This window comes from Acomys russatus, chromosome X, assembly GCF_903995435.1.
Source record: "Acomys russatus chromosome X, mAcoRus1.1, whole genome shotgun sequence".
NCBI classification, from domain to species: domain Eukaryota; kingdom Metazoa; phylum Chordata; class Mammalia; order Rodentia; family Muridae; genus Acomys; species Acomys russatus.
The window spans coordinates 15,291,805-15,362,565 of record NC_067169.1 but is presented as its reverse complement, the minus strand read 5'-3'; the positions used below and the strand labels follow the sequence as shown (position 1 = coordinate 15,362,565).

The 70,761-nt window shown below is 50.3% G+C and overlaps 1 protein-coding gene across 1 annotated transcript; it reads right to left on the bottom strand.

Annotated features, from left to right (window-relative positions):
- Window positions 1–17,237: 17,237 nt before the first annotated feature.
- Window positions 17,238–60,987, bottom strand: Bcor (BCL6 corepressor). The gene is made up of 15 exons (XM_051142273.1): window positions 60,218–60,987; window positions 41,981–42,106; window positions 40,563–40,641; window positions 36,828–39,668; window positions 36,102–36,155; window positions 35,439–35,622; window positions 29,919–30,182; window positions 29,180–29,530; window positions 28,283–28,605; window positions 27,701–27,964; window positions 22,552–22,718; window positions 21,202–21,347; window positions 20,112–20,189; window positions 19,766–19,922; window positions 17,238–18,551 (listed from the first exon to the last, which is right to left on the bottom strand). Exons 2-15 carry the CDS (start codon window positions 42,064–42,066, stop codon window positions 18,260–18,262), a joined length of 5,286 nt encoding a protein of 1,761 aa, XP_050998230.1. The 5' UTR covers window positions 42,067–42,106; window positions 60,218–60,987; the 3' UTR covers window positions 17,238–18,259.
- Between the last annotated feature and the right edge of the window lie 9,774 nt (window positions 60,988–70,761).

The following is a 70,761-nucleotide window of genomic DNA, read 5'->3' as shown; positions in this document are numbered from 1 at the left end:
GGCCAGCCTGGTCTACAAAGCAAGTTCCTGAACAGTCAAGGCTACACAGAGAACCCCTGTCTTGAAAAACAAACAAAAGAAGCCTTGGAAACTGGAGATTAGGAAAGAAGAGATAGTTACTAGCAAGCTTTATATAAACACTTTTCAGCCCTTGCTTTCCAGTGTCATTTTTGCAGTGGACCTGGAGAGGGGACTTGTAGGAGGGGATGAAGTCCTGAGTGAACTTCTATTAGTGACATGAGCATAGTCATGCCAAAGACCCCAATACCTCAGACCCAGGGAAATGGCAAGGCCTTCTCTGGGCCAGTTACAGAGGAATAACAAAGCCTTCCTCCTCTGGCCCAAGTAGAAACATTGATCAATGGCCGACCTTTAGCTAAAATGAATGTGTAGAGAAAAAACTCAAGTGCATCTTCCTCTTAACGTCTGGATGCTGACATTGCATGTAGAAGCTATCAACCCAGACTCCCTCCTCCCAGATAACTGCAAGCTGAGACAGCTCCCCTACAGCGACCTCCTACCCAGCTGAGCTAACCCTCCTCCACCTAGTGCATGCAATACAGAATAAATGCTCTGAGTGTCTGGGTTTTGTCTCCATAAGAACACACAGCCTACCCAATCCCAGCTTCTCTGTATGCGTGTCTGTCCTTTCTTGTGGCCAATCCTTGTGACCCAAGTTTAATCGATCCCTGGCAAGGACAGGATGACATTCATGTTCTAAAGAGCTCACTTCAAGAGTGGCAGCAGAACAACTGGCAAGACTGGAGATCTAGAACTTTCATAAATGTGGTCTAGGTACCAGATGGGAGAAAGGGCTGGGGGAGGAGACAGAAGAACAGAGAATTGTAAGGGGCAGGTCAATGGAAGAATGAGAAAGACTCTGAAAGCAAAAAGGAGAATGAAAGGGATTTTTTTTTTTTTAAGTTTTTCAAGACAGGGTTTCTTTGTGTCCTAGACTTCTTTGTAGACCCAGCTGGCCTCAAACTCACAGAGATCCACCTGCCTCTGCCTCCAACTGTTGGGACTAAAGGTGTGTGCTACTATGTCCAGCTAAAGGGGTATTCTTTTTAAATTAATTAATTTATTTATTATGTATACTATTATCTGACTACATGACAGAAGAGGGCACCAGATCACATTATAGATGGTTGTGAGGCACCATGTGGTTTCTGGGAGTTGAACTTAGGATCTCTGGAAGAGCAGCCAGTGCTCTTAACCTCTGAGCCATCTCTCCAGCCCCTGAAAGGGGTATTCTTTTTTTTTTTTTTTTAAATATTTATTTATTATTATGTATACAATGGCCTGTCTGCCTGTACACCTGCGGGCCAGAAGAGGGCATCAGATCATATTATGGATGGTTATGAGCCACCATGTGGTTGCTGGGAATTGAACTCAGGACCTCTGGAAGAGCAGTCAATGCTCTTAACCTCTGAGCCATCTCTCCAGCCCCCAAAAGGGGTATTCTTAACACTTCTGGTTACACATATAAAAATATGGTCTGTTCAGCTTTCTATAAAGACAGTGTCATTGAAGTCTTAAGGACAGGATCAGCCACCAAAGGGATGCCCCAATTTCTCTCTGAAGTAGATTCATACCTTGACATCCACAGCTCAAGCTCAGGGGACTTGTGAACTTGAATAACAAACTTTTTTCTTTTTCTTTTCATTACCCTTGAATTGCAGCTTGGCATTTCCTTTGGGGTATACGAGTATGCAACAACTACAACCACATGGGCAGCACGTGGGGCTTCATTGCCAATCCAAATCACCGGGATTTTCATATCACATTACAACTGATTCAGATTGCTCAGTATATTGATCATATTTATACTCATCACTAATTCAGGATTATGTCTGCTGCTGGATCTTATGTAATTTGTAAAGAGTCTTTGCAAATTCCTTAGTGTTGATGCTATCTGTGTTATGTAACAAAGTGTCCCCCACATCTAGTGGTTAAAACAGCAGGGTTTTAAATTTTTCATTTATTCTTTGACACATTTCATACACATCTATAATATATATTAGCCCTGTCCATCCCAATGCATTCCTCCCTCATTCATGCTATTGTCCTCATCATCGTCCTCATCATCATCTTCTTCTTCTCCTTCTCCTTCCTTTCATAGTATGCCTTCATCCTTCTACTCTCACATTTTTTTCTAACTCCCTCTTCCCAAATTTTCGCTCAGGCTTCAGGGTTTGGTATAGATATCCTATTTAGGGCAAAGCACTCAATAGCCACACTTATTAGCTAACCAGTTCTGAGTCTGCCCTCACTGCTGCCTTACTGCAGGAAGAAGCTTCCCTGACCAAAGCTGACAGCAGGCCTGTCAGTATAAACACATGTATTTGGAAGACAGTTTGACAGCATGTCCATTTAGCAAAACCACAGCAGTAGGTTCCACACTAGGGCCTCTGACCTCTGAGCCACAGGGTTTAGATCAGGGTTACAGGACTAGGTATACGTTCCCTCTTGTGAAGCAGGCCTCAAATCCCATCAGAGAACAACTGGCCGTTGTCCTAACCTTTATGCCGCTATTGCACCAGTGGCCACATCTTGCCTGGCACACCAGCATCCAGAGTTCACTGGCTGGTACCACTGATGTTTTTTCAACCCCAGTGGTCTGCGTGGCACCTGCTGCTGACACTACGACATCCAACCAGAAGGGAAGAAGTCTTTACGTCATTTCCTGCTTGATTTCTCTATGTCTGTGACCAAAGTGTGTTCTCCTCAGCAGTAGTCTTTTGCCATATAGTTATGGTGGGTAGCCAGGAGCAGTGGCAATAGCCCATGTTGTTTTAGAGGCTCATTGGCTAATAATTCATAGGGAGGTAGCCTACACATCGTGCCGAGATTTTCGTTTGATGACTCACGTCTCCAGGGAGAAAGTATGTTCTACTCATGCAGGGCAGCTGTGTTCAGAGTCCTTTGGGGAACAAGGAATTTAGTGACTCCATATATAAACTTTTGACACTTTATGGGAACGGGGGGGAAAATGACGACGTTAGTTCGGTTGCATCTAGCAGCTTAAAATTGACAAAGGAAAAGTATGAGCTCAGTGAAAAAAATTAACCAGCACTAGATTTGCATAAATAGTCTAAAGAGTTTTTACTGTTCCCTGAAAAAGGAATCTTCTTTCTCTATTCCAGCAGCCAAAGAGCTTAAGCTTCAGAAAAATCAAACCCAAGCCCTCATGCAAAGATTGGCTAACCTACAGTGAAAACTCAAGTCCCAGCCTCTGAGAGCTGGAAGCTAAACTAAAGGCACTGATGGGTACAGAGTGCTATGGAGCTGAGGGAGGAGGGGAGACCCGAGTGGGAGTACAGACTTTGAACTCTCAGATTCTGACGGATTTATCTCAACTGAGGAAGTAGTTTCTCCATAGCAGAAGATGCTCTCTCTCTCTCTCTCTCTCTCTCTCTCTCTCTCTCTCTCTCTCTCTCACACACACACACACACACACACACACACACACACACACACAAACACTGCTTGTTTGGTTCTTTTTTTGTTTTGTTTTTTGAGACAGGGTTTCCCTGTGTAGCCCTGGCTGTCCTGGACTCACTTTGTAGATCAGGCTGGCCTCGAACTCACAGCGATCTGCTTGCCTCTGCCTCCTGAGTGCTGGGATCAAAGGCGTGCGCTACCACACCTGGCTGCTTGTTTGGTTCTTAAGACAAGGTTTCACTATGTAGCCTTGGCTATCCTAGAACTCCTCAAGCTCATAGGGATCTGCCTGTCTCTGCCTCCTGAGTGCTGGGATTAAAGGCATGGGCCACCACCACCACCACCGGCCTTTTTTTTTTTTTTTTTTTAAAGTGCATTCTTAGATTTGGTTAGCCTACCCCCATTCCTCCACTCCAATCTCCAATTGAAACTTTAACCCTCAGTATCCTGTCTCACTTACTTTCATAGTATATGAGTACATTAAGGCCTCTTTCCCTCCTTCTTTCACTAGCCTTTTCTTTTCCCTTCTTCTTCTTCTTCTTCTTTTTCTTCTTCTTCTTCTTCTTTTTCTTCTTCTTCTTCTTCTTCTTCTTCTTCTTCTTCTTCTTCTTCTTCTTCTTCTCTCTGTCTTGGTCTTCCTTCCTTTCTTTCCTGTTTTGTTTTTTGCTTTGTTGTTTTTCGAGACAGGGTTTCACTGTATATTCCTGGCTGTCCTGGACTCACTTTGTAGACCAGGATGGCTTCGAACTCACAGAGATCTACTAGCCTCTGCCTCCCTAGTGCTGGGATTGGAGGTGTGTAACACCACCGCCCGGCTTCCCCCCCCCCCCCCCCCCGCCCCCAACTTCTGATCTCACTTTATTTTACTCATTGGTATTAAGGCTTGAACTTGGGTCCTCACAAATGTTGAGCAAGTATTTGCCAGAGCCCCACCCTCGGTCTTTTTGTCCACTAGCTTGCTCTTTGTTTTACTCTGTTTGTTTAAGGCAAGATCTCAGTATATAACCCAGGATTTCCCCCAACTACTGGTCTCTCTAGTGATTTGTCTAACCCAGGCCTCCACAGTACCAGAGAGAACATAGAATGCTAAGGCTGAAGGCCCTGCTGCCTTGGGGAGATCACAGCTCCAGAAAGACTCCGGAGAGTTTAATTAACTCGAAAACAAAGAGACAAATGAGTAAACGGGGTGGCATTTGTGCACTAGGGCTTCCTGGAGGGAACAGGAGCACATGTCCCCTCTCTTTGCTAACTAATGACAATTCCACACACGAGACAAGGCCTTCCCCCAGCTGGGTCTGGTACCAGGGCGGAGGGAACACAAAGAAAACTCTCAGCCACCAAGATCTCCAATTTAGCAGACAGACAATACAAATTCCTGCAGGTAGGTTGCCTGGGATACGAAGTAGCCAGTGTATAGAGAGTAACCCAGGGCGAAGAGATGGGATTGTCTCTCTCCTTTAAACTGGTAATTAAGGAACCCAGGCCAAGTCTGTCTCCATCATTGATGGAGGGGCCATTGTACAGCAGAGGGCTGAGTAGACCTTGGTGACTATGTTCAGGGAACTTAGGACACCCGGGTCACAATGTAGGGCACCTGGGACCAGAAAAGAAAATGGACAGAGACTTTTGTGCGGAGTTCTGGAAGCTCCATTTCTAACCATGGAATTCTTGACAGAGTCTCATGTATCCTAGGCTGGCCTCAAAGTTGCTAGGTAGCCAAAACTGACCTTGACCTCCTGGTGCTCCTGCTATGAGTATCTGAGCTACCATGTCCTTCTGCCACAGACACGTGTGCCATCATGTCTCATTTATGTGGTGCTACAGATAGAATCCAGACCTTCAAGAGTGTCACTCACTCTGTCCACTGAGTTGCATCCTCAGCCCCAAACTTGCACTGGCCTAAATTGTAGTTCATTTTGTGTTGTTTCTTTTCCAAACTGTGGTGTTGGTCCAAAAGAAGAAAGAAGCAGGTTTGGGGATGGAGTGCAAGGAAAAGGGGAGATTTGGAACTGTCCCCACCTCCTGGCTGGTGGCTGCACTCTGACTTTGTATAGAAGGCTGGAGAGGTGGCTCAGCAGTTAAGAGCCCCTGCTGTTCTTGCAGAGGACCAGAATTCGGTTCCCAGCAGCCATGTGGGGGGGGGAAGCTCACAACCCCTTATAACCCCATATCTGGAGGCTTTGGAGATAGATGACTGGGTGGGAGTGGGGGTGGTGGGTAGGGTTGTTGACACTATCTGGCCTCTCGGAAAAATAAAACACAAGATTAGCACATTGGTTTAGTAGGTTAGATAGAGACCTTCCCACCAAAGATTAATAACCTGCCTTCAATCCCCAGGCCCCTGAAGGAGAGAAGCAACTCCCTTGAGTTGTCCTCTGACCTCCACATACTTTCTATGGTAAATGCAGGCCCCTGGACATGTGCATACAGGCAGCCAGCCAATCAATCAATCAATGTAATTTAAAATTAAACAAAACAAGACATTGCCAGGCATGGTGGCCAGCCGGTGTATACGTATGTATATATACATATATATGGTATATGTACACAAACACACACACATATATGTGTGTGTCTAACTATATATATGTGCGTATGTGTGTACATATATATTTATTTATTTAGACCCTGTGTCAAAACAAATAATAAAAACAAAAACAACACAGGGCATTGATGAAATAGATCTTAATGTGCCAGCCAGTTGTAATAGCCAACATCTGTACTTCCAGCATTCTGGAGGCTGAGGCAAGAGGATCTCTGGGAACTTGAGGATGGCTTAGGCTACACAGTGAGTTTCAGGCAAGCGTGAGTTAAGTTAAAGAATGGACTGAATCTCAAAAGAGGAAACCTAGGGCCGCTGAGATGGCTCAGAAGGTAAAGATGCCCAGCCATAAGCCTAAAAGCTGAGTTTGATCTGAGGGATCCACATGCCCCCCACAAGTGTCTTTTGATCTCTACATATGTGTGACGTGTATATGCTCTTCTGTCACAAGTACATAAGTAAGTAAAGTTTTAAAGACCAAATGTACAAACTTTAAAAAGTTCTAGTGCACTAAAAAGCCACAGTAGCTATCAAAAAAGAACAGAGAAGGGGCCAGAGAGAATGTCTCTGTAGTTAAGAGGTCTTGTTGCCCATGCTGAGGACCCAGGTTCAGTTCTCAGCAGCCACTTTGGAGGGTTCACACCCATTTGTAATTCTAGTTTAACAGTACCCGATGCATATTTCTGGCCTTTGTGGGTACCAGGCACCAAAGTGATACACAAACATACCTGCAGGCACAATACCCACACACATAAAAATAACATAAATATAATATTGAAGATGAAACTGTAAATTTTTTTTTTTTATTTAGAGGAATTTTAATTCAGAACTTGGCTGCTCTGGCAAGAGATCACATCCAAAGACCTTCTAGGTCTGTGTGATCTGGCTGAAATACAGATAAGTCTTTAATCCCAGTAGACAGAGGCAGGTGGATCTCTGAGTTCAAGGCCAGCCTAATATAGAACAAGTGTCAGGTAAAGAAAAGCTTAGGTCCAGGCATGGTGGTATAGGCCTTTAATCCCAGCACTCAGACAGAAGCATGCAGGTCTCTCTAGTCAGTGCTGTTCAGCAATCGAGTGGAGTTGAGTTTGTAGCAGTTCAGCCAGTTCATGGAATTCAGAGGCAGCGTTTTTTGCTTTCTTTTTCTTTCTTTCTTTTTCTTTTTCTTTTCTTTTCTTTCTTTCTTTCTTTCTTTCTTTCTTTTTTAATTTTTAGACAGGGTTTCTCTGTGTAGCCTTGACTGTCCTGGGCTGGCTTTGTAGACCAGGCTGGCCTCGAACTCACAGCGATCCACCTGCCTCTGCCTCCCAAGTGCTGGGATTAAAGGCCTGTGCCACTGTGCCTGGCTCAGAGGCAGCTTTTACCAGGAGAATTTTTACAGAGAGAGGTTGAATGAGAGAGCAAGCCAGACATAGATGAAGATAGAACAAGCCAGAGAATGAGAATGAGCCAGATGATTAGAGCAGATTGCCAAAGTTAGTATGTGTGGAGAGCTGCGAAGTGCCGCGCCGGCAAGTGTGAGACCAAGAAGGGCAGTTCACTCAGAAGCCAGTTTGAATCAGTCAGCTAGGAGAGGAATTGAAGCCGTAACAGCTGAGTTGAACCAAGAAACTAGGATTCAGAAAGAACTAGAAAGGGAGAGCTTATTCAGCAGTAAGTCTCAGAGGCTTGAAAACATTCTAGACCTAGGTTAGATTGTACAGAGTCTAGAAGCTTCCAGGACTAGGCCTAGGTTAACAGACGGAGACAGTAAGCCTCTTAGATGACAATTAAATCAAGCAAATAAGTTACTTTTACAGATTTATTTATTCTGAGACAGAGTTTCTCTGTGTAGCTCTGGCTGTCCTAGAACTTGCTATGTAGACCAGGTTGGGTTATAGCTCAATTGGTAAAAGGTTTGCCTATTAGTAGGATCTGGGTTTGATTCCCAGCACCATATAAACTGGGCATGAAGGTATAAGACTGTTATCTAGCACCCAGGAGATAGAAGGAGGAGGATTAAGAGTTTAAGGTCAGGCCAGGTGTGGTGGTGCAGTAGTTTAATCCCAGCACTTGGGAGGCAGAGGCAGGCCGGTGGATCTCTGTGAGTTCGAGGCCAGCCTAGTCTACAAAGAGGCCAGGACAGCCAGGACTATAAGAGGAACCCTGTCTCAAAAAACAAAAAAACAAACAACAAAAAAACAAAACAAAAGAGTTTACGGTCATTTTCTTTTCTTTCTTTCTTTCTTTCTTTTTTTTTTTTTTTTTTGTTCCCTACTGAGTTGGAGGCCAGGTGGGGCACCATGAGACCCTATCTATAAATAAATGAATTCCCCAATGCTTCTCACAGTCAGGAAGGTCCAAGCACTTCTTTTAAAATACGGGCCGGTTTCTAGCAAAAAGAATATGGTGAAAGTGACCATGTATGACGTCGACAGCCAGGTCAGGGAAGGAAACAGTTTGTGAATGACCCCTTCCCTTCACCCAGCTACAAGGGAGGCAAAAGGCCTGGGCCCCAGGCCAAACTACCATGTTTCAGTTGTTTGGACGCAGCTGTTATTCCAGCTCGCAACTAGCTGGAGATGGGGTAAAGGAGAGGCTTCTAGTCTAGAAGATTCCAGCCCAGTCCTTGCGCCACCCAAGCTAACGCCCAGTGGATCAGAGGTGAGCTGTCCCAGGAAGGCTGCTCAAACTGCGGCTTCCCAAGCAAAGAAATTGTTCCTGCTTTGAGACATGAAGTTCCTTTTTGAAAACATCAGTATCGAGATAGAATTCCCATACCAACCAATTCCCTCATTTCGGTTGTGCCATCAAATGGTTTGAATATATCCACAGCACTGTGTAAGTATCTTGCGGATGCACTAAGGACACTTCACCATAGCCCGTCCACAGCCTGGAGGGTCCCCAGTCTCTCTAGCCTCTCCCTAGTGCCTGGGCCTCACTAGTCAGCTTTGTGTTTGTGGATTTGCCTGCTGCAGACATCACCAGTGACTGGTCTTGTGTGGTCTGTGGAGCTTTGCGTGGAGCTTCTTTCACTCCACATGCCTGCAAAGGGTTACCTCACGGGAGCATATTCTTCCTTGAGTACGTCACATTCTTTTTTTTTTTTTTTTCAAGACAAGGTTTCTTTCTCTGTGTAGCCTTGGCTGTCCTGGACTCGCTTTGTAGACCAGGCTGGCCTTGAACTCATAGTGAATCGCCTGCCTCTGTCTCCCGAGTGCCTGGCTTCCTGGCTTCTGTTTTGTTGTTTTGTATTGAGTACTTCACATTCTTTATTCATTCATCAGTTGACCAACATTTAGCCCCCCCCCCTCTCTCTCTGGGGGGGTGGGAAGGGGGCAGAGGTGGACACTGAGTATCTTCTTCAGTAGCTTGCCACCAAATTTTCCATTTTAAAAACTATTTTAGGTGTACAGTTTCAGTGTTTTGCCTGCATATATGTCTAGGTAGCACATGTGTTAGTGGTACCCAAGGAGGTCAGAAGAGGGAGTTGGATCTCCTGCAACCAGAGTGATGGATAGCTGTGAGGCACTGTGTGGATGCTGCCCATCTAACTAAGATCCTCTGGAAGAGTAGGGCGTGCAGGCTCTCTCTTACTCCTTCCTCTTTTTTTTTTTTTTTTTTTTTTTTTGACAGAGTCTCTTATTGTACAGATTGACCCAGAATGCCTTACCTCATCGCTCCCGGAGTGAATCACCATGCCTGTCCTAAGAATTTTGGTTTTGGAGATAGGGTTTCTCCTAGCGCAGGCTTGCTTTCAATTTGCTGTGTGGTAGAGAACGACCTTGAATTCCTCCTGCTCCTCTTGCCTCCACCTGCTTCTGCAGTGCTGGGAATCAAGGCCAAGACTTCGTGAATGCTACCTGAACACTCTGCCGGAGGAGCCACATCCCAGCCATTAAATATATATATATATATATATATATATATATATATATATATATATATATATATATATATATATATATATATATATATATCTGAAGGAGAGATAAACCTGTGTTTTAGGATCCCAAGTGCGGGATCGGAACGGTCTTGTGGGAGAACAGGTGAGGTTAATCCACTAGAAGACCGACCACCTCGTGCAGGAGCTTGATTGTTGCCAGCTGAAAAGATCCCGTGAACAGACTCTGGGAGGAGATATATAAATGAGCCCAGAAGTGGAGGCGGGGCCTTTGGAGACTTGGGATAGTTTTGGCTGTTCATTGCTGCACTTTGAGATGCTCCTAGAGAGAACCGCTTGAGGGAAGGCTTCAGGGCTCTGGGCTCTGGCTGAGGATATGGGTTCTGGTTATTCCAGGTTCCAGCAGAAGAAATCCTGCTGATTGTGACAGGAGAATCATTTCTTGGAACTGATATCCTTTCGGTTTCGTTATTGTATTCTTTAATCTCCTTTTCCTACTGTTTAGGTTAGTCGGGTTATAAGTGAGGTGCTCTTGGTTAATAAGTTCGTAATAAAATATATTGGTTAAGAAAACTGAGCCTACATATATCTTTACTTTTAATTATGTGTACTGTTGTATGTCTCTGTGAGGGTACATACTCACATGGACAGGTGTGGAGAGCAGAGGCATCGGGGCCCCTGGAGCTGGAGCTACAGGCGGTTGTAATCAGTCCGTATCACTCCTTTTCTTGTTTTTATACCATCCCTAGCTAGTTGGAACCACATTAAGAATATAACGTGGTATTTTGCCTATTTTTAAACTTTCTATGAATGTGTCACATTATACGTATTCTTCTGCAATTTGCCTTCTATTTTGGTCGATATTCTGTATGTGACATTTCTTTCTTGAGTGGTGCAGCTGGGACAAAGCATCTTGCTGCACTCACCGCTCATTTCTTTGTCCACTTGTCTTATTCGTGGCCCCTCCCCCTGCCCAGGGACCTTCTCTGACCCCACCACTCTTCGAAAGCACTTTTTCAGTCTTCTTTCTTCCCCACATCCAGCCCTGCTCCCTGCTCCCTTCCTTTTGGTATTTTGGGACAAGGTCTCATTCTGAGCTCTAGTCTGTCCAGAATGTCTGTGACTTTGATGACCTAGCACCGTGAGCCTTGACTGATCAGGCATCTACAGGAGAAGGTAAGAAAGGTATGTGGAGCCTTCTGATTGGTGTGGAAGGAAGGACGCCTTGTGTGGTGGCCCACGCCTTTAAACCCAGCATTTGGGAAGCAGAGGCAAGGAAATCTGTGATAGCTCTAGGCCAGCCTGGTCTACAAAGGGAGTCCAGGACAGCCAGGGCTAAAACAGAGAAACCTTTTCTGTGATCCGGGGGGTGGGGGACAGGATGAGCAGGGAAAGCCATTCTTAGAAGGCAGCCAACTTAGTTTTAAGAAAGGTCAGCCAAACTGAGGAGGAGGCCATGAGCCAAAGTGGCTACTTTGGCTTTGCATCTTACCTGGAGGAATGAGTCAAGCACTGGAAGTGATGGTTAATGAATGAGTGAAGTGTTGTGGCCCTACCACAAGAAGGTTCTAGCTCCTTGCACTGGCCTAGCCTCTCCCTAACAGCTGGTTTCTGCCTTCCAAGTTTCAGTGTGTTCACAAGAACCTTCCTGCTCAAGAGGAGAGCTGGCTGGTAAATTACCTTCTTTTAAACCAGAGTGCACTAGGAGGAAGGTAGCATCAACGTAAGAAAAGACCACTACCCCAAACCAAATTTAAATCTAAACCCACAATACCCTCCCAGCCGTGTGTGTGTGTGTGTGTGTGTGTGTGTGTGTGTGTGTGTGTATGTATGTGTGTGTGTGTGAGGGGGGGGGGAGGGAGGGAGAGAGGGGGGGGGGGAGGGAGGGAGAGAGAGAGAGAGAGAGAGAGAGAGAGAGAGAGAGAGAGAGAGTGTGTATGTGTGTGTGTGTGCATACAAGGTGTGTCCCTGGTGCCCTCAGAAGTCAGAGGGCACTGGATCCCTTAAGAACTGGAATTGTGAATGCTGTGAGCTGCCGCTATAGAGATGGTCCTCCGGAAGAGCAGTTCGGGTTCTTAATTGCTGAGCTGTCTGTCTCTCTAGCCCCAAGAATTTACAATCTTGATTTCAACTTTCCAACTGGCTCTATATGACCACATCAGTGTCAGTGGGTGCATAGGGTGAAGGTGGTGTTGAAAGAAAAAGATCACAAAGAACTTTTGTGTTGAGACCTACCTACCTTCCTTCCTTCCTACCTACCTTCCTTCCTTCCTTCCTTCCTTCCTACCTTCCTTCCTACCTACCTTCCTTCCTTCCTTCCTACCTTCCTTCCTACCTACCTTCCTTCCTTCCTTCCTACCTTCCTTCCTACCTACCTTCCTTCCTTCCTACCTTCCTTCCTTCCTTCCTTCCTACCTTCCTTCCTTCCTTCCTTCCTTCCTTCCTTCTTACCTTCCTTCCTTTCTTCCTTCCTTCCTAACTACCTACCTTCCTTCCTTCCTACCTACCTTCCTTCCTTCCTACCTACCTTCCTTCCTTCCTACCTACCTTCCTTCCTTCCTACCTACCTACCTACCTACCTACCTTCCTTCCTTCCTTCCTTCCTTCCTTCCTTCCTACCTACCTTCCTTCCTACCTTCCTACCTACCTTCCTTCCTTCCTTCCTACCTACCTTCCTTCCTTCCTTCCTACCTACCTACCTTCCTTCCTTCCTTCCTACTTACCTTCCTTCCTTCCTTCCTTCCTTCGAGACAGGGTTTCTCTGTGTAGCCCTGGCTGTCCTGGAACTCACTCTGTAGACCAGATCTCCTTTGAAATCACAGAGATCCTCCTGCCTCAGCCTCCCAAGTGCTGGGATTAAAGGCTTGCCCCACCACAGTGAGTGAGAGGTTAGTTTTCTAGTAGGGTCTTAACTGGGAGTAGTTATATAGGTGCAAAATTTCCACAGTTTCTCTGTGTAGCCCTGGCTGTCCAGAAACTCACTTTGTGAGCAGGCTGGCCTTGAACTCAGAGATCTGCCTGGAGAGGAATGCTGGGATTAAAGACATGCTCCACCACATCTGGCTATGAGTTCTCAGTAAGAGCCCCCATGTGTCTTGCAGCTATTTACTCCCTGCCTACATCTAGGAGTCTGTCAAAGCTTAGGCTGTGCACTTCATTGTCTTTTTTTTTTTTTTTTCCCTACCCTTCTCTAATTTAGGACAGTTCCTCCTCCTTAATTTTTTTCCCACATGACACTGATTTTTAACAAAGAAGAAGAGGATGAGGATGAAGATGATGATGAAGATGAAGACAATGGAAGGAGAAGAAAAAGAAGAGGAGGAGCTAGTTGTCTCAAAGAATGGCCCACATTCTGGGTTTATTTGTTTCCTCAAAACACTGGATTCAAGTAAACATTTCCTGACAAAAATTCTCATTTGTTCTCTCTTTTCTCTCTCTCTCTCTCTCTCTCTCTCTCTCTCTCTCTCTCTCTCTCTCTCTCTCCTGGCTCTCTTTCTTTCTTTTTTCTTTCTTTCTTTTTTTTTTGTGGTTTTTCAAGATAGGGCTTCTCTGTGGAGCCTTGGCTGTCCTGGAACTTATTTTGTAGACCAGTCTGGCCTCGAACTCACAGAGATCCACCTGCCTCTGCCTCCTAAGTGCTTGAGATACCGAGTATCCTTGGATACCAAGTAAGGTCAGCCTGAGCTATAGTAGACTGGAGGCCTTGAACTTTTACAAACCTACTTCATTTGGGGTTCTTTAATGCCTATACCTCCTTTCCAACCCACCTGCCCTAGATAGGAGAGAAAAGAGGTTAATGGGAACAAGGAGAAGGCGACCATCTGAGACTCAGTTCCTTGAAGCGATTCCACTCTTCGTCAGGATTTCAGTAGGCCTGTTAAACAGCAAAGCAGCAATTCAGCAGAGGTGACTGAAACCGCAGCAGCCTGAATCGGGAGTAGCAGCTGGAACCCAGAACCTCAAAGTGGTCTCTGGAGGTTTTTTTCCTAGGAACATCTTGAAGGAAAATGATGAACAGTCAAACGATGGGAACCAATGCCAAAACCAAAAAGCCAAGCCTCTTGTTTTGGGAATATATATATATGTGTGTGTGTGTATATCCTCTCAGAGTCCATACTAGGATGTTTATCAGTTGGCAAAGACCATGCCCCTGCAAGAGGCAGTTCTTCCTCTAGTAAGCAAATACCACATGTCCTCTCCGAAGTCTGTTGCCAGTGGACAAACACCACAAACTCTCACACAAGTCTGTTTCACATCCCACATTTGAGATCAAAACAAAAACATGTTTATATCCACTACAGTAGACCCCTTTTCAAGCAACAGCCACCAAATAAAAGTACCCCCAAAAAAACAATTTGAAAAGCGTACCACATGGTAAGGCAAGCCCACAAAGCCAGCAATACAGCAGCTGACTTAGGAGGACCAGACTGCTATGTTTGGAGCATCAGCTACGTCTTTCTGTATGGCAATGGCATCAATGCAGCACAAAGCTTGAATGTGTTCTGGCTTATGTTCAAATTTGGTCTGTCTTTGTTCATCTATTTTCACCCAATCTTTTAAGAAAATTTAAACTTTTTGTTTGTTTGTTTTTTCGAGACAGGGTTTCTCTGTGTAGCCTTGGCTGTCCTGGTCTCACTTTGTAGACCAGGCTGGCCTCGAACTCACAGCGATCCACCTGCCTCTGCCTCCTGAGTGCTGGAATTAAAGGCGTGTGCCACCATGCCCTGCAAAAATTTAAACATTATCACGGTCAGTTTTCATGTCATGAATAGAGAGCCTCACCCGAAGAACTATCCTGATTGCCTTGACAGATACAGGAAGACCTGCTCTAATTGTGGGCTGCACCTTCTGGTAGCAGTGCAGCTAAAAAGGGGAAGGCGGAAGGAAGGTCGCCCTGCTTGGCTTTCCCTCTAGCTGCCCTGTTGATATGCAGTAGCTATTGCTGCTCATTACTGTGCTATTACCAGAACTTCCAAAGTGGAGGCAGGAGGAGCCACCTCAGAACCTTCCAGGATTTTCAATGCCAGATCGTAGATTCTGAGGTACTCAATGACAAGGACAAGCCACTACTGGATGGGTTCTCAGCCTCTTAGGTGTAAGCTGTTGTTACTATTTCAATGTACGGAGATGTAATAAGGGTGTGTGTGTGTGTGTGTGTGTGTGTGTGTGTGTGTGTGTGTGTGTGTGTGTGTGTGTGTGTGTAATTCCATTGGTTCTGTTCCTCTAAAGAGCCCTACTGATACAAACATGTATATTGTTCAACTTAGTTAGCATGCATAGCCCTGGGCTAACCTCAGTACTCCAATTAAAACTAAACAAAACATTCCACAAATTTGGTTTGGAGTAACAACCTTTTACTTTTAAGGTTTTATCTTTTATATTTTTAAATTTTACTGATTTATCTATTGGTTTTTGAGACACGGTTTCTCTGTTCAGCCTGTCCTGGAACTTGCTCTGTAGGCCAGGCTGGCCTTGAACTCAGCTTTCCAAGTGATAGGATCGAATGTGCATGCCACCACCTTTTCTGGCTCCGTATTTTTGGGGATAAGGTTTCACTAAGTAGTCTTACCTGTGAGGAACTTACTATGAGACTACCCATCTGCTGCTGCCTCCCAATGTGGCAATTAAGGTCAAGCGCCATCACACCTAAATAAAAAAGTTTTTAAAAAATATTATGTTCATGTATGTGGGGGGAGGGGCACGCACATGTGCCAAAGTGGGTTTACAGAGGTCAGAGGACAACTTGAGGGAGTAGGATCTCTCCTTCCGTGTGGGTCTCAGGAACGGAACACAGGCTTGGTAGCAGACACCCTTTCCACCTGAGCCATCCCATCAGCCCAGGCTTTTCTAGTTTGTTCCCAATGTAAGGAGACTTCTTGAAGGCTCTATACCAGCCTTCCCTAATGCTGTAAAGCAGAACCCCAAGTTTTTCACATGGAGCTTATTTGGTCCACACATCCTAAGGCCCCACTCCGGCTCTTTGCCGAAATAAGGTTGGAATTTTGGTGTGGATTTCCTTGACGCTCCCGATGGCCTTTTATTCTCTTAGAGTGGTTCGTTTATCCTGAACTCTTCTGCTGAGATCCCTTCTGCAGGCAGCACTATTGAGCTGGTCTTGGCTTGCTATCCAATCCCCACTCTACCCCACCTCCAATTTTGGCCCTCCTACCTAGTTTGAGGTAGTGCTCTACCTAACCAAATCTCACCAAAATCTGAACAATGTTCAGTCTGGAGTGGGGAAGAGTATTGGCATTGGATGACAGGAGCTTCTCTCTGCAGAAAAATGCTTCTGTGGTTTTTCTGATGATTATAAAAGTTGGTCAAAAAGACAAGGAACAGAAGTTGGATGCCATGGAGCACACCTGTAATCCCAACCTTCAGAAGAGGCACAGGCAGAGAGATCTCTGTGAGTTCAAGGCCAGCCTGGTCTACAAAGTGAGTGCAGTACAGCCAAGGCTACACAGAGAGACCCTGTCTAGAAAAACCAACCACCAAACCAAACCAAGGAACAGAAATCTTGCCTGTTGCTTTTTTTTTTTTTTTTTTTTTTGGGTGTACATTTCGAATTTCACTTGGTAATCCATCTTCCAAAATAAAATTTCTCTAATCTACAGTTATCCAACCACACTCCATTTCCTCATTCCCAACCGTATCTTGATTTTCTTTACCATCAGGCCACAACATTTGCAGGCATCCCTCCATCCCTGCCTTCCCCATCTTGGTGTACCTAAGACTCCACTTGACAACTAGATGCTGCAATAATATAGCAATAACTAGAAGTTTCCCTGACTCATCTTTCCGTTTTGATTCTTTTTTGGTGTTGGAGGGTAAAACTAGCTGCAAGGGAGGCCAGTAGTTAGCAGCTTTCTAGCCTTTGTGTTTAAGAGAATGGAGGTAAATGATTGTGGAATAGACTAACTGACAACACTAGTAGATAGCGGTAGAAACGTTGAAACTGCTGACCTTGCTGATCAGGCTAAACAGAGTAAAAGAACAAAAAGAGGCCTAGAGGAAGAAAAGTGACAATAAATATAGCATTTCAGGGAAAAGCTCTCCTAAAGGACCAAGGTGTGTAATGGTGTGAGATTGCAGGTGAAGGTGGAGGAAAGCAATGCAAGTCAGCCAGGACAACCCAAGGAGAAAGGGAAAATTTCTGAGGGCTGGTACATGTCTGTAACCCTGTCAGGAGGATTGACTTGGAAACCTGGAAGAAAAGTGAGAGCACTGTCTTAAAAAAAAAAAAAGGGGGGGGGTGTGTGGCCCAATGGTGGCATAGTTATTTAGCATGTATGAGGTCCAAAAAAGGATCAGGGAGATCTAAGACTCAGACTCTTGGGATGGGATGACAGATCATAGTCTCAGCACAGTTCCCCTGAACTCTGTAGTCTACTTTGGTTTCTGGAGACAAAATTGTTTTGCAAGTTGCCTATGGGGAATCCATCACCATCATTTAAAAGAAACCAGTGACAAAAGCAGCACTTTAGGAATACAAAGGATGCAAAGTGCTTCAATTTGCTCCTTTCCTCAACAGGTTTATTGCCTTTTAAGAAAATTTTTGTAAAATATAAATACAAAGGCAGAGAATTTACTTACAAAGTTAAAACACAGATTTCAAACATAAACACACAATTCAGAAAATTTTAGTTTTATGTACATTTTCAAGCAACCTTCAACATATTATGTTAGTTTTCAATATTTTACAGGGTACAGAAAAAAATAGCTCAAAGTCTTCTTTAAATAAGAGCATAAAATGTTTAAACATATAAACAGTCCGGTTTGATGTGTGAAAAGTAATTTCACAGCTTTTAAATTAGGGTACAAAAGTTTCATACAATTAGTTGTGTGTGGCTATGGTTTGAATTTATGTTACACACTACTGGAGTACATCCAATAGCGTTTACCTGGCGTGAGCAAGTACTCTGTAAACAAAACCTAAAAGCAAATCACCACCAAGAGCCTTCACCCAACTCATTCCCCCAAACCAATCACAGCGATCTGGCCACACAATACCCTCATGGCCAGTCTGTCACCAGAGCTTTGTAGGAAATTAAAGTACGGAGCTCCTTTCACTTTTTCCCCCTCTTCCTTAGAAAAGAACAGAACAGAAAAGAAATGTTCCGAGTAAAAATGAACATACAGATCTCAAAGCATTTGTGTTGGAAAACAATGACATTTATTTGAACAGCTTCATAAAAACTGATTTAAAAGTTTAGAAAGAAAACACAGGCTTCTAGGTTCTTCTGGGTGGAATAACTTCTCTTATATAAAGAAGAGATATTTTCATATGTAATAGTGTCCTTTCTTTACAGAAACTGTTGTCGTATGACACATATGCACAAGGGTTAATACTATAACACACTGTACATGGCCAGTGGGGCAGGGCACGTAGCTCACCAGTAGCCCTCATGGCCTGTGTCACTGGGCTGCAGCCACTCTACTGTAGAACCCAGAAGAGTCTGGAGCTCATTGGTGAATTCCACCAGATCTAAGAGCTCCTTGCTTTCAGGGTTGAAGGCCTCCAGGTCTTTGGGGCAAGAGAACAAGAGACTTGCAGAGACCTGTCGGTAAAACTCAGCCTCTGCAATGGTGACGATTTCTATGTTGGGAAAATTGCAGCGGAAGATCCGGGAGGACATTTTCAACTTCTTGAGTACGTCCGAGAGCAGTAGCCAGTTCCTTGGCCTATAAAAGAGAAAGGGGGTGGGGTCAGATTTCCGGCCAAATGGAAAGGCACTACTACATCCTGACTAGTCTGGAGCACAAATCAGGGCCGGCTGTGTTCTATTCAGCCCTCTGCCCCCTTCTACCATAGCTCACCACTGACTTTAAGGGAAGGAGAGTAAGCACAGAGGACCTGGGAAGTAAATCTAGTTTTTTTTTTTTTTAAAAAGATTTTATTTATTTATTTTATGTATATGAGTGCTCTATCTGCATGTACACCTGTCCACTGGAAGAAGGCTCTAGAGGGTATAGATGGTTGTGAGCCACCATGTGGTTTCTGGGAATTGAACTCAGGACCTCTAGAAGAGCAGACGGTGCTCTTAACTGCTGAGCCATCTCTCCAGCTCGTAAATCTAGTTTTATAAAGAGACTATCCACTAGTATTTGAACAAGCTTCAGTGCGCCTGCTGTGGATGGAGACGAATGCAGAAAGCCCTGCCCACCCAGCTCTGGCGAACACTTGCTTCATGCTTCTCAGTGAAGCCTGTGGGGGCTGCATCCCGACCTCTTTGACCTCGCCAAGGACCCTCACTGACACACCACAAAACACAGAAGGCTATCTCTCCTCCCCTTTCGGAATTCCATCCCCATCCTTCAGTTGGGGTAGTTTGTTAATAGTATATGTGTTTATAGCTTCAGAGCTTAAGAGGACATTATTCATTAAGCACCCTTGTCAACACACAGTATAGCGGTTTCTTGACATGTACACCCCAAAGGACTGATGATTAAGGAACCCTGGCACACCCATAGGGGGAACATGGGATCTAACTAGATCTGATGGTACATGATGGACTCTAAGTGTGACTGTCCTAGTCTTAGGTAAAGAGGTAGTTTGTCACTACAGTCCAATTATACCTCAAGTGCCTGGGGGAGTTCCTAGGGTGACTTGTTTGGGGATGGGATGACACCTGCTAGGGGAAGAAGACTTGTTTCTTAAGTGTTGATCCAAGATGGCAGCTCTTCAGCTCCTGCTTTCTCCCAAGGGCAATCTTGGATCAACATGCATTGGTTTAGGCCTGTCTCCACTGGGCATAAATGATCGAGCCAATCTGGACCCTTATCCAAGGTTTTGGACAGCTAAGGAGCCACCTGCTCATCCACGTTTATCTGCCTAAAGGGACAAACTGCCTGAGAAGCAGCTTGGCTGTTTTGCCCCCACAGATAGCCATGCTCACCCCTGAGCGACGGACACTTGGATGTTATAACACGGCAAGAGCGTGTTTTCGGAAAACTCAAACTCAAACAGATCGCTATAGGAATCCTCATCTTCATCTTGGTCTTCTGGTCCCGGGGGATTAGCCAAAACATCATATCCGCTTTCATCATCTGGCTCTAATGTAAGGCAAATGAGAGAGGGATCAGTTGGCTTTAGGGGACTTCAGCTGGACCACCACGTTCAGACCTCTAACAAGATTCCTTAGCTCCCAAGTTCTTCTAGTGCCACCTCCCTCCCCCAGGGCAGGTGGGCACACAGGAAGTCACTCCCTCCCTCTCCACTACACTATGAACAGTATTACTTACCACACACACAGCTGCCATAGAAATCCCAAGAGCCACTGGAGTCATCATCGCTGCGACCCTGTAGGTCATTTAAATAGTCTGCAGAAAAAGGGGGGACGGGGACAGAAGATAAAATATATTGGCAAGCTAGATGTGGTGTCCCACAACTGTAATATCCTGGAACTCGTGAGGCCGAGGAAAGAGAACTCTAAGTTTGAGGGCAGCCTGGGTCACACTATGGGACCGTGTCCCCACACAAAACAAAACCCATTTGACAATAAGGAAATGCTGATCCAGCTAGGGCACATCTCCTCTATAACAGGCTGGTTTGTGAGTGTGTCTGCAGCCCTCTGTGGTAGGTGGCTGTGAATCTGACTTGCTCAGGAACAGGCCACCCTGGCTTACCAACTGAGAGCAAAGAAGCTTTGCAGCTTTCGTATATAAAACCAAGGGAGGACTGGAGCTTTACACCCTGTCTCCCATCCACTGAGCAACTTCTCCCAGAACGTACAACTCAAGATGGGCATGGGTGGGTCCCGAGGGCCAGCTGAGGAGGAACGCAACCTCAAGTGCGTGACAGTCCTGAAACCCCTTTGTGCTGCTGTTTTCTGATCTCATAACACCCGGGGCCTAAAGATGGGTTTGCCCTGAGACCAAACACCACCACACAAAATTGCATGCCTAGGAGGTGTAATTTCACACAGACTTGCCATACTTAGGTAAAAAATGGATTTGTAGGAAAGGAAACTAATTAAACAAACAAACAAAACTACCAAGAAGAGACCAAATGGTTTCCCTACAAGAGGATTACACCATAGAAAAATCTTTGCTTTTTGCCTAGCCACACCCCAAATTAAAATATGTAGTCTCCACCTCTCCCCTCCAGGTCCACCCCTTTGGTGGTGTGGCCAGGAGCCCAGAGCTTCACATGTGCTAGGTAGGTAAGTAAGTCGTCAAGAACTAAAGCCATACATACTGCAGGCCCAATGGACACCCCCACCCCCAAGGCCTTGATAAGTCGTCGCAATCCTCCATCCTTACTCTCTCAGAGTATGTAGGAGTGGAGGTCCGCGCACAGGTGAATGGAACTTTTGGGTAAGATCATTCATACCTGTTAAGAACTTCTCCATGAGTTCGCTGTGAGTCATCTTCATGATGGTTCTACCTGAGTATGTGGCCAAAGTAGGGTCAGCACCATAGGAAAGAAGCAGTCGGACAATTTCTAAGTGGTCGTTCTCTACAGCATCATGGAGGGGCCTGTGAAAAGACACACGCTGACATTAAGCTTGAGGGTGCACACATGTGTACATACACACACGGAAAACGAACATATGCACACCTCCTACAGTGAGGATCCCGGGTGCAGGGTCACTATCATTGTATAGAGGGGAAAACTAAGGCACAGTGACCAGCTCAAAGGCAGGCAACCAGCTTCTGTTATGGATACCTAACCCTCTAAAGAGCCAGTGAAGGGTCACTGGGTCCTCAAGCACACACCTACCTACCTATTTTATCCTTTGGCCTAAGGAAGAACTTAAGTCTATGATGAAAATGTCTTCAATGAAATGAGGTAGGGACAGAGCTTAGAGAGGGGTAAAAACCCCGCCAATGCAGACACCACCAAAAACCCAGCCACCTCTGCTATTAGCAGAATTTGCAAAAAGAAGCCATCTCCTGTGTCCCATTCCAGCACTGTGTGCCTGGAAGCCAAGGGCCTAACGGTGGTATATTCACAGGAGGGTATACACTACCTACCCCCAGGCCCCCGAGTCAATGCTATTAGGAGAGCAAGACACTGGGGAGGCAAAGGCATGCACATTTCGAGGCTAGCCTGGTCTACATAGTAAGTTCTAAGATAGTCAGGACTACGTAGAAAGACCCTGTCTTAAAAAAACAAAACAAAACAAAACAAAAAACTGTCAAAGAGTCACAGGTTGCCTTTTAGCTAGCTATTTATGACCATGAAGGGACCCCCTTGTGCCCTATCTCCCAGCAGTGTAAGCCCCAAGTTAGCAAGATGCTTGTGTGTTGACTGAGGACAAGGTGAACATCGGGGCTTGGATGTGGGTGGTGACTGAGGAACCAGTGGAGGGAGGGACAGATGGCCATCAGTCTGTGCCCAGGGGTGTTTCGGGTCACAAATATTTTGAATAGTGATTTTACAGATGGTAATGAACAGTTCAGGGTTTTAAAAGGCAGCACTCCCTGACTCTTCATGAGGACCCGAGCGTCCTTGGAGGCAGCGATCGGTAAGAGAATTAAGGAACTGGCCAAGACTGGGAGGTTTTTGTCTACACCTGCCAGGAAAATCTGTTCAGTTCAAGTCTAGGCTGGAATCGGTGCAGGTGCAATTTGCTCTCCACCCCTCTCCTGGGGGGTGGGGGATTCTGCATTCCCTGAGAGCTCCGGGTCTGCTCCTCAGCAGGAAGAAGATGCAGCGAGAACAAGACACTCCACTGACCTGGTTCCATCCTGGGCACTGCAGTTGACATCAGCGCCATATTCAAGGAGGTGTCGAACAATGTTGAGCCATCCCCTGGCACAAGCTTCATGCAGGGCACAATAGCCAGCGTTGTCACGGTGATTCACATCACAGATCTTGTTCTCCAGGCAATATAAGACCACTTCCTGTGAGGAGGAAACGGGAAATACCATCCGGATCACCACACAGACACCTCATAAGGAAGACTTCTTCATAGTTCTAGGACTACACACTGGGGCCTGAGAACCCACTGTGGTTTGCGTGGTGCCTGGATGTTTACTGAGAGGCCCACAACAGTGTGAAGGGTTCTGTGTGGTCCAGGGCTGTGCAGCTCCAGTCAAACAGTGTTTTACCATCTCCCAAGCCTCCATAGGCTGTTTGTGGGGATGCAAGCAATGTGCCCCAGCTGCAGGGATCTCAAAAGGGCCCATTCACAGCCAGGCATGGTCCTTCACACCCGTAATTCCCAATACGCAGGAGGCTGGGGCCAGTGAACCAACGTGAGTCTAAGGCTAGCCTAGGAGACAGAGAAAGAAAAGAGACCCTGTTTCAACAAAACAAATTCAAGGGCATATTCATCGATGTTCCATGGGGCCATTATGGACTGTAGACGGCCAAGCTTGAGATAAAAGTAAGGGTGATCAAAGTGAAGAAAAATGGAAAAGCTTAACAACATCCTTCAGTCCAGAGTAGGTCAGGCAAATTACAGCCCTGTGTACAGACAGGAGGCAGAGGCTGGGCAGCCAGGCCTCTGGATGATTAGCAGAGCTCTAGCAGGCTCCTGCCAGGTATCTTAGACACCACCAGGGCATGACACAAAGGCAAGTGATGTGCTATACACCTGTGAAGCCACCCCTCATGACATTAAGGCAGGAGGATGACTTCAAGTTTGAGACCAGCCTTGAAGGCGAGCCTGGGATCCAAAGCCAAATTCAGTCTTAAAAGCAAAAACCAAACCCACCCCAAATAAACAAGGCATAGGAGAAAGAGAGGCACAAAGAAGGCTGGCAGACCAGGAGTAGAGCCTTTGCTTGGCAGCGCTCTGCGTTTCATCCATTCACACCAAGGACACCAAGGCCTCAAATAACCCCACTTTCCCTCACTTTCTACTCCACTCAAGACCGAATCAATGAAATACACTCTTATTTATTACTTAAGCCAACGACAGGAATCGGATAGATCACACGCTGCAACACAACAGAACAAGCCCGCTCCTCCTGCTCTGTAGAAGGCCGTTGGTGTCAATAGTTTGCATCCGAGTCACAAGTATTAATTTCACTTCTTTAGTATGTTAAAATATTAATATGAACCACTCCCAGTAAGCACAGCAGTACTTTATTCAATGTCTTATTACCATGATTAAGCAAGTTTTCAAACATACCGTACAGTATCTGCCACCACGAAACAATAGGTTACGCTATCTTCCTCTAAGTCATGCCAAGCACATCGTTACTAACTTCTAAGAATGGGGGTAAGCAGTGTAGGAGTGGCCTATCAGTCAAAGGGAAACCTCATAGGTAACATTGGGCCTCCCTTCGTGAACACTGGGGGACTCGTCTGTTAGACATAAAACATCATTGACGTGAGGTGGGTTGTGAAAAAATCCCTTATGCGCTTTCTAGGACAGTTCAGTCAAAGGTAAAGGCCCACTTGGGTGCTAACTAGAATGTTCCAGATGCCTCCCTGTGAGCCTAAAGCTGCACGCTGGTCAATCTGACCATCTGTGCCCTGCAGCTTCAGGTCGCCACAGCAGCTCCCTGCTAAAACAAGTGAAGGGAGAGAGAAAGCATGCTTGGCAAGGCATTTCTTCCTTCAGGTCCTAACCTGCCAGAAAGCCCACAATGCTCTGAGCTCCCAGGCCACCTGCCCTGAGCACCGGTATCCAGGATACCGCATGAAGCTGCTGCTCTTTTAGCGGGCCCTTACTAGTCAGACTCGAGTGGACGGCTGCAATCTAATGAGTTGTGTGCCCCAGTCAGGAAGAGACCTTGTCACGTGACTCTGGGATGGGCCCTGAGCACCGCCAACTGCTGTGCAAAGATCAATTTATGTGGATCCTGGTGGTCTGCCTGGTGTCCTCTCAACCCAGGGTTTATTTGTTCTGACAATTATGGCCCTCACCTGGAAACCTTCATCGCTACAGGGCTGATTTGAGGGAACCTAGAAATGAAAGAAGTCAAAGCAGAAGGCTAAATCAATTCTCTCTTTTCCTGGAGGATGGCAGGAAAGGTAGCAGTGACCACACACTAGGTGAGGCATTTGCCATGACCTGTCCTCACTTGGCTGCTCTGGTGTCACTTGGCCTGAGAGCCACTCATCTGGTGTGTGCCCCATGCCACTCTCCACAGCCTAGGAAACACCAGAAAGAAAAGTGAGAGTATTCTCACCCAACAATTGGGGTGATTGTGGTCCAGGGGGCTTAAGATTCCCAAACAAGATGAAACATCAGACACGTCAGTCAAGCCTGTTGGCACAAGATCTGCTTGGAAGACTCAAAAGGCCCAATGAATGGCTCTGGCTGGAGGGCTTTGACCCAGGTGACCAGCATCCCTCTGACCCTCTGCCGGGGTCAATCAAGCTCTCCTAGGTGGGAGGGTAATAGCCTCTTTACAGATGCCAACTTCGGCCCAACAGACAATGGTGATGATGTGTGCCCGGCCGACACATTTCTCGGTTATTTTCTGTGTCAGGAATGGGTGTGTTTGAAGGACAGCCCAGCCATTCCTAAACAAAATCAAACTGTTTTTGTTGGACAATTCTGTTAAGAGGCCATAAGCCGAATGCCATTAACCACAAAATGTTAACCATAAAGGCCATAAACCCGACATTGTTAATTAATTAAATGCCTCATTAACTTTTTTAAAAACATGATTTATTTAATTCATAGAAAATTTAACCATCACCACTAAAATGCCCAAGCATGTGGTTGCATGCTGGCATTTTAGCTGGAGAAATAGAAGCCTCCTTAGCAGGAGATAAGTAATGGAAGTGTGCCTGGCCTGATCAGCAGTCTAGCTAAGACAAAACTGAAGAGATGGGGTGCTGTAAACCCCTAGACTCACATTAGCTGAAAGAGAATAGGGCTCAGTGACAAGGATAGCATTTTTGTTGTACGAGGCATCTTTAGCCAAACAGAAAACAAGAGTGACCAAGTTCACTCCTGGAAAACTCTCCCACAGCTGTGTGTACAGACAGTTCCTTACAAGAACAGAAATTGTCCTTCATTTAGGAGGTTTGAAATTGCCACATCTGAATGGCCTATCAGCGAACATCTTAAATTTTGCCAAAAGAAATACGGGAACGTCAGATTCTCGGTGAGTGAAATGTTTTAACATTAACAGTTAAAACACTGGGCATCATAACTTACGTACTGAAAATTACATATGCCTGTATGTTGGAGAAGTTCAAGAAATATTCCTTGAGCCATCAAAGGAATAGAGCCTAAAAAAGTATTCCTTAATGTAGGACTCAGACCTGCTGGCTGTATAAAGACTGTTCCTTGGAGAAGCCGCGAGGGTCTCTCGAGCCTTGCCATCTCTCTTTGCAAAGGAGTAAGAGCTTTGGAAACAACGCCAAGATTAAAGGCTAGGGTACACGTCTTTTTTCTTTCCGAGGAAAGCAGCCCGCTGCCCTTGAGGGAACCCTCATTCCCTCACTGTCTCCCCTGGTGAGCTTACTGGGGAGCCCACGTGCAGCATCAGTGGAGCCCTTTGGAAGGAAACTGATGGAGAGCACACGGCCTCACTCTGTCCTTCTAGGTAGTGATGCTCTTGGCTTGTGGGAAAAACCTAACCGGCAGCCACTGGTGCTTAGTCCACAGTCACTGAGCTAATTACCAATCTTCCCGCTTAGTTCTAAAATAATCCAAAGATCTAAAAAGGCAAGTGCTGGTGCAAACAATGACACACACAACCAGAAACACGAGCACACCCAAGAACCATCCTTGCCTCAAGTTCCCACCCACAAAGCTACAATTCCCAGGCAGGGATCTGGGTCACTAGTTAACGCTGGGCTGTGTGAGCCTAACAGGAAGTCCAAAGGTATCAGAATGAAGGTGAGTGAGGGCGCCAGGAACGTGGTGAAATCCTGCTGGCCTTAGCCGCCTGTGGGCCCTTCAGACCTCCACACTCAGCTTGCTTGCTGAGCTGCATTTTATTTTCACCATCCAAGTCCCAGGGGGCTGATGTCAGCATTAAAAACAAAACAAAACAAAACAACCCCCCCTCGCGCCGCCTTGCCCTGTGAGCTATTGCATCACAATTTCAACTGGCAAGTGTGCAGGGGGTGGGGGTGGTGGAAGGGCAGGGGGGGGGGGAGGGGAGATTCAGGGGACAGAAGGAGCTGGTTAGCTCCAGGAGGTTGGGAGGTGCAGAAAGGGTCTCCTCCGGAGGTGGAGGGGGCTGGGCTCCCTTCTCTTTGGAGAGAAGTCTGACAAGAGCTAGGGAAGGTGATGAGACAGGGCTAGGCTTTGCCAGCGGCGGCAGCAGCAGTCAGGCCAAGTCCTTCTGTCCCTCTGCAACTTTTTCACCCAAAAGTGCAGATACCAGCAATTACCATCCCAAAGATGATCAGAGGGTAAAAGTGAGTTATACTCCTGTCACGCAGCCTTGGGAGCACACTGTGGAGTGCTCAGTCAGGGGGATATCATGCCAGTCAGCGCTGTCTTCCCCCACCTCAGTGCCAGCCCTCTTCACAGTCACTTCCTACCCACTAAGACCACCTTTCGACCAGCAATAGCATAAGCCACCCTAAATAGAGCTAATCGCTTCTCCACACCCTTGTTAATCACAAACCAAAGAAATCATTAAAATTCCACCAGTCGCCAAGACCTGGCTTATGTCAGACTTTCTATCAGAGATAAGTGTGCAAGCCTGGTCCGGGCAGCCTACCTGCCGGAACAGGAACTGAACACAGGAACTGAGCACGCGAAGACTTTCTTTCTCTACCCTGACCGACACAGCCAGCTGCCAGCAACAGCAACCAGTGAGGCTACAAACATCCTTGGACTCACAACACCTCCTGCTGTGGAGGGGGGGGGCTGGGCTCTCTGCTCTCCAAGTCCCTCCCTGAAGCAACTGCCCCTCAGCTTCCTCACTGGGATCCAGCGCGCTCACACAAGTCCACTCACCTCATAGCCTAGTCGGGCGGCCCGCTGCAGGAGGGTCTCGCCAGCATTCTTATTGACAATAAGTCTTCGAGCTTCTGGCGGCATGGGGCGAGACTGGGTGGTCTCTTGAGGAGAAGTTGAGCATGGCAGCTGTGTGGCCTGGGAGGCCGGGGGCAGCAATTGTTGCAACCGGTCAAAGGGCTTTGGCTCCTGCTTAGCTGGTGGTGACAAATCGAGGTCGGTAGTACTGGGCTCAGGTCGTTTTCTGAATCTCCGCACAGTCATCTGCCACAAAAGAAAGCAGCAGGCACAGGTGAGACTGTGAACCTTCTCACACACCCACTGCTTCTCCCTTTCCTCATCCCAGAGTGGCAAAGCCACAGAGAAAGACACTTTTTTTTCTTTCTTAGGAAGGGGGGAGGGGCTGTCAAAGGAGGGTTGGGGGAGGGGGATGAGGTTTCACTCTTACTAGTTTGAAACTTCATGGCGACCCAGAACACATGGCCCTCTGGGACAGGGTGATGTTAAAGGGGGTGCAGTCCAGGAGGATGGGAGCTTGGTCCATGAGAAGCAGGCATGAGGGGGGAGCGGGGCAGAAGGTACCTTGCTGTCAGTGCTCTCCACATAGTAGTCTCCTGTGATCGGCAAGCCCCTCCTGGACTCCTGAGGTATCAAGTGCTTGGTCTTGCACAGTCTCTTCCCGGATGGCTTCTCGATGTTGTCGGTGTATTTTTGCAGTGGGGAGACAGCCTGGCAATGCTCTTCTTCTGCGCACAGCACATCTGTCTTCTGGCTTTCTTTAATTTTCTGCTGTTTGGCAGGCAGCCTCGAGGCTGGCGTGCAGCTTGGCTGAGTCTGCTTTTTGCCACTTGCATTGGTGGATGAAAGGCTCTTCATGGGCGGAGAGCCGGAGAACACAGGCAAGCCTAAATACGGAGGGGGGCGGCGACGGGCGGGGGAGGGGGAAAAGAAGCAGGCGTTACACTGTTGTAGCCGATGTAGAAAGAAAAGCCCATTGTTACCACTGATCACTGGAGCGGCTTCAGTTTTTAAAGATATACCAATTATGTTTTCAAAGCATTAATATTTTAATTATCCCACATTCAAATGGCAAATAGGTTAACCCTCAAAATGCCAAGTGGTAAGTTTCTTCAAAGGGCCAGGACAAGAAGCCAGAAACTGGCTCTTCCTGCCCTCCCCCACCCGTGGCCCTCCAGCACTGCTCAGAATCCAGATGACTGGGGCAGCCTGAGCCTAGAAGGATGGTGCTGAAAAGGTCGTGGGGCCACCCAGCCTTCCCTTCCTGCCCAGCCATATACTGGGAATGGCGTGTGCAAGACCATCGTAAAAATGCACCACCACTCGCCACAGACCTAGACAGAGTTGACCCAGAGGTCCCAAGTCCCCCTGCTCCCCCCAAAGGCCCTGTACCCTGTCCCCTGGCGTGCCTGACCCATCCTCTAGAAGCTGCGAATGAAGCTAAGAGTGGCCTCTGCATACCTTGGTCATTGTCAGTGGATTTGAGGGCCTCCTCAGACCAGCCTCTGTTGCCTTTGGCCTCTGCCTTTTTCCTGCCAGGCTTCTCTTCAGTGATGGTGATGCTATTCCCCTGGGAGGTGACCTCAGGCTGAACAGCCTGGGTCACTTCCTTCTTGCTTTGCCGGCCGGGCTTGCTCTCTGCTGCTGACACCTGCTGCTCCCACCGTTCTCTAAGGTGCAGCAAGTGGCGTTGCTTTTTAGGATGGAGCCCTGTTAATTCAATGCACACCTTCAGGTTGGTCAGCTCACTATAATGTGGGTCTTCTAAGTGGTTAGAGGAACTGTTTGTCATTTCCCTCTCAGGCCAGTCATCTAATGGAGAAATAACTACAAATTAATCAAAAAGCCCCATAGGGAGGGAACAAACTGTCTTACATAGCACCAATGGGGTGGGGGAGGGGGAAGGGTGTGGCCGCTGTCTCTGCTCCAAGCAGGTCACTCATTTTTTTTTGGCGGCCTCTGGGTTTGGAGGGGGTGGGTGGGTGTGTGGGTGCCACCTCCCCAGGGCTTCAGGAGGTGGCATTGTGAGAATGGCAAGGCTGCACCAAACACCCGCTTGCTGTCTATGGGTGGGGGAGGAGGGGGAACAGGTGCTGCAAAAACCCCACTATGTCCCCACACAACCACACCTCAAGTGTGCCCTCTGTGGCTGCATGCACAGGCCTCCCCCCAGTAGGCGGCGGACGCTGGAGGAGCTCACCTTTGGAGAGCCGTCTCCGCTTAGCTTTCAGAGGGTCCTCTGGCTGCTCTTCCACAGCGTGGGTCTCAGTGTGGGTGCTGTCACCTGACACTTTGCGCTTCCTGTCTAGCCGGAGGGTGGGGCTGTGTGGCACGTCCACAACAGCCCCCTGCTCAGTGGGTGGCTCACTCATAGGTGGCCTCTCTAAGAAATACTTTTCCACAGGAAGGGCTTTGTCTTCTGGGGCTTCAAAGAGATCATGTTTGTTTCCAGTACTATACTCGCCTGTGGGGAGGAGACACAAGAAGACAGAACTGAAGGTCCAAGTCCTTACACGGAGGCAGGATAGGGGGACTAGGCGGGACTGCCTGGCCAAGGTGATGAACACCTGGCAGGTCTTGGGAGACAGGGATCCTCACCCGTAAGAAGCATGGAAGCAGGTTAAACAGAAGTTTCCAGAGAAAGGGCATGCCAGAAGGAGTCAGCAAGTGCAGTAAGGTAGGTGCTTTGTCTTTCTAACCTTTTTGTAGTTGGGGCCTGGGAACCTACAAAGAGCTGAAGTACCCACCTTCTCAACCCAGTCTGGTTAAACTAAAAATCTCTGGGGAAGCATTTGTTCAAGACATTAATTATTTTCAAATACAGACAGGGCAGAGGGTTGTAGTAAAAGACTAAATATCCCCAAACTGTTACTTACCCAAGGGGCAACATCTATGCTTATTTGAATAGACAGACAAAAGATGGTGAAAATGAGGGATACAGATGATGGGAGAGTGTTGAAAGAAGCCTAGAACCTTAATGGGTAAGAGGGGACAAAGACCCCAGTGAGATGGCTCAGCAGGTAAAGGAACCTGTTGCCAAGCCTGAGGACCTGAGTTCTATCCCTGGCACTTACAGGGTAGATGCAAAATTGTTCTCTGACCTGTCCATGTGACTGTGTTCGCACACACAAAATAAATGCCCCAAACAAACCAACCAGCCTATTGTGTAATGACCACCATAAGCTTTGGTGCTTGCCCATGGACCACTAAAACGATCCCACATGTTCCTGGGGTGTGTGTGTGTGTAAGTTTTGGTAAGGCTGCGGAGTTATTTTGTAGATGAACTAAGCATTCCCCTCATAGGCTGAGCTCAACACATTTCAAATTCCACCCCGACTTCCGACCAGCTCTTCTCATGCCTCATCAACTTCTCTCAAGGGCAATCCAGCATCGAGCGGCTGTCAGCTGCAGGGTGACAGCACCTTAGGGAATGTGGGACTGGATCCAATCTGAGCTAAGGAATAGCCACATGGCTCCAACTGTTCCTCCTCCTCCTCCTCATGGCTGTACACCTTACAGACAGAGCCGCCAGCAGCCAGGCCCCTTGGAGGCATGCTGTTGCAGTTCTCTAAGTACACTTAATTCAAGGACAGGGTCAAAGCAGGCCTTCGACAGTGGCACTGTCCTGCATAAGGTTTGACAGCAGCCAGAGAAGGCATGCAGACTGCCATAGACCACTGCACCCAGCTTGGCAGGGGTCTTGGAGATAGCAGGCCTCCGGGTCTCACTTGTGCTAGCCACTCTGTGACCCTCTTAACTGCTCTGGCACTAACAGTACACCGCTTTACAACTTGGCCACGCTGGGCTATAAAGTAGGAACATTATGACCAGCCACCTCTCCGCAAGGGGTAGGCTTCATCAACTACTTAGGCTGCTCAGAGCCAAGGGAAAGGCCAGAGAAATTACTTGTGCGGGATGCTAAGATCCTTAAACCAGCTTGACTTTCTCCCAGTATTTTAAAGCATACTTCCTTCACCTCACCCTTTCGTAAGTGATATACTGGGTAACGTCACAACTGTCTATAGAGTCACTATCGGACAGCATACTCAGTGTGGAGCCTTACCTAGATTGCACTGCCCCATCTTATCCCTTTCTAGCCTCACATCCCTTCCTGCCAATGACTCTCTAAGGCTCTCTCGACCCTGGGTGTTTTCCATCCACTCCCTCGTCTTACAGTTGACCTCCAGGTCTTATAGGTCTGAGCTCTTTCTTGGGGAGGTTTGCCACTCGAGTTTCCAGCCCCACTGTCAACTCCTAACAGTGAAATGAAGCTGATGTCCATCATTTGATCTTCTTCCCAAGCGGCCCTGGCTAAAGCCCCCGAAAGAGTATGTCAGGGCTTGGCATCAGCCGAGAATGACCTGACTCTGTTCCTCAGACTACAGACCTGGAACCGGTCTCGTTCTCTTCTGGAAGTTTTTCATCTGGGCAAACCTGCACAAAGTGGGTAAGAAAGAGGTGTCCCTACCACCTCATTACCCGCTACTCAGTGAGAGGGAGGCTGGCAGGAAAGAATAGAAAGCATTGCTCATTGGCTCCTTCAACTCCCCACCAGACTTCATCCATCTGGCCACTGCATCCATCCCTGCGCCTCGAGGGCTGTGAATCATTGTATGGCAAGTCCCCTTCTGCCTTATCCCAAGGAAACTCTAGAGCGATGTCTACCATTCTCTCCCCATCCCAAATTATCACCAAGAACTCTCACTGATGAATCTGGGGTTCACATTAGTCCACACGCCACTAGCTGTTCTTCTCCTCCAATCTCCAAATCCTTATAGACTACCCGAGCCCTTCCGCCAAGCCTCAATGGGCTCCTTTTCTTCAGAGAAGCCTCAAAGATTTCTACCAGGGCAATCCCAGGAGCTAATAACAATTCTGAAGTGAACATCCCTACTGCCGTAAGCCCGAGGAGGCTTCGTATCATTCCCACATACTTTGACTTGGACCTCCTCAAACGCGCACAGTCTAACCACTACCTACAAGATTACCTTTAGAGCAAAGGAGATGGGCCAATAGAAAAGAAGTTCTAACCACCACACTCTATGACTGTTCGAACTCTTGGCCCCTTGGTCACACCACGTAGGCAGATGTGGCTGTGGCTGTTTCGTTCAGTGTTTGACACTTGCTCCCTACAGCGTGGTCATATGACTCGCAGCACATACATCCCATAATTTATTATGACTATGCTGCCATACTATACCTCACAGAGGCATCACCATGGCAACATTTACAAATCACCATGGCAACAAAGCAACTGCATCACCAAGGCAGCCATGCCCAGTGAGCCCTCAACAAGGTGGGTGAGTTGAAGACTTCTGCGGGTCATCCTAGGTGTCAGTCCCCTGTACAAGTAGCTAGCTCTGTCACCTACAGCAGAGCAAAGCAGGTGATTGATGTCAAGGCATCTCTGTAGTTTATAATGCATGCTGGTGCCATCCTGGAGGAAAAAATTCCCGAAGTGACAAGTTCCCACCAAGCTCCTTGACTCAAGGTGCTTCCATCTTCTGCTTAGGCTACCAGGTCTACCCCACCCAAGAGACTGGCAAGGGACAAAGTAGCTTCCACTCAGGAAAGATCAAACTAGTGTTCCCTTGTCCCTCCCCAACTCCGGGATGTCACTGGTAATTCCTAATCATGAAGAGTCAGGTATTGAGGGAAGTGCTTCATGCAGCTGATCAACTTCTATACTACCAGGGCAAATGAAAATCCTGGCCATGACCCCTTCCAAGAAGACACAGCCACCATCTATCTCAGCAGCTTCTGGGGTTCTGGGAGAAGAGGGGCTGCCTCAGAAGGGGAAGGGAGAGGGGACTGGGAGTACATGTCTATAATCTCAGCATGTAAGAGGGTGAGGCAAGGAGGACTAAGGCCAGCCTGGGCTATGTGGTAAGACTCCACCTCTAACAACAACAACGCCTAATAATAAAAAATAAAAATAAAAGTGAGAATAGGTAGAGTTTAGAGTCCTGTACCCTCTACTCCAAACACCTGCCTTAGCTCCCATATGCAAACAGCTTGTCACTTGCTCCCCATCCCCCTTTGTTACATCCATGAGATGTAAAGGGGGATCATGAGGAGTACCGCCCAAGGCCACTTGAGCTGTGATGGACAAGATAGCTCAGGTATTTGGAGAGAGCTAAGAGTCCCTGTTCTCCCAAGTACAAGGGTTCAAGTTGCCAGAGCAGGATGGGGATGTGGCATCCTTCCCTCTTGAAAGCTAAGCCATTTGCATATCACCTATAGGGCACTTGGTGGAAGGTTCTGGAGCTTACAGGTGTCAGGAGCCCTGTCCTGGCATCGCCAAATAGGGGTCCCCCAAGCCACTTCAATTTCTTGTCTCTAGGGTCAGCAAGGGAAAATAAAACAAAGCTGGGAAGGAGATGGACCTCCCTGGGGTTGGTGGCCTCAGACATTTTGATCTGAGGCCAGCAGCCATTCTGAGCCTGGCTATGTTACTTGAAAACAAAAGAAAGGGCCAAGAGGTTGGAAACTGTCCAAGTTCCCACCTCTCAACTTCTTCTAGTGTCTCTCACCACGCACTCAGAACAAAGGGGACTCCCTCGGTGGGTAGTTCCTCCCTACTAGAAGCACCCTGCCTACTTCTCAGTTCTTAGAGGCAATCACAAGGCCCTGGAGATGCAGTTGCTTAGTGTCCATTCTGAGCCCCAGAGAGGAAGAAGGCTCTCTCTGCCACTTCACCCAAGAGCAGCCCAAACCCATTACTGCCCTGTACACATCCCGTGACGGGAAGTGTACGGACACTCATACTCACGCACACAGAGTCCCTTGGGAAAGGGCACCACTTGCTTTCCACAGAAACTACCTTTTTCTTTTGGACTAACTCAACAGCAATCCCTCTTGGGCTGCCTGTTGCTGCAGCCTGGCCAGAGCATTTGCTGGACCTTAAGGATGAACTGGGGGTGCTAGAGGAAAGATGCGCACAAGTTCCTGGACCAGAGATCCTCAGATGCCACCAGGTACTGAGGAACCGTACTGTGTGTGCCACACCTTCAAGGGCAACAACACACGGCTCTCAAACACTTGACATCACTGACTGGCTTGCCTAGGAGGCTTCTACAACTGCCACCCTCCATGTTTACCCTGACATCCTAATTTATCTTCCCTGGCAAGGTTTCTAAGGGCCAGAGCAGACCTCAAACCTTAGGTATAAACATGTGAGGAAACCAAGGCTCTTCATCAAGTATTGTACATACCCTTGGAACACAAACCACCATGTGCCTAGTGGGCCTTTCACATAAGCCACACTTGGGTTCTAGGACTAACTCCTAATGACAGCAAAGTCAACAAATACCTACTGCCATCTTTCTGGTGCTTTGGCCAACTTTCATGCCATCTCAACAAGACCTAGATGGGGAAAACCTGAGGATTTTCTCCATTCTGCATTAGACTGTCATGTGGGAGAGGAGCAAGGCTAAAGAGTATCATTCTAGCTGGTACAAAAAAAAAGAACTGGCCCTTACCATCCACTTCCTACTGCTACATTGTATTGGCTGTCACTCACTTTGAGCCTGGTGTTTCTTGGAAAAGACCATGTCCTAAATAAGAGTCCCAGAGACTCCAAATTCCTGGCTGCCGCCATTGCCCTTTTTTCCGAGCAATCCCCCAATTGGACCTTGGGCCACTCAGCATCGCAGGCAGGCCTTGGAAGCAGGGTGGCCCCGTTTTTCAGGGATCACAAGCCAGCAGTCAGGTTACTTACATCTCTCGTCGTTCTGGTCGGCAACGGCCTCTTCCAGGGCGACTGGCTTTGGTTTTTTGTCCTGACTTCCTTTCAACCTTTCCCAGTCAGCTGGGCTGAATTTGCACACCTCGGTGTCTTTGGTTGCTGGGTGGCCACCTTCTCTCTCTTTCATCTCCAACTCTGAGAAGCGCATCATTGCACGCTAGAAAGAGAACGGAGATGGAAAAAAAAAAAACACAACATCTTACCATAAAGGCTATTTCATGGGCCTTATACTATAAAGGAAAGGGTTTTCAAAGAAAAGCTTGCCCAAAGCCAACCACAATTTATGAGATACAACTCAGATATTTGAAAGCTTAACAGATAAAATTTAAGAGTGTATATATGTGAATAGTCACATTGTTTATCCATAAAGTCGTGTGTATATAGGTATAGACGCAATGTGTATGTATAGCCATACATACACGATTGCATAGAGACATTGTCTTTGGAAGGTTATAAATAAAACAAGACAAAAGCACAACGCAAAGAAAGCAAAAGAAAAACACAACAGAAAAGAAACAAAATGTACAATGAATAAAGACGACCATGGCCCACAAACTTCCCTTTGTATATTTGGAAATGAAATTTAACTCAAAAGGTTTATGGAAGATTCTAGTAATAAAAATTTGAAGAACTGACCTCACAGTAAGCAGCGGGTAGACATAAAATACTGTCCTCTTGTAATCCTTCCATCTATGTAATTAAAATGGGCACTCAATGGATCATTTAGATAACTTCATCCATTTTTATCAGCATAAACCAATTTTTTTCTTAACATTGCAAAAACAATTTGGCTTTATTCATCTTTTAATTAAAAGTAAAATATCTTAAGGAAATTCCTATACAACATCTATCATAATTCACCAGCAATTAAATACATACTCTATCCCTTTAAGCGAATTTTTTCTTTTTCTTTTTCTTTTTGGTGAAAAAAAAAAGCTGTACTATTCCCATAGACATGCGACTGCTACACATCTCCACCAAGTATCAAGTAAGGTATTCTAAGCAACGCTTCTAGATATATGTTATCTTACAGGCAGAGACATCAAAGCAATTGCTAGGTAAACGTCATGCAGTCTTTAGACATCCTTCATAATAATTACAACTTGTTATCAGCATTCCAGTAGAGTTCTCATATAATCTACAGAACAGCTTAAAGAACCCAGACACATGAACCTCCTCCGAAAAGCTACTACTGCCGTCCCCTTATTAAACACATTTCATACATTCCAACTCTCATTTAGTGGCATTAACCAAATCTGCCTGGTGCTCTATCCTACCACAATTCCCCCCCAATCCCCTTTGTACATTACAAAAACTGACAACTGATAAAGTTAAGTGAAATTCGGGTGGGGGGAGGCTCACCTGCAATGCCCGCTGCTCTCGGCTGAGCTGACTGGAATCTGCGTACAGTTCGGTGGTGACACACTTGAACCGGTCACCCACATAACCTGCCGAGTTAGCAATTCTTTTTGCCAGCTTGGATGGCTTCGGTTTCAGAACTTTGCCATCGTTGGAGTCTCCTTCATCAGTTCCATCTTTGGTATAGGTGGGGGTGACATCCATGCTCGGAGGGGCACTGCTCACACAGAATGGTTTGGGATCCTCTTGGGCTTTACCAAAAGTCAGAGCAGGGCCCTCGCTGCCCAGAGTTGTGTCCAAGAATGGAGTTGCTACCGGCACCCCCAGGTTTTCTTTGTTGGTTCCTGCTGCCACACTGTCCTTGCCTAAGCTAAACACTGGCTGGCCCGGGGCCTGTTTGAAAGCATAAGATTCGTGGAAGTCGCTGATGCGGCCCAGCTCCTCTCTGAGTGAGATGAAATCACGGTGTTGCTGGATCACGGGGTCAGCCGAGGGCTTGGTGGACTCTGTGTTCTGGCCCACATTCTCGGCTGCAAGGCCTGGTTTGGATGCTCCTGCATCAGTCTTAGCCTCGGCTTCTTCACGGAGAAGGTCTCCGTAGACAAGCTTGTCGCTTTTGACCCCAGTTTTCCCTTGATTCCAGCTAGGGTTTGGCTTCAGGTTCTTGTCAGTGGGGACTTCTGGGTGTAGTTTGGCGCTGCTGGGTTCCAGCATCTCAGAAAAACGGCTGCGGAGGGTTGGGTCCTCATAACGAGCGCGCTCATGGGAGCGGGACCTTCTTTCCGGCTTCTCCTCTTTTGTGATCTCCATGGGGGTGTGTGGGATCAACATGGGATGTACCATGCCCAAGCCCAGGGCATCTTGGTACGTTACAAATTCTGGCCGGCTGGTGTGCAGCCCGTAGGGCAGGCCAGGTTTGGGGGCAAGGTGCCCAGGAAACAGACTGCCATTGGGTAACAAAACTGGGTGAGGATACACAGGCCCTTTGCCATGTAAAGAGAGGGGACTTAGAGCGATGCCCTCTGGCGCTGGGTAAGGGAGGTAACTTCTAGGGTAGGGAATTGGTGGGGACCTGAATGCTTCGTTTGGAGATAGAAATATTGAGGTTGGCGGGAGGCCATTCTCGCTTGCTTTGAAGCTCGGTTCTGGGTTGCTGGCTTTGGCTCCCTTGCTGCTGGTGCCGCCACTGTGCTTGGCAGGCGTGGCTGGGGGCTGGCCCACATGCTGGATGACTGATGGCGTGGTATCCACAGAGCTCCTGCTGGTCTTGGTGCCATCTGCATTGGCATTGGGGGCTGGTGACGCGGAGGCTGGGCGCCCTGAGCTGGACACAGACCCTGAAACATTAGTGATCACAGCATCTGTGCCACCCATGCGGGGACATGAGGAGCTCCGCTGTTGTGGTATTGCCCAGTCCAAAGCCTTGTTTTTCAGCGACATGCTTTTGCCACTGTTCTCTTCATTAGGACTTGGCCCTGGCACCACCCAGGAGGAGGGAGCAGTGCTGATGATCTCGGATCTATACATTGCACAGCCGTTTCCTGAAGGAGATGTTTCTTTTGGAATCTCACTTCCGGAGAGCACTAATCCGCTTGCAGCCCGACTGTGAACCAGGACTGTGGGAGCCATCTTTTTCACATGGTCAGCTTTGGAAGCGTCTACATCTACCACTTTAGAAGACAAGTCTAGTGGTTTATCTGTGACGTCTTTGGTAACGGTCTGCTTTTCCAACAGAGGTGGGGAGCCCCCATCTTTTCTGTCTTGAACCGTTGTCTTCCGGGTGTGCCCAGGCATGGGTTGGGCACCATCACCCCCGTCTGGAACCTTGGGGTACTTGCCATTGGACAGCCTGGCTGTGGGGAACTCACTATTGACTGTCATGTATGGCTTCGTCAGGCTGACGGAGGGGGAGGTGGAGATCCTAGGATAATGCTTGTGGAACTCGGAGTAAGTTTCTCCAGTGGGCTGAGCTGGAAGGTGGACACGAGGTGAGGGCCGAGGTGAAGGGGGCAACAGGAGAGCTGCGTCCCCTGGCAGGCTACTATTGACTGCCTTGGCAGAGGGCACCCTGGGCTGCTTACTGTTTTGGATGTGAGGATAAGTGTGGGACTCAACTGGGGTCCCAGGGTTGACCCCCATCTTCCATGGGAGGCTTTTGTCTGAGCAATGCACAAGAGGAGGGATGGCTGGAGAGGCTGAAGGTGTGGAGAGCCTCATGGGCGAAGCCAAGGAGGAGGGGATGTGGGGGTTACCATAGTTTGGGGGCGGCAGGTAGAGGAAGCGTTCCCCACTGGTGCAGACAGGAGAATACAGCGGCTGGGTCAAGCCGTAGGACTGCTGAGGTAGCAAGGCCTTGTACATGTTCAGTGAGTACTTATTTGGCGAGTCGAGGAAAGGATAGATGGCTGGCGTGGCCCCCTCCATGTAAGGGTTGACCCAGGGCAGCCGCAGGTAACTAGCACCGTTGATGTTGAGAGGGCTCTGTTTGTCACTGGCAGGCCTGTCCAAACCCAAGCTTTCCGCTGTGGCTACAGCACTTTTTTGTATTCCAGGCGGTGTTTTGTACATAGCACTGAAGCCATTTGGGGGTTTTCCAGAGACAGCAGAAGCCTCTGCTGTCTCAGGAGTATTCGGCTTGAATTGCATCTCTGGATTTCTTTCTGAAGAAAACCCAAGGCCACCGAGAGAGCTTGGGGCAGCCTCCCGACCTTTTTCTGAGCCCAGTCCACACAAGCCAGAGTAGACGATGTTGCCAGGGACCCGGAGCCCTTCCCGGATGAGGCCTGTGCGGTCCATGCTCAGTGCTGCCAGGCCATCAATCCGATGGGCTCCACTGGTATCCACCTTTGTAGAAGAACAACACATGTTACTTGGGACACCTGTCACAGTAGCAGCCCTGGCTCACAGGACATCAACCTTAACAGCCCAACAGAAAAAAGGTCCAAGACAGCTTTGCTGTGGCCAGTGCCCTGCTCCCTCCACATTCAAATCCCTCCGAAGCCTCATTCTCTTTTCTCCATTTCACTTTAACTAGTACCTCCCAAGCACCAAAAGATCCGCTCAGACTAGAAGCCAATCCATTATTTTGATCCCCTGTATGAACTCTACCTTTGCAGTCCAAAGGCTTTGGCTGCAGCACAGACAACAGCAAATCCAACCTTCTCTGCACCACTCTTATGGGGGTACAGGACTCATACTAACCCTGTGGAACCTGTTAGGTTGGACTGGGGGGTGGGGGTGGGGGCAGGCACTTATTTTTCCTGGACACAGAAAGGTATCATTTAACAGGCCAAGAAACAATTTTCCACGGGACAAGGGGTACAGGGAACTTTTAGCTTATCTCGTTTCTAAATCAATAAAGGGGCAAGGGCTGGGAGGGGGCGGAGTGCGGGGGGGGGGGTGGGGTGGATGTCAGCTGCGTCTTTTGACTTCCTTCCCCTGGTGCCTGAAAGGACAGTCCAGTGCTTCATGTTTTGCTGGCAAAGTAAAGCCTCAGGAACTACTTGGAGGCTGGGAAATTATCCAGCTTGGAGCATTAACAGGGCATATGGTTTATGGAAGCCCCATGCCCCTTCCCCTGACTAAGGAACAAGGACCGGTGAGAGCGGAGAATATTAAAAGCAATACATAGGCAGGCCCTGACGCTTCCCCACCCCCCACCCCTGAACAAACTGCATACAAACTACTGCATAGTTGATTACAAATCACTGATATCAAGAGAAGTCATTCATCCCTTACCACAGTGTGATTCAAGGGATTCTCCTCCCTCAGTTCCAGCCTGGCTTTTGAAGAGTCACCATCATTCACAGGAATTTTCCTATTTAAAAGGACACACCAATTTCATGAAAACATCTCTTGCTGAATCTATCTTTCATCTATCTCCCCGGGCCAGACCTGTTTCTACTAATCTCATTTATTTTTTTGAACCGTCTTAACCCTCCCTGCCATGACCCATAGTGAAAGTTGCTCTCAAATGGTGATTCAATACCCTGGCAGAACAAAGCGAAGGCAGGCCTTTCATGTGTGGGGACATGAATAACACATATGTCCCAGAGGTGGGCAAGCTCGAAATTTAGCACACTTCTCTCACGTGACCTTTTCTATAGAGGCCAAGTGCTATCCCAGCTAACCCTTATGGGCTGTCCTGGAGGGCAGAAATTCAATAAAGTGTCCACGGACCAAGCAGGGCTAGAAGCCCACAGGCTAGCCCCTTTTCCTACCCACATCTGCCTTAACCCTGAGGGTGGTAGGTTTTCAAAACTTTCTCTCCCCCCCCCCCTTCAAAGTTAGGGACCATGTCCAGGAGACTAGTTTCCATGGTGACAGTGAAGTTGTATCTGCGGCCTTTATCAAAACAATGTGGAGATGTGTGTGGGTATACAATAGTATCAGAGAAATGTCAGCTACTCCAGGCAGAAGAGGAAGCTACACATCTGTGCCAGGCTGCTGTTGGCTGTCCTGGGACTTGTTATCAGAGAGCATTGATAAAGACAGTGTTCTATGCCAACTTCCCCAAATCCCTGGGATAACATCACTGACAAACAGCAGAGGGAAAGCTTCACCGTTAACCCAGAGCTTCAAGCATAGACTGTTCAGTTGTCTCTGCCCCAGTCCAAAATTACTGATTAGAAAGCCCAACTGAGCTGTCCAGTGATCCAGAATCCGGGCCAATAGCTACATGGCATGGCAGCAGAGGGCAACCGGAAACCTTGGGTTGGACCCAAGCAAAGGGTAGCAGCCATCTCTTCATTTATTACTAAGCAAACTATTTGTTTTAAAAAGCACATCGAATGCCGATCCACCTGGGCCCACACTCCTGACATTTAGAGTTAAAGCAGTATATAGGCGGGGATTAATTCTCCTTCATAAATATGAAATAATAAATTAAGGATGGAAGTGCACTGAAAGGCCGCTTTAGAGGCTAATCTTTTAAAGGGCGGCGATGCTTCGCTGAGCCAGGCTGCCTGTTAAAACTGTAAATCAAGGGCCACCAGCTAGGAGATCTCCCTTGTCTAGGCCTTTTGGGCTCCTCTGCGCCTGTGAGAAGGTGGGGGGGGGGGGGGGGGGGGGAGCTTGGGCATGCAGGGGCTCTGCTCATGAGTGTGGGGGAGGGGACCAGTTCTCCCTCACCGGGCCTGGCCCTGGAGACCATTCACCTGTCTTCACTTGTCCCACACATGCGGACCCTCTCGCTGTTCATCCAACTATGAACGTTTCCATACAGAGGAGTTGCTGAAAGCATGTCTTCTTCTTGGACAGCAGTTTGGCTTCAAGCGGCTAGTCTATTAAAAAAAAGAAAGAAAGAAAGCGGGGAGGTCTCAATGAGGTTAAGTAAAGGAGAGCACTGAGGAAGCAGAGCAGGCTTCTTTTAAGGCAATTCATACGAAGGGCTCACCTGACCGACCGTGATGGAGGGGGTCAGATTCAAGCCTGCAGGGAGGCCATCCCAGTCACAGCTCTGGGCCTGCCCACCCTTTCACTTTAGGAAGAAGCCATATTTGAGGTTGTGAGATCACTGGCACACCACACACTTGGGGTGGGAGAAGGAGTAACAGGGAGGTGCTGGTGGCAGGCTTGGGACTCAGATCCGACACACTGTTAGGACAGAATTTCCAAGCTGTCCTGTGCACGACCCCAAAGATGGAGGGTTTCAGAGAGAGTCCAATGGGCTGGTGAACCCCTCCATTGGAGCCCTGGATTAGATTAAGCACCTAACAGGGGTGCTTTTGCCTGGGAGCTGCAGGGGGAGGCGGGCTGAGTAATTCAATGACGCCGGCTCGCTGGGGACAAGAAATCATTAGCGCATAAGTCTTTGCAGCCAGGGCTGGTGCTGATGGGCTCTCGAGCCGCTGGCACACAGGGAACAGGCAAAAGCCACCCATTTTCCATCTCGTGGGGGGGGGGGCTGTTGGGAGGGGCGTGCAAAAGCAGTCCAGCCCACCTCCCCCACTTACCTTCTCAGCCCACCGCCCCCACCCACCCCACATTCTAGTTTGCTGCATGAGTGAAGGGTCAGGACAAGCTGCATTTTATTAACAGGATTATCACGGCGCGTGATTTATCCTCGTGCAGGATTTTAATTGCTCTTTGGAGGTTGAGCCGTTTCCTTTGACTGCGCTTCAGCCCATATCCTGCTGTTAAATGCTGGGTTAATAAGTAGGGGAGCCTTTAATGCCTGGGACCGATGGCCCTCGGCAATTCCCTGCTCACAAACACATCTCAGCTCCCCTTGTCCAGGACAGGCCACGGCATTTTTCCACGGGACCCAGAGCTGAGTATGAAATAATTGGTGTGCAGATAGATCATCAGGGGAACTTTTCTTTCTCCTCCCTCCCGCACCCACCCACACAGTTTCCGAAAGCCCAAATGTTCCCTTAAGTCGACACATTTCCTTTGTTAGCAGGAGAAAAATATGCAAATGCTTGCTTTTACACTTTAGCACACGGAGCAGCAGACTGCCAGGTCGGTTGGGTGGAGGCACCCCGTCCAGGCACTCTTCTGCCAGGGGCTGGGGTGGGGGTGGGGAAGGCTTGGGAGGACTGAATCCAAAAGCCCAGCTATGCTCCTTTCTTTGTCCTAACTAGGTCTTTTGTCCACCAGCAACCCCCACCAGCCCCCAACCATAGAACAACACGCACCAACACACCACGCACAGTCAGAGCTCAACAATGAAGCTGGAAGGGGAGGAAAAGGGACTGAAGAGGCTGCAATCTGTGAAGGCATCATGGGAATGGACTTTGTCCAAGCAGTTTCCCGGGGAAGGGTCTCTTTCTTCAGACGGGAACTCCAAATGGCCTAGCCATCATGCACGGAGGAACAGACTGGGGTATCTATCCGGGGAGGGGGGGAGGGAGGGAGAAGGTTGTGTGGGGACTGTTCACTGTTTGCCAGCTTTCAAATATACAAAACAAGCAGCGCTGGAAAGACCCAAGACCTGGTCCATGGAGTGTCTTTTCCCCAAGCATCCTCTCCCCACCCCCTACCCCGCTGCCTACTCTCACAACAAAGGGAAGACCCTGGAGGTGGCCTGGTCAAGTAGAGCACCTTTGCTTGGTGCAGGTGTCTCCGATAGCAGGGAGCACACCATGCCCTCATGGAGTACTGATGAAGTGCAGAAATCCCACTGAGGACAGGAGGACGCCACAAGCTATCCCCCAGGAAAAAGGGCGTGGAAGAACCTGCCTAAGAAAACTCAAATCTCCGTGTTGCTGGTTCCTCAGCGTTGAAACCTACGTACCTCCCTGAGTGGCCCACCTGGGGAGCAAGGTGGGGGGGGGGGTTGTTAGGGGTGAGGGTGGGAACGAAAGTGCCCCAGGGCCCCTCAAGGAGGACAGGAATCAGCTCTGGGAATGAATGACCTCTTGCCAACAAAAGCCCAGTAGCACCTTCAGTCCTTTGCTCTTCCAGAAAAGGCCACCTGGACTGTGAGGAACCTGGGATAGCCTGGCCAGATGAAAATTTCAGCCTTTCTCTGGGGTTGGTCCTTCAGGCTTTTCAGTATTATTGTCACAGATAAGACAACATAAGCCCCCACAATGAAGTGCCGAATACCCGGGATCAGACTGAGAGTGAAGGCCTGGAGGGCATTCTAGTCCTCTCTGTGTGGTTGTGGGGGTAGGCGTGCTGAACCACTGTGGACTATACACACACGTGTGCATGAGTGATTGTGCACAAGTGATTGTGCACACTCGTGTCCGCACACTTGCCATCCTTAGCTGCCCCGTGAACTTTTTGTGAACTGTTTTAGGAGAGAAGTGAAGGTCTGTTGAACAAACAGCGGCGCCACTGCCAGCCATAATTTCATTGCAACAAGCCAAGGACTTTTAACTCTTCAGGTGCTGGGCCAAAGAGGAAGGAGAATAGAAAGGGCCAATGACTGTGGGGCCTGCCTGGCAGGAGGCCCTTCTCTAAGGTGACAAAAAGGGCAGCCCAAAAACCCCCAGCAGAAGCACACTCAGCAGAAACACCTTGCTTCCACTCAACAATCTGGGGGCAGGGAGTACTATCACCCAAACTCGTGGGTGAAAAGCCAGAGACCAGAAGGCAGAAGAGGGCAACACTCACCCCGTCCAGTTTCTAGAAAGTGCTAGTAAAAGACTTGGGGTTCTTGCTCTACCTGTAAGGCAAAGTGCTTCAGAATGGACCTTGCTGACCCTTGGCTGCGGGATATGGTACAAGGAATATGGAATACCTCTAGGCACTTGGCCGCTATACATAAGGAAGAGTCTTCCCCCCCCCCCTCTTCTTTCACATGTAGGCTATGCCTCTAGAAGCGCCAAGATGTGTGAAATCACTCATGAAAAAGCACTTTACAAGTACCAGCCTGTTCTGAGGGCAAGTTGCTAGCTTTACCCTGGCTCTGGGTTTTAACCCTTTGTGTGAGTCGTGGAGAGAAAACCAAGGATGAGAAAGGACATGCAAAGAGAAGATAGTTCTGGAAAGCCAGGCAGAGATGGCTGCCTGATTCCTAAAGAGCATGTTGACTGCTAACTGCAGTACCTGCCTGCTGGAACACATGGTCTGTGGCTGCGGCTCTTGGTACTGTGTTAAACTGGAAGGCCGAGAGTGCTGGAGGCATCCAGATAGACTTGGAGCAATCATTTGTTCCAAAGCCAAAGGTTACAGCTAGAGTACCCATTGCTTGGCCTGGGCACAGGGTAGAAGGGCCTGATTGGCAGAAGAGGGTCAGAGGGCCCAAGACTGGGTTGCTGTCCCTCCAACCCTGGCATCCCCGAGAAGGAGCACTGATCGTCTCCTGTTATGAAAAGACATGAGGTGACCCCAAGGAGTACCTATTAACACCATTTCGCTGATCTCTGCCAAGACAGCACAGTAGATCCAGGAAAAGAACACACTTTTTCCCTTTAAAAAAAAAAAAAGTACAAGGAGCTTACTGTCTTGGCTAGCTTGAAACTCAAGAGATTTATCTGTCTCTGCTTGGATTAAAGTCATAGACCACCACGCCCAACTTCCTTATTTCTGCTTCTGGGTATCTAAGATTTACCCCTGCAGGCAACAGGGAGCAGGCCAAGGAAAGGGTAGAGTGGTGAGGGGAGAGGCTACACTAAGCTCTTCTTGACCTCTGTTCTCCCCACTAGCACTGCACTGACAGACCATTTTCCACTGCCATCGAGCCATCTGCACCCACAATAGGAAAAGTATCCCACACACCCTTCCAAGCAGGGGCTAGAAAGAGATGAAACTACTTTCCTCAAACGCTGGCAGCCCCTTCTTTGGAGCTTGGCTAAGCCTTTTCCCTGGGTCCTTCGAGCCCCCACCCCATAGGCAGTTGTGTGGGCAGCAGCTGGGAGGACTGGACAAGTCTGGAATAGCTTCTAGCCTAGGTGGGACATACGTAGCACCGTCCCAGTCTGTGTGTTGGGTGGGGTCTTCTTGAGGAAAGAAGTCTGTCCTTCCAACACGGCAGTTCTCTTAAGGTCACCACAGTCTCCTGGCTCCGGCTCTCACCCTCACCCACCCTGTGTCTCTGGGCAGGTGGCCGAATCTCTGCAACCTTGGTCCCCTTCTGTAAATATTTGGCACCGTGTTTTCCAGAGGCTTCATTTGCACTATGGACTTGAGTTTTGCCTGGCAATAGCTGGAGCTGGTCATGTTTAACCCCATCAAACAGCATCTGACTCCATTAAACACACTGTTTATATATTAAGCCCCAGAATGGCTACCCGAGTCTTCTATCTATCATGGGTGGGTAGGGGTGGGAGGACCGCTGAGGCAGGGGTACAGAGGGACCAGGCCAGGAGGCAGGACTGAGGGGGGCGGGGACACGACTGGTGTGGATTTCAGCGGAAGCCTAAAGCTAGCATCAGCCCTTCCTGGGGTTGCTCCAAACCCAGACTGAGTCACAGCAGCACCACACTCTGGGTGTCAAGAAAGGGAGGGGGAGGACGTTCCTATTTTAGAATGTTGGGGGGAGGGCCTGTGTGGGGGTGGGAAATGAAAAGAAAATGCTTTCCCGGATGTGCAATGCAGGGCGGGTCCTCCTGGGCTGCTTTCCCAGATATCATATAGCTGATGAGTTAGGGGGACCCTCAAATTGTTCCCAGGTCCTGAGAGCCATGTAGCATCTGAGGTGTGGGGTTGGACACTCCAAGCCACAACCACTGGCTCTGTGGGTGTCACCACCCACAACCCCAAATTTTACATTAGTAACGTTAGTAACTAAGTCAGGGAGCTGTAGGAGGTGGGGGAGGGGACAACACTCATTCGGACTTGATCTTTCCAGCATATAGAATCTCCTCAGCTTCTTTCTGGAGCTCCCGGATCACCTCAGAGAGCCACCAGGGCAGGGAATCAACTTGGCCCTTGGTGGCAGCGAAGGGAAAGAGGAGGAGGGGCGCCCCCTTTTCCACGCCTCAGCATAGCATGAAGTGATGGGGTCTGCCCACTCTAGCTGCTCAGCGCTCATGGGGCCCCTTCTGCCCCCTCCTCACAGTTCCTTGCCAAGGTCCTAGTAGGAAGAGGTAGCAGTACTGGCCAAAAATTCCCTCAGGCCTTCCAGAAACAGTATCAATTCTCCTTTGGGCAGCCACCATCCCCAAAGACCCTAGTTAACCCCTGGGACCCTGTGTTTCCTGAGAACTTCCAGGGTCCCTCTGCTGGAGCCTTCACACTGCTCCTTTGGTCCTCGCCATCAAATGGCAGGCAGAAAATAAACTTTTAAGTGGGTTCAGGCAAAATCTGAGGCCTCATGGGACATGCTCCCAAATCCCATGGTAGAGTCAGGCCCGCAAACCCTTCTTCCCACTTTCACTGCGAGCTCCCTTCAATCAGACTAGAGGGCTGCTCATTGGACCCTCCCCTAGGAAGATGAGAGCCAAGTATAGTCCATGGTGAAATGGGACAGGTGTGGAGCCCTGGGTAGGGCTGATCTGAGAGTCCACCAAAAGTGGGTGGCTGGGCATGTTTCCTCTACCCCAGCGGGCAGGATCAGATTTACCAGGGCTCCCAAATCAAGACCAGGGATGGATACTGCCACTTCCCCTCCTCCCTGCCTTTTTGTTCCTTTTAGTCAGTAAACTATGTGCGCATCCAAGGCGCAGGCAGGGTGAATTTGCAAGCAGGAGTTCCTTTAAAAAAAAAAAAAAAAGGAGGTGGCCCCAGCACCCAAAACCTAGGAAGAAAGCCAGGACTCCTTACACACACCTCCATACTTGGCCAAGCCCAACAGAGTTCCATCCCTAACTGAGGAACCCGCATAACCTGGAGAGGGATCCCAAATAAACGCCCCACATCAAGGCTGCAGTAGGACACATGTATCCATTAAAGCCTTGTATAAATGAAACACATTTAATATCATCCCTGCTACAGAAAGTAACAAGTTATACAAAAGGCTATCATCTCTAGGAAGCACAAAGGAACTTTTTAAGGAATTAAGATATGGAAAATGAAGCCGGGTGTGGTGGCGCACACCTTTAATCCCAACACTCAGGAGGCAGAGGCAGGCGGATCACTGTGAGTTCGAGGCCAGCCTGGTCTACAAAGTGAGTCTAGGACAGCCAAGGCTATACATAGAAACCCTGTCTTGAACCTTGCCCCCCCCCCAAAAAAAAGGATGTGGAAAATGCAAGGGTCCTGAAATCTGCATGCAGGCTTCTTGCTGACTGTGCAGAGCCTTGAAGTCCTGGGAAGGCTGGGGGTGAGGGCCCGGAGAGGGACAGTCACTTTCTTTGCAAGGAACAATAGGAATTCCATGTCTGCTACTCAGTCTGAGGGGAACTTAAAGCACCCCCAAAACAAAGCCATATAGATGGGGGACCCACAGATTTTTGTGGCTGTTCATAGCTTAATTACTCTTCCTTGATCCATGGGACTAGACACGACACTGCCAAGGTTAAAATGCCCCGACAGTGCTGAGCAGATGTGAGCGAGCTGGCAGACGCGCAAATGAGGCCTGCCTTGGAGCATGATAACAAGTGACTAATACATTGCATATCGTTGAAAGAAAATTATTTTTCTCTAATTTGCATTTGCTTGGGGGGGGGGGGAAGCCAACCAAGTCCCTCCTCACAGGCATGAGTCTAATCCTGGAAATACAGCCCGGCTGCTTTAAGAGAGCTGGAAGGAAGGAAAGACTGCCAGTGTTTTGGCGTTGCAGCCTTGTTTATCTTTCCGCCTTTCCTCCAAGGCGAAACTCGTTTTGCAAGCAACATTCCTACAGAAAATGGCACACGTCATAAAAAGAGACCAATTTATAGAACTGGCACCGAAGTTCATGTATCACTCCAGAAGCATCTCCCAGCTCCCCAAGGGGGATGTGTAGAAGTCCACAGTACAACTCAGAATGTTTACCTGGGGGGGGGGGGTGTGGAGGCTCTCCCGACTCAGACATCCTGTAGCTTGTCCACACAAGGGCCAAAGTCACACAGAAGACCAGATTGTAGAATCAAATCATCCTGAAAATATCCTCTATATATCCTGGGGACAGTCAGGACTTTGGAGGCTTCTTCCCACCTCGGGATTCCTGGGGGCTAAGGGTGCCGCTTTTACTCTCAAGGCCACCCAGGAGACAGAACCAAGTTCTTGGCCATGCCTGTGCATTTCCAGGACTGGAGGGGTTATGGTCATGGCCAACTGTCTTCCTCCTTTCCACCCTGGTGCCCACAGAGCAGAGCTGCTGCCAGCAGGCCTTTTGTGGCTGTAGCTGAAGGCTACAGTGTGTTCTGACAAGGGAAGGTTCTAAAGACCTGTGGGTCAACGTCAACCTGCACCCCTTCCCCTGAAAATGCATACTCCTTTGGATCCTGAACCCACACACTCGCATTTCCATCCCGAGGAACAGTGCCCAGAACACAGACCGCCTGTCTCTAACTTGTCTGAATAGAGCCAGTGCAGAGGAGGGAGACAGCCTTCAGAACCTCTGGGATCCACAGACCGCCTTCAGTTAACAACTCACCCTTCCCAACAAGCTTACTTGGGGCTGCTGGTTGTTTTCCCCTGAATCGTGCAAACTCTGTTAAAAGCAGGTCCATGGATCTTGGCCAAACCCTCTAGACAGTGACACTCTGGGCCCCCTGGGCCTTCTCCTGACACCTCTGCCTGACAAGTTCCCTTAACCACAACATAGAAACCATTCCACACCCTTACCCCACCCTTGGGAAGTCCTTAAGGTATGTGCTGGGGATTTGACGGGTAGCGGGATGGGGCCAAGCTCTCTCATCAGAAAGCGCCAGCCACAAAGTGGTGGCCACCTCTGCAGCTACTCTGCGGGGCCTGCATAGTGCGGCTTTGTGTGAGTGCTGAGGAGGCGCAGTGCTGCTCGCGCGCCAACAGCTGTCACATTATTTGCACTCGCTGTAAACAGCCTTCAAATTCCCCCCTTACCACATAGTTAAAGCCAGACTAACAATCCACAGTAGAGATCAAACCAACAACAGCAGCATTGTGTCTGCCTTTGCCTTCGCACCAAGCCCAGCAGCTGGCAGGTTTTCTCCGGAACAAGGGACCCTGGCTACCCCCCACCCCACCCCTCCAGGCTCTAGCCAAGGCCAGCCAAGGAAGCGTGCGTTTCTCGGTGCAGTTTTGTTAAGCCCAAGAGCACCGCCATTTCGCAGCGATTTCACTGTGGTTTTTCAGCCCTCTCTCAGAGTTTGCACCTCAGAGGTGGAAAAAGATGGATGCTTACACTCCTAGGACACTGGACCAAGTGACTAGGCTGGGACTGCGACAGAAAGGCCTGCAGCTCTTGGGGCTGTCACAGAGGCTGGCCATGTCCGCGCTCTGTGCAGGGCCACAGAGGTCTGCCTCTGGTCTTTCAGAAATTGCCCAAAGCATTGAATACTTACTAGTCGCCCCACTGATCAAACTGTCTCCTTTATGATTTTTGGTTAAGTTGAACATTTCCATAATCGTCATTATTAGCGCAAATTACACGCCTAATCGGTCCTTAAATAGATTTTAATTAAATAATCATACAAGGCTCATTTTATGACTTAAGAAAGGCATTACTTTTCGTTAGAAACTTTCCACCAGGATATGGAGTAACAACAGACAAATACTTGTTCTTTGAAGATCACCAATAACCAAGGTGCAGAGTAGCCAGGAGTAGACCCTGTTTCCTTTCCAAATGGAAGCTGGGCGCAGACCCATTTCTACATGGCCAACTGTGCTCTTAGGAAGGGAGGGGAGCTCTCTTTCTCTTCAGTACTACTTTGGGCTCCTTTTTGGCCAGTAGAAATAAACTGCCTCTCCATCTGGGGAGATCTCTCTAGCTAGTGGGTTTGTAGACCACTCTGCCCCACCCCCACCCATTTCCCACCCCAGTCACTGTGGAAAGCGGGCAGTCTGGGCTTGTTAAATGCTGTGTAAAATGCTGTTAATAAAATAATAAACACAAAGGAGGGAGGCTGCTGGGTCCATGGGTGTTTGGACTGGAAATGCCTTGGCACTTGTCATGTGTTTATGGGAGGGCAGACAACTCCAAGGATTTACATAGTTTGAACATTTTTGTACTTCATTTATCCTTTCCTAAATGACGTAGGTCTTGAGCTATTTCAAGGTTTGCATTTGTACAGAACTGTGAAATGCCTAGGAGTTTCTCCAATTAAACCAAGTTTTTAAAGCAGACTCAAGAAGCTAGAGCAGACTCTTGCCTGGCCCCGCCCTCAGCCTCTCTGGCAGGAGAAAACAAACAGACCTCAACAACAATCCTGGGTTCTCAAGCTCCCCACCTCTGCCCCCTCCTGAAGGGCCCCCAGGGCAAAGGTTACAGAGCTTTCAGATTCCAGGCAGCTGGGCTCCACACTGAAGCTACCACCATCTCGGTTAGGAGCGGCCCGTCCACACACTACCTCTAAAATCGTGAGCTAAAAACGGGGCAAAACTGCTGGCCTGGTAAAAACCTACTGCACACAGAACAACGTCAGCAAAGGCTGCAAGGCATTCTTTAGAGGGACCGGGGATTCGTGCCTACAGAAGCTCTTTCAGCACAAAGGCTTTTAGGGAAGGAAGGGGAGGGGGAGGGGAGGGCTCCTGTTTCAGGGTAGGCATCCCCTGAGAGTCAAGAACCAAGTGTAGCTTCAATCAAAAGCTGACTTCCCCTCTGGGAGTCGAAGAGGAAACCTGATCACAGTAGCTTACTACCGGCCTGGATCCATACAGGTCTGGTTTTCTTCTCCTCATGCTAGTAATTTAAAATAAAAAATACGTATCGATATAAAAGAAGCAATCTCAGGCTGACTTTATTGCAAACCACGTAACACCCAGACTTAATCCCTACCAAAGCACAGCACCTCGGCAGGCAGCAGGCCATTCATTTCTTTACCTCTTCCAACGAGGTCTTCTCCAGCAGCTCCAGTCCCCTCCCCTCAAATAACGCCTGGAAAATTCACCAAACAGCACCTAGATACCAGTTCTGGAATCAATTCCTAACCATATAATGATCCCACTTAGAGGGGGGAAAATCCGCATCGTTGCATATGGAACCCCTTAAAGGCGGAAGGCAGAGAACTCTAACAAAGGAAAAGAAGAGCCCACATAGGTTTACCTGGAAGGCTGTGTGTCCCTGGAGGAAGCAGCTGACCCAGCATCCTTGGTCCCTGGGACACTGGCCTAGCAGGTCTTAGGGGCAATAGAGAACTGAGGAGCAACTTACAGGGACATGAGCAGTCAGTCAAAACAATTGTTAGCCCTCTGGACCTACTATGTGCCAAGCATAGTCTTTGATCCTAAAGGTAGATAATTGTTCCCAGTCATACAAATGAAGAACCTTACGGAGGCTCAGAGACCATAAATAACTTGCCCCGGAAGGTCACACAGCTAGTAAAATTGGGCCATGGTCAAACTCAGTCCTGGAGTTGCGGAGAGGAGCCAATTATTGGTCTAATTGTGTCATACGAAATCGCCATTTTCACACACCGTCTTCACCTCAAGTTAAGTTTGGAAGGGCTTCTTAGGCTCGGTGTATCAAATACAAAGTAAAGAGCCAGCGCGGGAGCCTTATGTAACTCGTCCAGAATGAGCCCAGAGCCCAGCTCCCCTTAAACATTACAGCAATCTTTAAGGCCAGAAGGCTTTCACAATTTCCCCCCTAGATACTACAAACCTCTCCCATTGAGATGCTGCGGTTGGGGGCCAAGGCTCCCAACAAAGCGCCACATTCCCTTCTGGTGCTGGGCCGCGGCAAGCACCAGTAGGTGTCCCAGCCTCTCCTTTCTCAGGCAAAGTGCAGACTGCTGGTCCTATGGCTGGGATTGCCACCCTAGCCTTGCCACAGAATGCAATCGATTATCTAGATAGAGCAAAAGGTCTTTGGAAGGGGTTCCTACATCCGTCTGCCTCTAAGGCTCCAAGAGAAAACCCTAGGGACTAGAGTGGAGTGGGAGAGAAAATACCAGCCAAGTGACTTGGCAGAGAACAGATCCTATTGGGCACCTTAATGTCCCTAACCAAAAGCCAACCACTTTTCTTTTCCCAACCTTTCCTCCCAGGATATGGTCAACATCCTCTGCCCCACTTCCTCTTAATTTCTAGACCTACTCCAGGCTTCCAGTTGCTTTAGGAACTTTGGCACCAAAGGCTTAATCTTCTTCACCCTTGCTTAGTGAGGACTGGCTCAGGCACCAGACATCTGGTCACCTCTGCCAGCTTCTGTGGCTCCACTCAACAAGGACCTCTAAAATAGACCCGGCAGAGATGCTAGAAGGGAGAGAGGGTCCAGGTAGAGAGAAGAACAGAGCGCTCCCTCTGTTCACCCTCGAGTGCCAGGCGGCCAGCCCAGCTGACCTGGCTCCCAGCCAGCACTCCGCAAGTGGCTTTCTTTCTCTTTTTAAAACTTTCCAGCATTGGCTAGCCAGTTTCCAGCTCCTGCCTGCCCCAGCTCGGAACTGGCCTAGCATGCCAGGACTTCTAAAGGTGATCCCCAGACCCTGGCACTAGGTAGGCCTGCAGCTCCTACTCCACTCTACTCCAATCTACCCAACCCAAATCCCCCCCACCTCCAACGCCAGCCACCTGGAGTCTTCGGCTTCCCGAGCGAGTGCCATCCAGCTGAGCCTGTGACCTTAGCTTCCGTTGTCAGACGAGCACAGTCTCATCGGTGGCGACCCACTGGGCCTTGCCAAGGTGGAGGGCGTGCCTAGCCTTTACCACACTCCCGCCCACCACAAGGTCTCCTGCTCTGGAGAGGGGGAGGGGAAGGAGCAGGGCGGGGGAGGGAGGACTGCCCTTTTTTTCCCCTCCCCTTTCTCTCCAGATTTTGGTATCTCTGGCACCATAGCAAAAGCCCGACACCGCCAGGACAATAGAAATGGGAGGTGGGGAGTGCCGGAAATGGTGCAGGAAGACCCCCCTATAACCCTATAAACAACCTCCCCTATCCCATATAGTTACTGTTAGCATTAAAAGACCCAGGGCCTTTACTGCAATTGTACCTTTTTATAACTTTTCCCCTAAACTCCGCTCCCTCCCCACATTTTGAAATCACCAGGCAGAGATAGCCGGGAAAGTAGTAAACTGCCCCCCAAGCTCTGATAGCCTTGTACCTGCTCTGCCCCGGGCAACCTAACCTGACTCACCTCCCTCCCCAAATAGCTCCCCTGGTTTGCACCTAGACAATAAATTTAGTTTAATTTAGCTTCCGGTCTTTAATTTTAGCAGGTCTCCTTTTTGCATGCAAATCAATATGGCAATTACCATCTAAAAGCTCGCCCAGCCCCGGGTCAATGTAAATTGATCATTGTCCGCCTTCCACAAAATAACACCGGGAGTCTGTGGTGCATAATGAGATTATACTGGAAACTGTCTTTTAGATCACAAATTATATTTTATGCTGTCAGGATCTTCTCTGACTGGACTTCTCCATTTGTCTACTCACGGGGAGCCTAGCCTGTGCCTGCTGACTAGTGATACTTGGTCTCTGGGAAAAACAAAAACAAAAACAACCCAAAAACCAAAAACTTAAGTAGATCCTTACCCTAAGAGTCTGGATTGAGGACACACAGAATTGAGCTTTGGCTCAGAATAGGAACCTTCAGCAATACCCCATATGAGCACCATTAACTACTACCCCACAAAATGTGAGGTGCCCCTTCCTGTGGGACATGTTGGGAGCAAGTTTGGGACGCCGTTGGGGGAGTGACTGGCGAATATCTTGGGCCAAGTGCCCAAGATGAACCAGGATGGACAACTATGGAGGTGAACAGAGGAGGTCATAGCTACAGCTCTTTTGGATTTTCCCAGATCCACAGCCTAGGGCTCAGCACGGAGGCCAACTCTGGAAAAAGATGGAATCGCATTGACCAAGTCTCTCCGATGGTGGCCAGCCAAAGCCTTCCTAAGTCTACGGGAGAGGCCCCCACCAGACTGGATCCAGGCCGTCCCAAGAGACTCCTGAGCAAAAACATTGCATTTACACTTTTCAGTGACTCCCAGGACACCAGGACCTAACAAAAGGGCCTTCTTAGCTCAGGGCAGTGGGGGCCCAGTCTTGAGGTTGACTCGTGTGATTCTCCAACCCTGCCAGGATAGATGTCTGGAAGCGGAGTCCTCAAGGAAACTAGGCTGGCATTGTTAAGGGCCACTGGTTGCTCCTGAGGACTAAGGGTTGAGGCAGCACTTGGGGCCTTTTAGGAGGCTGCCGGCCTTCCTCCTAAGCACAGCCCTACTCCGCCCAGCCTCGGCTTCACCCAAGTGTGATCTCCCCAATAAAAACTAGAATTCCTCACTGGGCTTAGACAAAGAGGGACCGAGGCAAATAGGTGCCCAGAGCAAACTAAACCTTAGCAGGAGCCTGCCTGCCTGGGGTCACTGAGGCGCCTGCTACTGCACCCTGCACAGGCCGTCCCAGAGGAAAGGGTAAATATACACTAAAGCATACCAAAATGAAAGCGTCCCGCTCTCTCCTTTATTTCTCCCAGAGGGCATACCTTTGTCCATTCCCTTGCACAGTCCAAGCCCTGTGCCACCTTCATCAACAAGACTTTACCAGGCGCACATCTTTCTCCCTGCCACAAAGCTGAGAGCTACTATCCTTTCCAGCCTACTACCCACTACCAGCCACCCAAGGTCAATAACTCCCAGCCTCTTCAAAAATCCCTGCTACCTAGCCAGTAGGGCAAGAATCAACTAGAAGTAATCCTAAACAAGGGGCCATCCACCTGTTTGGGAAGCTCCTTTGCCAATTCCTACTGCCCAAACACATTGTTTCCCTGAGAATGTGTCAATGTAGCTGCCCGGTTTTACTTTCAACAGCCGAGCTTAGTGAAAAGTCAACCTCAAGGCAAAGGGGGTCTTAGTAACTAGGCCTCCGTGTCTCAGTACAGTATGTATGTGCATGCATGCTTTGTGTTTTTCCAAGTGACCTGCTTCACATCTTTAAATGGATTTTTTGTCTTTGCAACACATAGAAAATTTGCCCCAGTTTTCAGCTTCACAGGGTCTATAGTTTTTCTTTTTAGAATATCACTGCACATTTCTGCATTTGCATACCCATGTTTTCATTCCTTTTGGCCAGTTCTTTATCGCTTGTGTATAGGGACCAAGGTGTCATGATTCCCCCCAGCACATGTCATCAGGGGTACATCTTAATCTGAGCATCCCTTTTTACTGCTTAGATTCTTTGGCTTTCCCTATAATGCAGTTTATTTCCTGGCCAGACCAGCATAGCTTCACAGTTTAAGTGTAAACAGAGGAACCTCAGACCACACATTTTTTAAGGGGGAGGGAAGAAAAGTTAATTATCTATAGGGGGACCCACCCATCCATGTCCAGCTCTAAAAAGAACTAAACTAACTTGTGAGTTGTATTGCATTTTAGACCAGTTACACAAATAAGAGTTTTAAGCATCCACACCATCTCTGATTTGGATTGTCTCCCTGCATATGTCTGATGAAAACTATTCACAAGTTCATGGTTAAGCGCTTGTTTATGAACAACTCAAGGAATGCTGTGTTCTCCCACCAATGCCTACACACTATACTTATTACCTGGCATCTAAGGCTCAATCAAGGCCTTTAATCTGCACCAGTCTGGGTCAGAGCCTTTGCTCAACTACCTTCTCTCCCTTTGAGTTCCCCCAAAGTTAACACACTCTGCTCTCAAACTCAGATCCGTAAGAGAGAGTGCCCATTTTGTGTTCACAGCTCTCTCCAAAGAGAAGTAAGTACTGGGCCAACCGAGGACTCTGTTTAGCAGTTGCATTTGATTTGTGAAAGAATTGGCGGATACACAGAGAAGAGAAGGAAAACACTAGTAGGTCTAGACTCCAGGCCTCCACCCCTGAGGACCACTCGACCTCCAGCCACTTCTAGACTCGTTGTCCCTCTTCCCCCCATTAAACACTTTACCGCACGTAAAGGGTTAAGAGACAGCGCCCCCCCCCCCACCCCCGCCGCAACCTGCCTTCCACCCGGCTTGCTGGGCCCGCAGGCTAGCTTTAGCTTGCTCGCTCGCCGCTCTCGGGAGTCTGCTGCCATCTCCACTGCCCGCCCCCCCCCCCCGCGCCCCGTCCTTCAGCCGGGAGGGAGTCTGCATGCCTGTCTAGACCGATCTATCAACCGCACACCAACAACACCCGCGAGAGCGCGGAGACCCTGCTCAGGTCCCCCTGGCCCGCACGGTTCACAGCGGACGGAGTCCAGTGAGCGTGACGGCGCCTGCGGGGCAGGGGGTGAGGGTCCAATAAGAATCTGGCCTCCCCGAGCGCCCTGCTAGTCTTCCCCAGACCCTACCCTTTGCGCTCGCATCAGCCCAGCTACCCGGGCACTGTCACAGCTCTCCGAGCTGGGCAGTCCTATTTTTATCTTGTCTAATCCCAAACTGGGCGGGGAGCACAGGCGTCGTGCTTAGAGAACAAGAGATAGGCGAGGGAGGCGGGGAGGAGCAGCCAGGCAGCAAAGCGAGCTAGAGCGAGTTAAAAGACACAGTGGAGGCGAGCAGGAAGAAAGAGCGGGCTGTGCGGACCTCGCGGCGCCACACGCAACACGCCGCCCTGCGAAGTTATACTGACCTGCCCGCTGTCCCTCACTGACCACCCCTCCCCACTTCCCAGCGGCACTCTCCGCAGCCCGGACCGCGCGCGGGGGCTCGGGCTGTGTGGGAGGCGGAGGCCAGGCCGGCCCTGCAAAGGGCTGGAGAGAATCGCTAATGAGCTGTGCGGCCCATTGATCCAGAGAACACTTCCTAATTAACTCTCAGTCACCTACTGGTGACAGCGCCTCAAAGGACAGCGCTGGGGCCAATCGAGCCCCAGTTCAGACCTCCCCGCCCAGCGCCTGGTGACCGAACCCGCGTGATCCCCTAACCACCGCAGGCAATTCGTGTACGTGGTAGTGTACACCGCACACTGAAGGCCAGCTTCAGATTAAACCTGGACGGCATATTAATCAACCCTCCGCGTAGGTTTATGCGAGACGATCCAACCCCCAATAAACACGAGCCCGACACTGCAACACAGACCAGGTAACAAGTCGGGGATGGAGTGTAAAGGGTCGAGAAGTGAGTATTCCCCAAGTGTCCACATACTGGCGGCGTCTCTGAGGTCGACAATTAAAATGCCTTCCACACAAGCAATTCTGGTGGCAAAACCGAATCCAGCACCTGGTACAGGTCCATCTCTCCCGATGGTGTCCGTTTCCAATGCCAAAGGAAGTGTCAGATGGCTAGAAATACCCACGTCTGTCTGTTCACCACCCACCACCTTCTGGGGTGGGCTATTTCCTCAAATTTTTTTAACTCCCGTTCCATTTTTAAGGATTTCTTTTTCCGTCCAAGGGAATAACCTGAAAACCAAATAGCAATACTCCTCTCCTAGCCTTCTCGCAATAAGGGTGCACTGGGAGGGGGGTTACACTATTAAGGCCCTAGACTGTCTAGTCTAGACGCAACTAGGCAGTATCTGAAGCACTCTGGTTTCTTTTTAAGGTTTGTTTTTAAATAAACATAACCCTCCCCCCAGTTCCTTCTTCGCTTTTCCATTCCCCCAACCCCCACCCTTTAGACGCGCGCGGGCACTCACAGCGTCTAGCTGGAGGTCGCAGACTTTCTGGAAAAAGATTCATTAACAGCAAATAAGCCTCGCTCCGCATCGGCCTACAAGCGGACAGGCTCAGGCGTCTTCAGGACGTGGGTACGCGTTCCCGTGAGCAACCGAGCAGCCAGAAGTCCGCCGGGACTACACGTGCCACGAGCCGCCCTACTCCGTACAGGGCGCTCCTAGGCTCTCTTCGTAAACAGCAGGCGCTCTTCGCCACCGCCCTGAGCCCCCGGGTTTGTGATGGCTCTGCAGTACAGCCTCTCGCCTGCTCCAAGTGCTGGCCCTGTGCCGCCTGGCCCTCCCCGCCGCCTCAGCCGAGGATCGCGCCCGGTGCGCAAGTTCCTCTTCGTCTAGAGCCTACGCGTCGCCCGCCCTCTAAGTGAGACCAACTTCCCCCGGCCGCAGACTTTCACACGCCCATCACGGCTTCCCACCAGGCTCCCCACTGCCCAGCGGAGGGCTGCAAGGCTCCGCTCAGTCTCCCACTCTGCCCCAAACACAAGCGATCTACACCCGCTCCCAGAGGCACTAACTTAAAACCAACCCTAGGACGTCTCTCCGAAGGGTGGAGATGGGAGGGGGTCAAAATTAGAATCTTAAAAGAACATTTACAAAACAAAGCATCTGACCTGGCGGGCCGGTAGACCAGCTCAGTCCGAATCTCTGGCTCTCCACGGTTTCCTAGTAGTTCTCTCCCCCCCCCCCCCTTAATCCACGTGATTCACGGTTTGGGGCAAGCCAAGAAAAAACCCGGGACTCCCCTCCGGAGTTGCCCGACGAAGGCAGGTCGAGCTCGGCTCAGTCCAAGACACCCGCCACACACACTAGCGCACGCACAAGCCGTCGTTCCACTCGGAGGCACCACCGGCCCCTGAAGAGGCCAGACGAAGCGGCGACGGCTGGGGGTTTTTTACAGTTCTTTTCCGAGTCGAAAAAGAAAGCAGACGGGAACCCGCCGCCCTCCCCTTCCTGCTAGCGAGGTAACGCCGAGACGAGCTTCCCAGCTTCTAGCTCAGTACTCCCCCCCCACCCCCCGCGCCTGACTCCCGACGCTCGGCGACGACCGCGCTCCCGCGCAGACACACAGAGGCTGCAAACTTCCACTCGCTGAACTCCCGGTCCTCCCAGCCCCTCGGGAGGCGGCAGGTCCCCCGTCGAGTCCCTCCCTCCCTCCTTGGTGCCCACGCGGGGGCCGCTTAGGTTGGCTGCATTTTTAATAACTTGCAGCTCTGAGGTAAAAACGAAAGCGAACAAGGTAGCTTAAACCTCCCTACTGGGGTCTACTGGAGTCGGAGGAGAAACCCTCTGAGGGTGAGAGTCCCGACGGGGGGGGGGGGTTCGGCTGCAGTCCCCGGCGCGCCAGCCTGCCCGGCGGCCCCCAGGGAAAGGTGTTCCGGGCACTGACCTGAAATCCCCAGTCGGGAAGTAGGCAGGGAGCCTACGATCCGGCGCTTTGAAGTTTTCCCCGGAGCGGAGTCCAGGCGGCGAGGAAGATCCGGGGGCGGCTGGCTTGGTGGGTGGACGGGTGCGGGGTCGGGAGAGGGCGGCTGCGTTAAGGAACGGAAGAGCCGGGCCGGGGAAGCGCAGCGAGCAGCAAAGTTTGCCTTCCCCGGTTGCCCGCAGCCCGCTCAGGGCGCCGCGCTCACTCGCCTCTGTCTCCGTCTGCAGCTAGCCTGCTGCCCTCGGGGTCGGCCCCGTGGAGGGGTGGGCTCTGGGCCGCGTGGGGGTGGGGCGGGGCGGGGCGGGCTGCGAGCCTCCGGGCAGGTGGCGACGGCCCCGCGCGATCTTCTCCTCCCGCAGCTGGACTGGGCTCCGTCGGCTTTAGCAGCTCCCGCGCCGCCACAGCCGCCCGCGCTCGGGCAAGAGCCCCAGCGCCATGTTGACGGTTAGCCGCGAGCGCCCGCTCGGGCTGGGTGTGTGTGAGTGTGTGTGTGAGCGAGTGTGTTGGCCAAGTCGTCCCTGCGCGGCGACAGCGCGGCTCGGGCTCTCCGCCCGGCGGCTCGCGTGGTCCCCCTCCGCCACCGCCGCCCGCCTTGCTCCCGCTCTCGATCGTGGTCTGGGTTCCGGAGCGTCTTCCCCTCGGCCGAAGAGCTCGGCCGCCGTTCAGCCCGGAGCGCGGCTCTGCCTCACCTTGCCGCTGGGAGCCCGGGCTCCGTCTGCTGCCGCACGCCGCGATCCCAACGCGTCCCCCCTCCCAGGTTCCCTCCTCTTCCTCCTCCCCCTCCCTCCGCCCGCCCTCCCTCCCTCCCTCCCAACAGCCGCCTCCCCTCCCCCCTCAGGCGCAGCGCTCGGGCGACAGCCGCCCGCCCGCCGCCGCCTCCAGCTCTCGCAAGTTTGAGCTCCCCAGTCTCCGCTCACCCTCCGCTGCGGCGCCTCCGCGGTAGGGTTTCGGGAGGGGGTGATTCCCCAGGAAAGGTTCGCCCGACTTTCCCTGGCCGTCACCGATTCCCAGTCGGTTGCACTGGGGTCTCGCCACATCTGAACCCTGAATCACCTGGGTGCGGGTCGTGTCGTCGTGTCCCCCCCCCGCCCCCAACTGCCCTCGGTCCTCAATGTCCTAGCTCTGGCCGAGTTAGCTATTCACGCCCAGCGGGGGCTCACGTCCTAGGAGAGTGGAGACCGACTCGGGCGGCGGCGGCGGCTAGGTGGGCTAACAGATCTCCAGCCTAGGGGATAGGGGGCGGCGGGGACGGCTTTCCCGGCCGCGCGCCGAGACTCCCCTTGCTACCCAGAAGGCCAGTGGAGGACCGCAATTACCATAAAGCGCCTCGCACTCCTCTCAGCCAAAGCTGTCAAACCCCAGCGGCAGGCGCCACTGCTGCCTCTTACCACCAGCACAGCGCTCTCCTGGCCTAGTGTCCCCTCCAAGACCCAGCCCAACAGAGCTTGAGTGCGCGTGGGCGCCCTCACCCCTACCCCACCTCGCCCCTTCTTCCCAGAGGAGCTACATCCCCTTCGGGCGGGAAGAGCTACGTGAAAACACCACCATGGGCAACGTTGGCCGTTCCGCGCCCTTACTCCCCGGACGTTTCATTTGTGTGAGGGTGGGAGGCTGCTCCTGGGGACACAAGGGGATGGGAGGACCGTAAAGGGAACCGGGATGCGCCTGAGTTTCTCCCACTTCTAGAGCATTGCATGGTCCGGACCTCCGGTGGCTGGAGGGTCTGCGCTCCTCTCTCACCTCGGCCTCGTGAGAGTATCTCCGCGTTTTATTTTCCTTGGCCGGGAACAACTTTTGGCTTCACCGTTCAGCTCATAAATTTCCTCTCGGTAACGTCGTGCAGATCCGGGCTCGGCGGCAGTGTACAGCCTGCGCCCGCAGCAGTTCAATTCAATTGACACGTATTGAGCTTCTCCAACGCACCCGGAGCAGCTCTGGGCGCCAGGGGAGAGGAGGAGGGGGAGGCTAGGCATGCAAAGGGCGAAGCCGAGAAGCGAGGTTCCGGACTCCCCCAAGCGCAGAGCCTCAAAGGGCGAACCCAGCTCCACTTCATAAAGCTGGCGGGAAGGGAAGTCAGGACACCCAGGCTGGGAGCTCTGACACCGCTGCCAAAGGTGACCCTATTTGGTGGTTCTATAGGGTCTTTTGATTCTGGTCAGGGGGTGGAGTATCTCTTCTGCCTAGGGACAGGATGGTTCAGGCTCCGAAATGGAAGTGGCTAGTAAACCCACACGGAAAGTTTTTAAATATCCTGGAGCGTCTGCGTGCCAAAAAATAATCAAAAGCATCTCAAGTTGATTACTAAGACAAGGTCAAGGCCAAAATCATCTCTAGCTGGAAGATATTTTCCCTTTAAAAAAAATGACACCCACTACTGACTGTGGGACTGACATTAGGTGCAATTTTATTGTTTTAGTTCTCAGCACATAGTTATAAAAACAGCCCTTCTTAAAGCAGAAGTGAAACATCTCTACCGTTTGAAACCCGAAACTCTGAGCAGAATTAAATCTTCATGCTCCAGAGCTGCTTGTAACAACTGATGCAAAAGACAGGCAGGCCAGCGGGTTGTGCCTAGCCGCGCTGGGCAGCAAATGCTTCCAGGACCAGCGCCTGCAGAATGGAATGGAATGGAATGCCTTTTCTTCCTGGTCTTTCTATGAGAGTGGGGGGTGTCTACACATTTTTTTAATCTCCGGTAACAAGCAGAAAGACACCTGGACTATTATGCTGTAAAGCTATTTTTTATAAAGACGTTTTAGAGCGAGACATTAAAAGTTATTAGACTGAACGCCTGCGAGTTACAGACACAGCTGGGGGAAAGGCCGCGGGTTGTGTGTTGTAGCAACATTTCTTTTTGAAGCGACTCCTTTTACTCAAAACAAGTCTAAAATAACCAGGAAAGCTGGAGTTGGGTATTTGTGGGGGAAATTCTGAATACGGTTCCAGGCAAAAAGGCCGCTGTGGGCTGGGCGGGAGGGCTGGCCTGGCCTGGCCGAACAGCAGAGCAGTGCCAAGCTCATCTGGCTTGGTTAGGCCGCACCACAGCCCTGGCTTGATGCCCAGCCACCTTCTCTCCCCCTCTTCTCACCTCTCAATTCTCCCAGGATCAGGCTTTTCCCAGAGTCCAGTCCCATTAACTGCCCAGAACTTTTGGAAAATCTAGGAGGCAAGCATTGAGCCTGAGGCCTCTCCGAATCCTGGGGCCTCCCCGGGACTGCTGACAAAGGGGTCTGTTTGTCTAACTTTAAGTCCTAGAGTTAAAATGAATGGTGGGGGGGGGGGTGCTGTAAGGGCAAAGGGGCCTTGGAGAGGGCTGACTGCTGGAGAAATTTGATGCTGGAGACAAACAAGCCAGTAAATTCGCCCTTGACGTAATTTGTGGCAGTCACCCCTCTCCTTTAAGGGAGTCTCTGGACTCCACCGTGTTCTCCAATGGGCTGGTGGGATTAAAGGCTTTCTCTTCCATCTCCTAGGATGCATTTCCCAATTCCATGGGATTTTAAAAATATCTTATTAAGGGAGGCCTAAGAGGCAAGGAGCAAGTGTGTGGGGGGTGGGTGGGGTGTTTGACTCACTGAGAATTAAAATGTGAGATTTTCCCCAGGTCCCCTAAGTGGAGAAGAATCACACCTATTGGCCTGGTTAGTCAGAACTGGGGGCCTGGGAAGAGAGAGTGTCCTCACTCAAGGGGCTTGCTACTGGATCTGTGGGTGCCCCCCCCCAAGTCTGCCTCAGATGCTCAAGGTCTGGCTCTTCCCCTGCCTTCCTCCATGGCGGCTTGGAGCTGACCCTGGTGTCAGACCACTAGATACCCTGCACTCTGTAAACTGAGGGTTTCAGTGAAAGCAGAGGAATAGATGCAGTGGAAGAGCAAGGGAGCTCAAGGGAGGGGAGCCCACCTAGCCAGCTGAAAAATAAATCAGCAAGGAAATGAGAAGGTACTCCCAAGGTAGAGCTGCAAAGGCTACCCCTCCCCCATCAGCCTCAACCCCCCCCCATGAAAAGGACTTGTGAGTATAACATATGGCTGGACTTCAGATTCTCAGGCCTCCTGCTGCAGATTCTAAGCAGGCTCTGCAACTGGGCAAGCCAATTGGAGCTTCTGCGAGCAAACTTGAAACCAGCCTGCCCTTGTCGGAGTCTGCTGATTACAAGACCTGCCACGCTCCTACCAGACTGGCCACCCCTAGGCCTGGGATAAGGCCTTGCATCCTATGTAGAGGTCCTACCTGTGTGCGATTAGGGGCAATCTGGGTTCCCAACTGTGTGTATGGTATCTGTGTGTGTGTGTGTGGGGGGGGGTTATTTATGACAGGTATGTGTAGAATGGAAATTCTAGTTCTGTAGGCCTCTTAGGGGCTTCCTCAGCCGGTGTTTTCTGGCCTATGGCACTAGATAGTGGGGTTATTGAATACTCCACGCTTAAATGGTAAAGATGCAGTTTTACTTTGTGTAATGTTATATCCTGTTAATTACCTATCTTTAAAAAAAAAATACAAATGCCCACACTTATGGTATTCCGGTCTTCCAGTCATTTGGTAGTGAACTCCAGCCTTACCAAGAGCACTTTCAGCCTTCTATCTATCTATCTTCCCTTCAAAACTCAAATCAAAATTGAAGGCCTAACCACAACCCTTAGGACTTTACTAATTGTGAAATGTCTAAAGACAGCTGCCTTCCCAGGCAGACAACTCTTGGCTTTGGGTTTGGACAGGTTAAAGATAATTGCCTTTGGAGAGTTATAGGCTGTTTGGAGGTGGAAGGCCCAAAGAACAGAAGCAACGGGGTTCACAGAAACAACCTCAGGAAATTCCTGCTCTAGGTTACATACCTCAGGCCCCGAACTCTGGGACCTCAAAGTCTAAACTGGTGTTCCCAATGGCTGATTGGGTGTTGACCAGATGGCATAAACACAGGAGGCTCTGTGAAAGGGCCTGGCCCCACCACTATTGAAGCCAGGTGATCCTGCAGATCAGACCTGACACTACATCCAGGCCAGGGTTCTTGTTTAGCTAGGCCCTGTGGCACACATTTTATCCTGCTTGGGGGTGGGTTAAGTGGGAATATAAGAGAAAGGTGGTAGAGAGTTGCCTTCATATCTGGCATACCTGCCTCCCCTACCAACCATTTTCAATTCTGCTTTTTATCTCTGCTACCTCGGTGCCACCTGGGACCTGGTGGGGTTCAGAAGGTTCCACCACCAGCTGTAAAAAGGGACTAAGGGCCAGCAGATGGAAAAACAGAATTGGCATTACACTAAGCAACTGAGCGCCCTCACAACACATATACACGCACAGAGCTGGGCCCACAAATGGTTGGGGTGGGGTGGTCACTGTGAGACAGTTGTGGCCACGAGCATATATCTCCAGGCTCAGACGAGGCTGGGAACCCCAAATGGTTTAAGTTAATTGGTGGCACATTTTACCTGATTCCATTCTTCCTCCAGACCCAATATGCTGTTCCCTCACCCCATATCCCAGAATGACCAGCCCTTTAGCAACACTACAGGTCTAGATTTCGGGGGAGCGGGGATTCAGAGTGGTTTGCATGGTGAGGCCCTGACAGAACCTTCTAGTGTGGGGCAACAGTGGGAGGAGGCTAATACATAATGCACAGCGCCTGGAAGCCTGGCCATTAGCGGCCTGTCGGTGACACAGACAAACGACTGAGAGGGAGGAGATCCAGCTCGCTCTGGAGTTTAAATATACCAGCATGGAGGGGAAACGCCATGATTTAAAAGTGTGTGTTTGCAGACACCCGCATATATTTTAATGATTTCCAGCAGGCTGCACGTCCCAACCTTGCACCCCCACCCCCTCAGCAGAGAGTATATATAGGAGAGTATGAAGGTAGAGGTGTCAACCAGAGACCCACTTACAAGGCTTTTTTGGGGGGCAGGGGGGAAGGAGATGAAGAGGAGAGGTTGGTAAAGAGGATGCTGGGCGTGGGGGGGGGGGGCTCGGAAGCCGCCCAAGCCAGTTTTTTTGTTGTTGTTTTTGCTGCTGTTGTTGTTGTTAATTCTTTTTTTAAAAAATAAAAATAAGATGGTCATGGTGCTTTCCAGCTGGGACTGGACCCTCTCTGCACTGTACAAGAAAGGCCTAGGCAAAATAGTAAGCTGTGTCACCCTTCTTTTCTCTAGGTGCCCACACTTTCAAATCTTCCTGATCTACTGACAATCCAGAGACCTCCTTCGTGCCCGTTTAACACACCAATGTTTTTTAGCAATTAAGGCGAGAAGGGGGTGGGGATAAAGATAAGCCAATTTTTTTCCGCCATGCAAGTGTGAAAGATAAGATAAGGCTAAGCTGGGGCAAAGCGGCTGCCTACAACCTCCCCTCAGCGATTTTGATCGGTCACTTCTTATCTCAAAAAAAAATGCTCCTTTCCAAAACTGCATAAAAAAAGAAAGAAAGAAAGAAAGAAAGAAAGAAAGAAAGAAAGAAAGCTGAAGGAAAGCATTTTCATTTGGAAGTGACCTTTTAAACCTACTTCCCCTTCCACTAGCAACCCCTCTCCAATGGCGAGGCTCCCCAGGAAAAGTCGCACCTCAACTGCAGGGTTTCCAGGCTTTCTCATGAGGGACAGGATTTCGAGTGTAATTAAGCTGAATAAAACCAGGGACGCGTAATGAGGATGTGTTCTGCATCCCACACAAGCTCCAAAAGGCAGTTTTCTTCTTTTAGTTACTGGTCTCTACTTGTGCTTCACCAAACTAAACAGGTAGCTATATCTGGGAGGGCCATATAACTATGTCAACTGTTAACTGGAAACTATAAGAAACTCTGCTGATTTTTCACAAGCCCCTGTAATAGAGAAAAGCACCACACAGCCCAGAACCCGAGAACTCCCAGCTAAAGTGGCTCTCCTGGAGTTTTTAGCAATCCTTTTCTCCCCACAGGGTTCTCACATAGCGATTTCCGGAAGAATTTCTTATTTGTTGAAGGTTTGGGTCTCTAAGTCCACGCCCTCAAGGTGGCCTGCAAATTTCGCCCCCAGCCAAGCTGCTGGCCCCAGATAGCAAGCATCCAAGAAGACAGGACCCTCAGGCCAAGCTAAGCTTTTGCTCAGGGCTCTGGGGCATCTTCTCAGGCCGGCACCCTAAGAAGCCAGGCGCCCGGAGTCTGCCGGCTTGGGGTCAGGCTACAGAACCTAAAGCCTAGGGCCAGCCGCAGCTGGATTGTCCCTAGGGAGCCCAAACCACCGGTCGGGGAAACCCCTCCTCCTCCTCCTCTCGCCCTCCCCGCCCCCCCGCCCCCAAGAGCCTGGTCACGGCGTCAGCGCAGAACGAGCGGGCATCTGCTGACAGCCCGGCCTCTCAGGAGGCCCACACGGGTCCCATTAGTCAGCTCGAGTTCCCCTCGGGCGAGCCGTCTGGCGCGGCCTCAAGGCCCAGTTCGGGCAAGGACCGGGTGCGGGGCCGCAGAGAGCTCCGCGGAATCTAGCCAGACTTGGTTCCGCGTTCCTGAACCCGTGGGGAAGCTGAGCCGGTGGGCCAGGCCGCTCCCGGCACTGAGCAGCGCTTCACGTGCCCGCCATAGCAGCGGCGCGGCAAGGAGGGGGGCTGGGAGGCGCGCGGCCGATCCCGCAGGGTCCCCGACCCCCGCCTCCCGGTGGGGAGCTGGGCGGGGACCACCCTGAATCCCCCCCATCTCCTCACGAGGTGAGGACGACGTCGCCAGACGCTGAGGCTCCTAGGGCGCCGCTCCAGGAGCTGCGCGGCGGCGGCAGCCAAGGGAGGGTGCTCCTCGCGGCCGCGCCGGGAACTTCCCCGCCGCCCCGCCGCCGCAGTCACGGGGACCGGAAGCCCTCCCGCCGCCCCGAACGGCATGCGCTGGCCCCCAGAGCAGTTCCAGACGGGGGCTGGCCGCCTGGCATCCCAAATCCCTCCTGGCTCCAGGCAACTGTCCACACCCTGGAACAGCCCCCACCTAAGCACCAATGACCCTCCCCGCTGTCCAGTGAGACGCCCCTCAGTTACAGCCATCAACACCCCCTTTCCCTCCCTCCCTCTCTCGGCCCTGCAGCTGGGACAGGAGTGGCGCGGAGACGCCACTCCGGCCGGGCAGGAACACCTGCTCCCGGGCCCTGCAGCTGGGCGCATGGTGCTGGGAGACGCTGCCTACTGTTGTGTACAGGGATCGCAGAACAGAAAATGGGGCTCCGAAGCAGCGGAGCCTCATCCTTCCCCGTTGCCAATCCATTCTGGGCTGTCAAACCCAAAGCCAGAAAGGCTTGCTTCAGGGCACTGGTCTCCCTGCGGGTCTTAGGGCAACAACACCTGAAATCCAGCATCTGGCCTTAAGAGGTCGTTCTCAAGTCACATGGGGGCAAAAACCAGTTGTGGGAACCTTCCCCAGTGTCCACTCCCGCTCTTCAACCCAGACACACTCATCTGCCCCCACGCATTCTCGCCTCGTGCCGCGGGCGGCAGTAGGTCAGACTGGCACCAGCATCTCCCCTCTTTCCCGAGGGACAGAGTCTGGTACGGACCTCCGGCTTTGACACTGCGCGTGGGGGAGGGCCAAAGGGTCCTCCCCATCTTCTCGATGCCCTAGTCGGGCGGCGGAGCTAACCTGCGTAGCTGTCCCAGTCTCACCCCGCCCCCGTCCGGCCCTCCCCGACTCCCCTGGCCCAGGGCCCGGCCAGGGAAGGCGTTGTTTTGCCAGCGGGAGCCGAGCGAGTGCGCAGAGAAAAGCCACCCTACTCTAATGAGAGTGCACACAGCGCTGCAGCGTGGAGGAGGATTACCCGGCGGGAGGGGGAGGGGAGCGCGGGCCGGGGCCGCGGGCGGCGTGTGCGGCGGCCCCGAGGGCCCGGAGTCCCCGCCTGTCTGGCTGCTAATCGCACGCACGCTTTCTGCTGTTACGGAGGCAGGCGGGAGCCGGCCGCCGAGCCCTGAGCCGGCGACTCGGCGGGTGACACGGAAACATGGCGCAGCGCCCCTCCCCCGCCCGCCCTCCCCGCGCTCCCGCCTCCCGCCTCGCACTTCCTCCCGCCCGCGCGGCTTTTGCAGTTCTAATGCTCTGCTTTCGGCCTGGCACCATTACGCTAGCAGCCGCTTCTCTGCGGCCTCGCGCGTCTCTTTCCCCCTTTGTTTTCAGGGTCTATAGAAAAGGTTTGCTTTTGTCCCGAGCTCTCTCGTTAAAGCAAACTTGTGGTGGCGACGGAAGGCAGTGCAGGCGGGGAGGGGCCGTGGGGATTTTGGCAGCAACAGACCAGAGCGGGGTGGAAACTTCTCTCGCTGGGTTCCCCGCCACCGCCTTCCTACCCCCACCTCCACTCAGACCAGCCGCCCCGCCGACGCTTCTCTACTGAGAGGCCCTAGCGCTCCAGGAAGAAGGCCTGGAACACAGGGACTGTGATCACGGGCCTTCGAGGAGACCAGGGTTCGTGTCTGTGACCCCAGACTTTTGGCAGTCGATGACCTTGCTCCTTGCTGCCTTTACTTGACTTGGCTTTCATTTGGACAGTCGGGGCCCAGGGCCACAGTTGATGGATATAAAGAGGATCGAAGTCAAGTGTTTAGCGTGTGGTTCTTATTTTTAAAAGACTCGATGGACCCTTACCCTTTACTGCAGGCCTCCTCTATAGGGTCTAAGGCGAGAAGAGGGAAACATGGACTCAAAGGACAAATGATAGAAAATCTATCTACCCTTGGTGGATGGCCACCTCACCCACACTCCCTCAGCATGCCCCTGGGAAACCCCAGCAAAGTGGGAGACCTTCAGTGTAGCTCCCTGGGTTCAGAAGATGCCAAACCATCCTCTCTCCAGGCGAGGAATCTGGACAACCTCCCTCCCCCCCAGGACGCACTCCCCAGACCCACGCGCCCGCTGTGGCTTTCTGCACTGGAGCTGCTCAGGCGGCAATTTTTTAAGCCTGCAATTAAGCGAGGCGTCGCCGTGTCCTCTGCTAGTGTCGATCCTGTCAGTCGCACATGGCCTTGGTGCTCCGGTCCGAGGCCCCGCGATTAGTCACAGGCTCGCCTCGCTCCTTCCCTAATCCGCCTCTGCAAGCAGCCTGGGGACGCGGCCGACTAGGCGGCGCTGGCAGGGAGCCACCGCACGCGGGGCGGGCCTCCTGGTTAGTGCCAGCCCCACTGCACCGGAGCCAGCGCGGGCCCCGAGGTGCGGGATTGACGCCCCCCCCCGCCCCCTGGAGGGGCGCCGGCGTCCCTCCTCCTCCCGCCCCTCTCCTGGGCCTGCGAGATCTATTTGTGTGGTGTCATTTGCATAAAAATAGGACAAGTGTTTCAGTGCGTTCGAACGCGGGAGGCGAAATCCTTATTGATGTGTCTGTGTGGAGCCTCCGGTTGTCGGAGCAGTTTGATTTAGGGTGTTTGTGTTGCCTTCTACGAGAAATGAGAGGAAATCCTGTGCAACGCTACCGGCGGCCAGGGCCGACTGGAGCATCCCCCCTCCGCGCAGCTGGGAGTTATGCACCGCTTGGGCCCCAGTACACCAAGTCTACAACCGGCAGGTTGAGGCCAGGCGGGCGGCCTATTA

What these genes read in the sequence shown, in the direction of transcription:
- Bcor (XM_051142273.1), bottom strand. Translation starts at nt 42,066, where the DNA reads ATGCTTTCAGCAACTCCTCTGTATGGAAACGTTCATAGTTGGATGAAC. An exon ending in TGTGGGACAAGTGAAGACAG is followed by an intron (nt 40,642 to 41,980) that starts GTGAATGGTCTC and finishes CCTTTTAAATAG; the next exon opens with GAAAATTCCTGTGAATGATG. An exon ending in CGACCAGAACGACGAGAGAT is followed by an intron (nt 30,183 to 35,438) that starts GTAAGTAACCTG and finishes TCCTCCCCACAG; the next exon opens with GCGAGTATAGTACTGGAAAC.